The sequence below is a fragment of the Hyla sarda genome, unplaced genomic scaffold, assembly GCF_029499605.1.
Source record: "Hyla sarda isolate aHylSar1 unplaced genomic scaffold, aHylSar1.hap1 scaffold_672, whole genome shotgun sequence".
NCBI classification, from domain to species: domain Eukaryota; kingdom Metazoa; phylum Chordata; class Amphibia; order Anura; family Hylidae; genus Hyla; species Hyla sarda.
This window is the reverse complement of record NW_026610689.1, coordinates 55,001-120,000: the sequence shown is the minus strand read 5'-3', so window position 1 is coordinate 120,000 and position 65,000 is coordinate 55,001. Positions and strand designations below refer to the sequence as shown.

Sequence of the window (65,000 nt, the reverse complement as noted above, 5' to 3'; positions counted from 1 at the left end):
CCTGGCCATGCCAGTGGTATTGAGTAGCATATCACAGTGCTAAGGGTCCTGGATGCAACAATCTTTCAATGGGGAATAGCCGCACTGAGTTTGTCAAGTGCACCCATGTTTGCAACTCCAACAATACACACATATGTATGTATGTATGTGTGTATGTGTGTATGTGTATCTATCTATCTATCTATCTATCCATCTATCTATATATATATATATATTTCTCTCTCTCTCTCTCTATATGTATATATATATATATATATTTATATATAATTTTTTTCTTCTTTTAAATATATATATATATATATATATATATATATATATTTGTCAAGTGCACCCATGTTTGCAACTCCAACAATACACACATATGTATGTATGTATGTATGTTGTATGTATGTATGTATGTATGTATGTATGTGTATCTATCTATCTATCTATCTATCTCTTTCTCTCTCTCTATATGTATATATATATATATATATATAATTTTTTTTTCTTTTAAATATATATATATATATATATATATATATATACATATATATAGAGAGAGAGAGATGGAAATACTTTTTTAAACATGTTTTCACCTTTTTTTTACCTTCTTTTTTTCTTCTCTCCATGTTTTCCTTCTTTCCTCCTTTTTTCCTATGCTGCTGCTTCTTATTTTACTCCTTTTTCAGACCCTATCATTGCACTATTGCTTATTCAATACCACCAGCAGATGGAGACACTATATTACAACATTAGTCGTGAGCAGCAGTTTGTACAAACAAATGCCTCATAGCTGATGTCCTATCCATTATTGCAATGGATGGCTGGCTGGCAACATTTGTTTTAATTATTCCAATACCACAGTACCAATGCATGGTCAATCAACAGCAATGACACCCCCATGTCAATTAACAAGATTCAGCACCCACTACCTGAAAGACAGCTACCTATCAAGTCATGTCCAACCTGCACAGGTGTGCTGGTTGCTGAGCTTATTCAATTAAAGAGGACATTCAGCAGCAGCAGTCCTGTGCCTGGTCGCTCCAACAGGGGCCAGACACAAGCGGCACCACCTATTGTCTTTTGCCTGCAGTAGGGGCCCACTGGACTAGCCAGCAAGCAGCTGCAGCAGTAAATAAACAGGTAATCTTTCTTTCCAACACTGAACCCTGGTGGTGCACTTAATATATGCTACCAGATAGGGGACATATCAGATAGTAAACTGATATAAACAGACACCACATTTGATACCAGCCAAAAGGAAGAATGAGAAGTGATAACTGTGAAAGGGGAGGAACCAACGCTGTCCCCTTCACATGCACCATCACTACTTGTAGGAAGGTAGGCTGGCCGGCAGCCTCCCATACACACTCTGGCTGGGTGGCAGTCACCCACCAGTACACACAGCAGGCCCTAAACCCATATCATTATTGCTAAGCAGGAAGATGGGAGTCCATTTCACTCTGATGGACCATTTTTAAATGCAATCCATAACCTGGCTTTGGCAGGAACCCTTCTTACTCCTCCTACTTGCATTTGATACTGGGTTTAGGATCTGCATAGGAAACACAGACACACACACACAAGCACACACTTACCTGTGTTGCCTGCTGACGCCTCCTTGGCTGTCCCCAAACGGTATAAAACCAACAGCCACGGGAAGCTGTAAGGATAGAGGACATACCTGCATCCTATTGGACTCACTTGTCTTGGTTAAATCCAGCTTATTTGAAAACTTATGGTGCTGCTGCTTCTGATCATGGCAGTGCTGCTTCTGACAAGGCTGTTCTTTGGTGGGCCTAGGTGACATCACAATCTCCATGGTTACATACACAACAAAGGTCAGATGTTGTTTACACCTGGCCATGCCAGTGGTATTGAGTAGCATATCACAGTGCTAAGGGTCCTGGATGCAACAATCTTTCAATGGGGAATAGCCGCACTGAGTTTGTCAAGTGCACCCATGTTTGCAACTCCAACAATACACACATATGTATGTATGTATGTATGTATGTATGTATGTATGTATGTATGTATCTATCTATCTATCTATCTATCTATCTATCTCTTTCTCTCTTTCTCTCTTTCTATATGTATATATATATATATATATATATAGAGAGAGAGAGAGAGAGAGAGAGAGAGAGAGAGAGAGAGAGAGAGAGAGAGAGAGAGAGAGATGGAAATACTTTTTTAAACATGTTTTCACCTTTTTTTTTAACCTTCTTTTTTTCTTCTCTCCATGTTTTCCTTCTTTCCTCCTTTTTTCCTATGCTGCTGCTTCTTATTTTTCTTCTTTTTCAGACCCTATCATTGCACTATTGCTTATTCAATACCACCAGCAGATGGAGACACTATATTACAACATTAGTTGTGAGCAGCAGTTTGTACAAACAAATGCCTCATAGCTGATGTCCTATCCATTATTGCAATGGATGGTTGGCTGGCAACATTTGTTTTTATTATTCCAATACCACAGTACCAATGCATGGTCAATCAACAGCAATGACACCCCCATGTCAATTAACAAGATTCAGCACCCACTACCTGAAAGACAGCTACCTATCATCTCATGTCCAACCTGCACAGGTGTGCTGGTTGCTGAGCTTATTCAATTAAAGAGGACATTCAGCAGCAGCAGTCCTGTGCCTGGTCGCTGCAACAGGGGCCAGACACAAGCGGCACCACCTATTGTCTTTTGCCTGCAGTAGGGGCCCACTGGACTAGCCAGCAAGCAGCTGCAGCAGTAAATAAACAGGTAATCTTTTTTTCCAACACTGAACCCTGGTGGTGCACTTAATATATGCTACCAGATAGGGGACATATCAGATATTAAACTGATATAAACAGACACCACATTTGATACCAGCCAAAAGGAAGAATGAGAAGTGATAACTGTGAAAGGGGAGGAACCAACGCTGTCCCCTTCACATGCACCATCACTACTTGTAGGAAGGTAGGCTGGCTGGCAGCCTCCCATACACACTCTGGCTGGGTGGCAGTCACCCACCAGTACACACAGCAGGCCCTAAACCCATATCATTATTGCTAAGCAGGAAGATGGGAGTCCATTTCACTCTGATGGACCATTTTTAAATGCAATCCATAACCTGGCTTTGGCAGGAACCCTTCTTACTCCTCCTACTTGCATTTGATACTGGGTTTAGGATCTGCATAGGAAACACACACACACACACACACACACACACACAAGCACACACTTACCTGTGTTGTCTGCTGACGCCTCCTTGGCTGTCCCCAAACGGTATAAAACCAACAGCCACGGGAAGCTGTAAGGATAGAGGACATACCTGCATCCTATTGGACTCACTTGTCTTGGTTAAATCCAGCTTATTTGAAAACTTATGGTGCTGCTGCTTCTGATCATGGCAGTGCTGCTTCTGACAAGGCTGTTCTTTGGTGGGCCTAGGTGACATCACAATCTCCATGGTTACATACACAACAAAGGTCAGATGTTGTTTACACCTGGCCATGCCAGTGGTATTGAGTAGCATATCACAGTGCTAAGGGTCCTGGATACAACAATCTTTCAATAGGGAATAGCCGCACTGAGTTTGTCAAGTGCACCCATGTTTGCAACTCCAACAATACACACATATATATGTATGTATGTTGTATGTATGTATGTATGTATGTATGTATGTATGTATGTATCTATCTATCTATCTATCTCTTTCTCTCTCTCTATATGTATATATATATATATATATATATATATATATATATAATTTTTTTTTCTTTTAAATATATATATATATATATATATATATATATATACATATATAGAGCGAGAGAGATGGAAATACTTTTTTAAACATGTTTTCACCTTTTTTTTACCTTCTTTTTTTCTTCTCTCCATGTTTTCCTTCTTTCCTCCTTTTTTCCTATGCTGCTGCTTCTTATTTTTCTTCTTTTTCAGACCCTATCATTGCACTATTGCTTATTCAATACCACCAGCAGATGGAGACACTATATTACAACATTAGTTGTGAGCAGCAGTTTGTACAAACAAATGCCTCATAGCTGATGTCCTATCCATTATTGCAATGGATGGTTGGCTGGCAACATTTGTTTTTATTATTCCAATACCACAGTACCAATGCATGGTCAATCAACAGCAATGACACCCCCATGTCAATTAACAAGATTCAGCACCCACTACCTGAAAGACAGCTACCTATCATCTCATGTCCAACCTGCACAGGTGTGCTGGTTGCTGAGCTTATTCAATTAAAGAGGACATTCAGCAGCAGCAGTCCTGTGCCTGGTCGCTGCAACAGGGGCCAGACACAAGCGGCACCACCTATTGTCTTTTGCCTGCAGTAGGGGCCCACTGGACTAGCCAGCAAGCAGCTGCAGCAGTAAATAAACAGGTAATCTTTCTTTCCAACACTGAACCCTGGTGGTGCACTTAATATATGCTACCAGATAGGGGACATATCAGATATTAAACTGATATAAACAGACACCACATTTGATACCAGCCAAAAGGAAGAATGAGAAGTGATAACTGTGAAAGGGGAGGAACCAACGCTGTCCCCTTCACATGCACCATCACTACTTGTAGGAAGGTAGGCTGGCTGGCAGCCTCCCATACACACTCTGGCTGGGTGGCAGTCACCCACCAGTACACACAGCAGGCCCTAAACCCATATCATTATTGCTAAGCAGGAAGATGGGAGTCCATTTCACTCTGATGGACCATTTTTAAATGCAATCCATAACCTGGCTTTGGCAGGAACCCTTCTTACTCCTCCTACTTGCATTTGATACTGGGTTTAGGATCTGCATAGGAAACACACACACACACACACACACACACACACAAGCACACACTTACCTGTGTTGTCTGCTGACGCCTCCTTGGCTGTCCCCAAACGGTATAAAACCAACAGCCACGGGAAGCTGTAAGGATAGAGGACATACCTGCATCCTATTGGACTCACTTGTCTTGGTTAAATCCAGCTTATTTGAAAACTTATGGTGCTGCTGCTTCTGATCATGGCAGTGCTGCTTCTGACAAGGCTGTTCTTTGGTGGGCCTAGGTGACATCACAATCTCCATGGTTACATACACAACAAAGGTCAGATGTTGTTTACACCTGGCCATGCCAGTGGTATTGAGTAGCATATCACAGTGCTAAGGGTCCTGGATGCAACAATCTTTCAATGGGGAATAGCCGCACTGAGTTTGTCAAGTGCACCCATGTTTGCAACTCCAACAATACACACATATGTATGTATGTATGTATGTAATGTATGTATGTAATGTATGTAATGTATGTATGTATGTATCTATCTATCTATCTATCTATCTATCTCTTTCTCTCTTTCTATATGTATATATATATATATATATATATATATATATATAATTTTTTTTCTTTTAAATATATATATATATATATATATATATATATATATATACATATATAGAGAGAGAGAGAGATGGAAATACTTTTTTAAACATGTTTTCACCTTTTTTTTTAACCTTCTTTTTCCTTCTCTCCATGTTTTCCTTCTTTCCTCCTTTTTTCCTATGCTGCTGCTTCTTATTTTTCTTCTTTTTCAGACCCTATCATTGCACTATTGCTTATTCAATACCACCAGCAGATGGAGACACTATATTACAACATTAGTTGTGAGCAGCAGTTTGTACAAACAAATGCCTCATAGCTGATGTCCTATCCATTATTGCAATGGATGGTTGGCTGGCAACATTTGTTTTTATTATTCCAATACCACAGTACCAATGCATGGTCAATCAACAGCAATGACACCCCCATGTCAATTAACAAGATTCAGCACCCACTACCTGAAAGACAGCTACCTATCATCTCATGTCCAACCTGCACAGGTGTGCTGGTTGCTGAGCTTATTCAATTAAAGAGGACATTCAGCAGCAGCAGTCCTGTGCCTGGTTGCTGCAACAGGGGCCAGACACAAGCGGCACCACCTATTGTCTTTTGCCTGCAGTAGGGGCCCACTGGACTAGCCAGCAAGCAGCTGCAGCAGTAAATAAACAGGTAATCTTTCTTTCCAACACTGAACCCTGGTGGTGCACTTAATATATGCTACCAGATAGGGGACATATCAGATAGTAAACTGATATAAACAGACACCACATTTGATACCAGCCAAAAGGAAGAATGAGAAGTGATAACTGTGAAAGGGGAGGAACCAACGCTGTCCCCTTCACATGCACCATCACTACTTGTAGGAAGGTAGGCTGGCTGGCAGCCTCCCATACACACTCTGGCTGGGTGGCAGTCACCCACCAGTACACACAGCAGGCCCTAAACCCATATCATTATTGCTAAGCAGGAAGATGGGAGTCCATTTCACTCTGATGGACCATTTTTAAATGCAATCCATAACCTGGCTTTGGCAGGAACCCTTCTTACTCCTCCTACTTGCATTTGATACTGGGTTTAGGATCTGCATAGGAAACACACACACACACACAAGCACACACTTACCTGTGTTGCCTGCTGACGCCTCCTTGGCTGTCCCCAAACGGTAGAAAACCAACAGCCACGGGAAGCTGTAAGGATAGAGGACATACCTGCATCCTATTGGACTCACTCGTCTTGGTTAAATCCAGCTTATTTGAAAACTTATGGTGCTGCTGCTTCTGATCATGGCAGTGCTGCTTCTGACAAGGCTGTTCTTTGGTGGGCCTAGGTGACATCACAATCTCCATGGTTACATACACAACAAAGGTCAGATGTTGTTTACACCTGGCCATGCCAGTGGTATTGAGTAGCATATCACAGTGCTAAGGGTCCTGGATGCAACAATCTTTCAATGGGGAATAGCCGCACTGAGTTTGTCAAGTGCACCCATGTTTGCAACTCCAACAATACACACATATGTATGTATGTATGTATGTATGTATGTATGTATGTATGTATCTATCTATCTATCTATCTATCTCTTTCTCTCTTTCTATATGTATATATATATATATATAGAGAGAGAGAGAGAGAGAGAGAGAGAGAGAGAGAGAGAGAGAGAGAGAGAGAGAGAGAGAGAGAGAGAGAGAGAGAGAGATGGAAATACTTTTTTAAACATGTTTTCACCTTTTTTTTTAACCTTCTTTTTTTCTTCTCTCCATGTTTTCCTTCTTTCCTCCTTTTTTCCTATGCTGCTGCTTCTTATTTTTCTTCTTTTTCAGACCCTATCATTGCACCATTGCTTATTCAATACCACCAGCAGATGGAGACACTATATTACAACATTAGTTGTGAGCAGCAGTTTGTACAAACAAATGCCTCATAGCTGATGTCCTATCCATTATTACAATGGATGGTTGGCTGGCAACATTTGTTTTTATTATTCCAATACCACAGTACCAATGCATGGTCAATCAACAGCAATGACACCCCCATGTCAATTAACAAGATTCAGCACCCACTACCTGAAAGACAGCTACCTATCATGTCATGTCCAACCTGCACAGGTGTGCTGGTTGCTGAGCTTATTCAATTAAAGAGGACATTCAGCAGCAGCAGTCCTGTGCCTGGTCGCTCCAACAGGGGCCAGACACAAGCGGCACCACCTATTGTCTTTTGCCTGCAGTAGGAGCCCACTGGACTAGCCAGCAAGCAGCTGCAGCAGTAAATAAACAGGTAATCTTTCTTTCCAACACTGAACCCTGGTGGTGCACTTAATATATGCTACCAGATAGGGGACATATCAGATAGTAAACTGATATAAACAGACACCACATCTGATACCAGCCAAAAGGAAGAATGAGAAGTGATAACTGTGAAAGGGGAGGAACCAACGCTGTCCCCTTCACATGCACCATCACTACTTGTAGGAAGGTAGGCTGGCTGGCAGCCTCCCATACACACTCTGGCTGGGTGGCAGTCACCCACCAGTACACACAGCAGGCCCTAAACCCATATCATTATTGCTAAGCAGGAAGATGGGAGTCCATTTCACTCTGATGGACCATTTTTAAATGCAATCCATAACCTGGCTTTGGCAGGATCCCTTCTTACTCCTCCTACTTGCATTTGATACTGGGTTTAGGATCTGCATAGGAAACACACACACACACACACAAGCACACACTTACCTGTGTTGCCTGCTGACGCCTCCTTGGCTGTCCCCAAACGGTATAAAACCAACAGCCACGGGAAGCTGTAAGGATAGAGGACATACCTGCATCCTATTGGACTCACTTGTCTTGGTTAAATCCAGCTTATTTGAAAACTTATGGTGCTGCTGCTTCTGATCATGGCAGTGCTGCTTCTGACAAGGCTGTTCTTTGGTGGGCCTAGGTGACATCACAATCTCCATGGCTACATACACAACACAGGTCAGATGTTGTTTACACCTGGCCATGCCAGTGGTATTGAGTAGCATATCACAGTGCTAAGGGTCCTGGATGCAACAATCTTTCAATGGGGAATAGCCGCACTGAGTTTGTCAAGTGCACCCATGTTTGCAACTCCAACAATACACACATATGTATGTATGTATGTGTGTATGTGTGTATGTGTATCTATCTATCTATCTATCTATCCATCTATCTATATATATATATATATTTCTCTCTCTCTCTCTCTATATGTATATATATATATATATATTTATATATAATTTTTTTCTTCTTTTAAATATATATATATATATATATATATATATTTGTCAAGTGCACCCATGTTTGCAACTCCAACAATACACACATATGTATGTATGTATGTATGTTGTATGTATGTATGTATGTATGTATGTATGTGTATCTATCTATCTATCTATCTATCTCTTTCTCTCTCTCTATATGTATATATATATATATATATATATAATTTTTTTTTCTTTTAAATATATATATATATATATATATATATATATATACATATATATAGAGAGAGAGAGATGGAAATACTTTTTTAAACATGTTTTCACCTTTTTTTTACCTTCTTTTTTTCTTCTCTCCATGTTTTCCTTCTTTCCTCCTTTTTTCCTATGCTGCTGCTTCTTATTTTACTCCTTTTTCAGACCCTATCATTGCACTATTGCTTATTCAATACCACCAGCAGATGGAGACACTATATTACAACATTAGTCGTGAGCAGCAGTTTGTACAAACAAATGCCTCATAGCTGATGTCCTATCCATTATTGCAATGGATGGCTGGCTGGCAACATTTGTTTTAATTATTCCAATACCACAGTACCAATGCATGGTCAATCAACAGCAATGACACCCCCATGTCAATTAACAAGATTCAGCACCCACTACCTGAAAGACAGCTACCTATCATGTCATGTCCAACCTGCACAGGTGTGCTGGTTGCTGAGCTTATTCAATTAAAGAGGACATTCAGCAGCAGCAGTCCTGTGCCTGGTCGCTCCAACAGAGGCCAGACACAAGCGGCACCACCTATTGTCTTTTGCCTGCAGTAGGGGCCCACTGGACTAGCCAGCAAGCAGCTGCAGCAGTAAATAAACAGGTAATCTTTCTTTCCAACACTGAACCCTGGTGGTGCACTTAATATATGCTACCAGATAGGGGACATATCAGATAGTAAACTGATATAAACAGACACCACATTTGATACCAGCCAAAAGGAAGAATGAGAAGTGATAACTGTGAAAGGGGAGGAACCAACGCTGTCCCCTTCACATGCACCATCACTACTTGTAGGAAGGTAGGCTGGCTGGCAGCCTCCCATACACACTCTGGCTGGGTGGCAGTCACCCACCAGTACACACAGCAGGCCCTAAACCCATATCATTATTGCTAAGCAGGAAGATGGGAGTCCATTTCACTCTGATGGACCATTTTTAAATGCAATCCATAACCTGGCTTTGGCAGGAACCCTTCTTACTCCTCCTACTTGCATTTGATACTGGGTTTAGGATCTGCATAGGAAACACACACACACACACACACACACACACACACACACAAGCACACACTTACCTGTGTTGCCTGCTGACGCCTCCTTGGCTGTCCCCAAACGGTATAAAACCAACAGCCACGGGAAGCTGTAAGGATAGAGGACATACCTGCATCCTATTGGACTCACTTGTCTTGGTTAAATCCAGCTTATTTGAAAATTTATGGTGCTGCTGCTTCTGATCATGGCAGTGCTGCTTCTGACAAGGCTGTTCTTTGGTGGGCCTAGGTGACATCACAATCTCCATGGTTACATACACAACAAAGGTCAGATGTTGTTTACACCTGGCCATGCCAGTGGTATTGAGTAGCATATCACAGTGCTAAGGGTCCTGGATGCAACAATCTTTCAATGGGGAATAGCCGCACTGAGTTTGTCAAGTGCACCCATGTTTGCAACTCCAACAATACACACATATGTATGTATGTATGTATGTGTGTATGTGTGTATGTGTGTATGTGTATCTATCTATCTATCTATCTATCTATATATATATATATATTTCTCTCTCTCTCTCTCTATATGTATATATATATATATATATATATATATATATATATATTTATATATAATTTTTTTCTTCTTTTAAATATATATATATATATATATATTTGTCAAGTGCACCCATGTTTGCAACTCCAACAATACACACATATGTATGTATGTATGTATGTTGTATGTATGTATGTATGTATGTGTATCTATCTATCTATCTATCTATCTCTTTCTCTCTCTCTATATGTATATATATATATATATATTTTTTTTTTCTTTTAAATATATATATATATATATATATATATATATATATACATATATATAGAGAGAGAGAGATGGAAATACTTTTTTAAACATGTTTTCACCTTTTTTTTACCTTCTTTTTTTCTTCTCTCCATGTTTTCCTTCTTTCCTCCTTTTTTCCTATGCTGCTGCTTCTTATTTTACTCCTTTTTCAGACCCTATCATTGCACTATTGCTTATTCAATACCACCAGCAGATGGAGACACTATATTACAACATTAGTCGTGAGCAGCAGTTTGTACAAACAAATGCCTCATAGCTGATGTCCTATCCATTATTGCAATGGATGGCTGGCTGGCAACATTTGTTTTAATTATTCCAATACCACAGTACCAATGCATGGTCAATCAACAGCAATGACACCCCCATGTCAATTAACAAGATTCAGCACCCACTACCTGAAAGACAGCTACCTATCATGTCATGTCCAACCTGCACAGGTGTGCTGGTTGCTGAGCTTATTCAATTAAAGAGGACATTCAGCAGCAGCAGTCCTGTGCCTGGTCGCTCCAACAGGGGCCAGACACAAGCGGCACCACCTATTGTCTTTTGCCTGCAGTAGGGGCCCACTGGACTAGCCAGCAAGCAGCTGCAGCAGTAAATAAACAGGTAATCTTTCTTTCCAACACTGAACCCTGGTGGTGCACTTAATATATGCTACCAGATAGGGGACATATCAGATAGTAAACTGATATAAACAGACACCACATTTGATACCAGCCAAAACGAAGAATGAGAAGTGATAACTGTGAAAGGGGAGGAACCAACGCTGTCCCCTTCACATGCACCATCACTACTTGTAGGAAGGTAGGCTGGCTGGCAGCCTCCCATACACACTCTGGCTGGGTGGCAGTCACCCACCAGTACACACAGCAGGCCCTAAACCCATATCATTATTGCTAAGCAGGAAGATGGGAGTCCATTTCACTCTGATGGACCATTTTTAAATGCAATCCATAACCTGGCTTTGGCAGGATCCCTTCTTACTCCTCCTACTTGCATTTGATACTGGGTTTAGGATCTGCATAGGAAACACACACACACACACACAAGCACACACTTACCTGTGTTGCCTGCTGACGCCTCCTTGGCTGTCCCCAAACGGTATAAAACCAACAGCCACGGGAAGCTGTAAGGATAGAGGACATACCTGCATCCTATTGGACTCACTTGTCTTGGTTAAATCCAGCTTATTTGAAAACTTATGGTGCTGCTGCTTCTGATCATGGCAGTGCTGCTTCTGACAAGGCTGTTCTTTGGTGGGCCTAGGTGACATCACAATCTCCATGGTTACATACACAACACAGGTCAGATGTTGTTTACACCTGGCCATGCCAGTGGTATTGAGTAGCATATCACAGTGCTAAGGGTCCTGGATGCAACAATCTTTCAATGGGGAATAGCCGCACTGAGTTTGTCAAGTGCACCCATGTTTGCAACTCCAACAATACACACATATGTATGTATGTATGTGTGTATGTGTGTATGTGTATCTATCTATCTATCTATCTATCCATCTATCTATATATATATATATATTTCTCTCTCTCTCTCTCTCTATATGTATATATATATATATATTTATATATAATTTTTTTCTTCTTTTAAATATATATATATATATATATATATATATATATATATATATATTTGTCAAGTGCACCCATGTTTGCAACTCCAACAATACACACATATGTATGTATGTATGTATGTTGTATGTATGTATGTATGTATGTATGTATGTGTATCTATCTATCTATCTATCTATCTCTTTCTCTCTCTCTATATGTATATATATATATATATATATATATAATTTTTTTTTCTTTTAAATATATATATATATATATATATATATATATATATATATACATATATATAGAGAGAGAGAGATGGAAATACTTTTTTAAACATGTTTTCACCTTTTTTTTACCTTCTTTTTTTCTTCTCTCCATGTTTTCCTTCTTTCCTCCTTTTTTCCTATGCTGCTGCTTCTTATTTTACTCCTTTTTCAGACCCTATCATTGCACTATTGCTTATTCAATACCACCAGCAGATGGAGACACTATATTACAACATTAGTCGTGAGCAGCAGTTTGTACAAACAAATGCCTCATAGCTGATGTCCTATCCATTATTGCAATGGATGGCTGGCTGGCAACATTTGTTTTAATTATTCCAATACCACAGTACCAATGCATGGTCAATCAACAGCAATGACACCCCCATGTCAATTAACAAGATTCAGCACCCACTACCTGAAAGACAGCTACCTATCATGTCATGTCCAACCTGCACAGGTGTGCTGGTTGCTGAGCTTATTCAATTAAAGAGGACATTCAGCAGCAGCAGTCCTGTGCCTGGTCGCTGCAACAGGGGCCAGACACAAGCGGCACCACCTATTGTCTTTTGCCTGCAGTAGGGGCCCACTGGACTAGCCAGCAAGCAGCTGCAGCAGTAAATAAACAGGTAATCTTTCTTTCCAACACTGAACCCTGGTGGTGCACTTAATATATGCTACCAGATAGGGGACATATCAGATAGTAAACTGATATAAACAGACACCACATTTGATACCAGCCAAAAGGAAGAATGAGAAGTGATAACTGTGAAAGGGGAGGAACCAACGCTGTCCCCTTCACATGCACCATCACTACTTGTAGGAAGGTAGGCTGGCTGGCAGCCTCCCATACACACTCTGGCTGGGTGGCAGTCACCCACCAGTACACACAGCAGGCCCTAAACCCATATCATTATTGCTAAGCAGGAAGATGGGAGTCCATTTCACTCTGATGGACCATTTTTAAATGCAATCCATAACCTGGCTTTGGCAGGAACCCTTCTTACTCCTCCTACTTGCATTTGATACTGGGTTTAGGATCTGCATAGGAAACACAGACACACACACACAAGCACACACTTACCTGTGTTGCCTGCTGACGCCTCCTTGGCTGTCCCCAAACGGTATAAAACCAACAGCCACGGGAAGCTGTAAGGATAGAGGACATACCTGCATCCTATTGGACTCACTTGTCTTGGTTAAATCCAGCTTATTTGAAAACTTATGGTGCTGCTGCTTCTGATCATGGCAGTGCTGCTTCTGACAAGGCTGTTCTTTGGTGGGCCTAGGTGACATCACAATCTCCATGGTTACATACACAACAAAGGTCAGATGTTGTTTACACCTGGCCATGCCAGTGGTATTGAGTAGCATATCACAGTGCTAAGGGTCCTGGATGCAACAATCTTTCAATGGGGAATAGCCGCACTGAGTTTGTCAAGTGCACCCATGTTTGCAACTCCAACAATACACACATATGTATGTATGTATGTATGTTGTATGTATGTATGTATGTATGTATGTATGTGTATCTATCTATCTATCTATCTCTTTCTCTCTTTCTATATGTGTATATATATATATATATATATATAGAGAGAGAGAGAGAGAGAGAGAGAGAGAGAGAGATGGAAATACTTTTTTAAACATGTTTTCACCTTTTTTTTTAACCTTCTTTTTTTCTTCTCTCCATGTTTTCCTTCTTTCCTCCTTTTTTCCTATGCTGCTGCTTCTTATTTTTCTTCTTTTTCAGACCCTATCATTGCACTATTGCTTATTCAATACCACCAGCAGATGGAGACACTATATTACAACATTAGTTGTGAGCAGCAGTTTGTACAAACAAATGCCTCATAGCTGATGTCCTATCCATTATTGCAATGGATGGTTGGCTGGCAACATTTGTTTTTATTATTCCAATACCACAGTACCAATGCATGGTCAATCAACAGCAATGACACCCCCATGTCAATTAACAAGATTCAGCACCCACTACCTGAAAGACAGCTACCTATCATGTCATGTCCAACCTGCTCAGGTGTGCTGGTTGCTGAGCTTATTCAATTAAAGAGGACATTCAGCAGCAGCAGTCCTGTGCCTGGTCGCTCCAACAGGGGCCAGACACAAGCGACACCACCTATTGTCTTTTGCCTGCAGTAGGGGCCCACTGGACTAGCCAGCAAGCAGTTGCAGCAGTAAATAAACAGGTAATCTTTCTTTCCAACACTGAACCCTGGTGGTGCACTTAATATATGCTACCAGATAGGGGACATATCAGATATTAAACTGATATAAACAGACACCACATTTGATACCAGCCAAAAGGAAGAATGAGAAGTGATAACTGTGAAAGGGGAGGAACCAACGCTGTCCCCTTCACATGCACCATCACTACTTGTAGGAAGGTAGGCTGGCTGGCAGCCTCCCATACACACTCTGGCTGGGTGGCAGTCACCCACCAGTACACACAGCAGGCCCTAAACCCATATCATTATTGCTAAGCAGGAAGATGGGAGTCCATTTCACTCTGATGGACCATTTTTAAATGCAATCCATAACCTGGCTTTGGCAGGAACCCTTCTTACTCCTCCTACTTGCATTTGATACTGGGTTTAGGATCTGCATAGGAAACACACACACACACACACAAGCACACACTTACCTGTGTTGTCTGCTGACGCCTCCTTGGCTGTCCCCAAACGGTATAAAACCAACAGCCACGGGAAGCTGTAAGGATAGAGGACATACCTGCATCCTATTGGACTCACTTGTCTTGGTTAAATCCAGCTTATTTGAAAACTTATGGTGCTGCTGCTTCTGATCATGGCAGTGCTGCTTCTGACAAGGCTGTTCTTTGGTGGGCCTAGGTGACATCACAATCTCCATGGTTACATACACAACAAAGGTCAGATGTTGTTTACACCTGGCCATGCCAGTGGTATTGAGTAGCATATCACAGTGCTAAGGGTCCTGGATGCAACAATCTTTCAATGGGGAATAGCCGCACTGAGTTTGTCAAGTGCACCCATGTTTGCAACTCCAACAATACACACATATATATGTATGTATGTTGTATGTATGTATGTATGTATGTATGTATGTATGTATGTGTATCTATCTATCTATCTATCTCTTTCTCTCTCTCTCTCTATATGTATATATATATATATATATATATATATATATAATTTTTTTTTCTTTTAAATATATATATATATATATATATATATATATATATATATATATACATATATAGAGAGAGAGAGATGGAAATACTTTTTTAAACATGTTTTCACCTTTTTTTTACCTTCTTTTTTTCTTCTCTCCATGTTTTCCTTCTTTCCTCCTTTTTTCCTATGCTGCTGCTTCTTATTTTTCTTCTTTTTCAGACCCTATCATTGCACTATTGCTTATTCAATACCACCAGCAGATGGAGACACTATATTACAACATTAGTTGTGAGCAGCAGTTTGTACAAACAAATGCCTCATAGCTGATGTCCTATCCATTATTGCAATGGATGGCTGGCTGGCAACATTTGTTTTAATTATTCCAATACCACAGTACCAATGCATGGTCAATTAACAAGATTCAGCACCCACTACCTGAAAGACAGCTACCTATCATGTCATGTCCAACCTGCACAGGTGTGCTGGTTGCTGAGCTTATTCAATTAAAGAGGACATTCAGCAGCAGCAGTCCTGTGCCTGGTCGCTCCAACAGGGGCCAGACACAAGCGGCACCACCTATTGTCTTTTGCCTGCAGTAGGGGCCCACTGGACTAGCCAGCAAGCAGCTGCAGCAAATAAACAGGTAATCTTTCTTTCCAACACTGAACCCTGGTGGTGCACTTAATATATGCTACCAGATAGGGGACATATCAGATATTAAACTGATATAAACAGACACCACATTTGATACCAGCCAAAAGGAAGAATGAGAAGTGATAACTGTGAAAGGGGAGGAACCAACGCTGTCCCCTTCACATGCACCATCACTACTTGTAGGAAGGGAGGCTGGCTGGCAGCCTCCCATACACACTCTGGCTGGGTGGCAGTCACCCACCAGTACACACAGCAGACCCTAAACCCATATCATTATTGCTAAGCAGGAAGATGGGAGTCCATTTCACTCTGATGGACCATTTTTAAATGCAATCCATAACCTGGCTTTGGCAGGAACCCTTCTTACTCCTCCTACTTGCATTTGATACTGGGTTTAGGATCTGCATAGGAAACACACACACACACACACACACAAGCACACACTTACCTGTGTTGCCTGCTGACGCCTCCTTGGCTGTCCCCAAACGGTATAAAACCAACAGCCAAGGGAAGCTGTAAGGATAGAGGACATACCTGCATCCTATTGGACTCACTTGTCTTGGTTAAATCCAGCTTATTTGAAAACCTATGGATCTGCTGCTTCTGCTCATGGCAGTGCTGCTTCTGACAAGGCTGTTCTTTGGTGGGCCTAGGTGACATCACAATCTCCATGGTTACATACACAACAAAGGTCAGATGTTGTTTACACCTGGCCATGCCAGTGGTATTGAGTAGCATATCACAGTGCTAAGGGTCCTGGATGCAACAATCTTTCAATGGGGAATAGCCGCACTGAGTTTGTCAAGTGCACCCATGTTTGCAACTCCAACAATACACACATATGTATGTATGTATGTATGTATGTATGTATCTATCTATCTATCTATCTTTCTCTCTTTCTCTCTTTCTATATGTATATATATATATATATAGAGAAAGAGAGAGAGAGAGAGAGAGAGAGAGAGAGAGAGAGAGAGAGATGGAAATACTTTTTTAAACATGTTTTCACCTTTTTTTTTAACCTTCTTTTTTTCTTCTCTCCATGTTTTCCTTCTTTCCTCCTTTTTTCCTATGCTGCTGCTTCTTATTTTTCTTCTTTTTCAGACCCTATCATTGCACTATTGCTTATTCAATACCACCAGCAGATGGAGACACTATATTACAACATTAGTTGTGAGCAGCAGTTTGTACAAACAAATGCCTCATAGCTGATGTCCTATCCATTATTGCAATGGATGGTTGGCTGGCAACATTTGTTTTTATTATTCCAATACCACAGTACCAATGCATGGTCAATCAACAGCAATGACACCCCCATGTCAATTAACAAGATTCAGCACCCACTACCTGAAAGACAGCTACCTATCATGTCATGTCCAACCTGCTCAGGTGTGCTGGTTGCTGAGCTTATTCAATTAAAGAGGACATTCAGCAGCAGCAGTCCTGTGCCCGGTCGCTCCAACAGGGGCCAGACACAAGCGACACCACCTATTGTCTTTTGCCTGCAGTAGGGGCCCACTGGACTAGCCAGCAAGCAGCTGCAGCAGTAAATAAACAGGTAATCTTTCTTTCCAACACTGAACCCTGGTGGTGCACTTAATATATGCTACCAGATAGGGGACATATCAGATATTAAACTGATATAAACAGACACCACATTTGATACCAGGCAAAAGGAAGAATGAGAAGTGATAACTGTGAAAGGGGAGGAACCAACGCTGTCCCCTTCACATGCACCATCACTACTTGTAGGAAGGTAGGCTGGCTGGCAGCCTCCCATACACACTCTGGCTGGGTGGCAGTCACCCACCAGTACACACAGCAGGCCCTAAACCCATATCATTATTGCTAAGCAGGAAGATGGGAGTCCATTTCACTCTGATGGACCATTTTTAAATGCAATCCATAACCTGGCTTTGGCAGGAACCCTTCTTACTCCTCCTACTTGCATTTGATACTGGGTTTAGGATCTGCATAGGAAACACACACACACACACAAGCACACACTTACCTGTGTTGTCTGCTGACGCCTCCTTGGCTGTCCCCAAACGGTATAAAACCAACAGCCACGGGAAGCTGTAAGGATAGAGGACATACCTGCATCCTATTGGACTCACTTGTCTTGGTTAAATCCAGCTTATTTGAAAACTTATGGTGCTGCTGCTTCTGATCATGGCAGTGCTGCTTCTGACAAGGCTGTTCTTTGGTGGGCCTAGGTGACATCACAATCTCCATGGTTACATACACAACAAAGGTCAGATGTTGTTTACACCTGGCCATGCCAGTGGTATTGAGTAGCATATCACAGTGCTAAGGGTCCTGGATGCAACAATCTTTCAATGGGGAATAGCCGCACTGAGTTTGTCAAGTGCACCCATGTTTGCAACTCCAACAATACACACATATATATGTATGTATGTTGTATGTATGTATGTATGTATGTATGTATGTATGTGTATCTATCTATCTATCTCTTTCTCTCTCTCTCTCTATATGTATATATATATATATATATATATATATATATATATATATATATAATTTTTTTTTCTTTTAAATATATATATATATATATATATATATATATATATATATATATATATATACATATATAGAGAGAGAGAGATGGAAATACTTTTTTAAACATGTTTTCACCTTTTTTTTACCTTCTTTTTTTCTTCTCTCCATGTTTTCCTTCTTTCCTCCTTTTTTCCTATGCTGCTGCTTCTTATTTTTCTTCTTTTTCAGACCCTATCATTGCACTATTGCTTATTCAATACCACCAGCAGATGGAGACACTATATTACAACATTAGTTGTGAGCAGCAGTTTGTACAAACAAATGCCTCATAGCTGATGTCCTATCCATTATTGCAATGGATGGCTGGCTGGCAACATTTGTTTTAATTATTCCAATACCACAGTACCAATGCATGGTCAATTAACAAGATTCAGCACCCACTACCTGAAAGACAGCTACCTATCATGTCATGTCCAACCTGCACAGGTGTGCTGGTTGCTGAGCTTATTCAATTAAAGAGGACATTCAGCAGCAGCAGTCCTGTGCCTGGTCGCTCCAACAGGGGCCAGACACAAGCGGCACCACCTATTGTCTTTTGCCTGCAGTAGGGGCCCACTGGACTAGCCAGCAAGCAGCTGCAGCAAATAAACAGGTAATCTTTCTTTCCAACACTGAACCCTGGTGGTGCACTTAATATATGCTACCAGATAGGGGACATATCAGATATTAAACTGATATAAACAGACACCACATTTGATACCAGCCAAAAGGAAGAATGAGAAGTGATAACTGTGAAAGGGGAGGAACCAACGCTGTCCCCTTCACATGCACCATCACTACTTGTAGGAAGGGAGGCTGGCTGGCAGCCTCCCATACACACTCTGGCTGGGTGGCAGTCACCCACCAGTACACACAGCAGACCCTAAACCCATATCATTATTGCTAAGCAGGAAGATGGGAGTCCATTTCACTCTGATGGACCATTTTTAAATGCAATCCATAACCTGGCTTTGGCAGGAACCCTTCTTACTCCTCCTACTTGCATTTGATACTGGGTTTAGGATCTGCATAGGAAACACACACACACACACACACACAAGCACACACTTACCTGTGTTGCCTGCTGACGCCTCCTTGGCTGTCCCCAAACGGTATAAAACCAACAGCCAAGGGAAGCTGTAAGGATAGAGGACATACCTGCATCCTATTGGACTCACTTGTCTTGGTTAAATCCAGCTTATTTGAAAACCTATGGATCTGCTGCTTCTGCTCATGGCAGTGCTGCTTCTGACAAGGCTGTTCTTTGGTGGGCCTAGGTGACATCACAATCTCCATGGTTACATACACAACAAAGGTCAGATGTTGTTTACACCTGGCCATGCCAGTGGTATTGAGTAGCATATCACAGTGCTAAGGGTCCTGGATGCAACAATCTTTCAATGGGGAATAGCCGCACTGAGTTTGTCAAGTGCACCCATGTTTGCAACTCCAACAATACACACATATGTATGTATGTATGTATGTATGTATGTATCTATCTATCTATCTATCTATCTATCTATCTATCTTTCTCTCTTTCTCTCTTTCTATATGTATATATATATATATAGAGAGAGAGAGAGAGAGAGAGAGAGAGAGAGAGAGAGAGAGAGAGAGAGAGAGAGAGAGAGAGAGAGAGAGATGGAAATACTTTTTTAAACATGTTTTCACCTTTTTTTTTAACCTTCTTTTTTTCTTCTCTCCATGTTTTCCTTCTTTCCTCCTTTTTTCCTATGCTGCTGCTTCTTATTTTTCTTCTTTTTCAGACCCTATCATTGCACTATTGCTTATTCAATACCACCAGCAGATGGAGACACTATATTACAACATTAGTTGTGAGCAGCAGTTTGTACAAACAAATGCCTCATAGCTGATGTCCTATCCATTATTGCAATGGATGGTTGGCTGGCAACATTTGTTTTTATTATTCCAATACCACAGTACCAATGCATGGTCAATCAACAGCAATGACACCCCCATGTCAATTAACAAGATTCAGCACCCACTACCTGAAAGACAGCTACCTATCATGTCATGTCCAACCTGCTCAGGTGTGCTGGTTGCTGAGCTTATTCAATTAAAGAGGACATTCAGCAGCAGCAGTCCTGTGCCCGGTCGCTCCAACAGGGGCCAGACACAAGCGACACCACCTATTGTCTTTTGCCTGCAGTAGGGGCCCACTGGACTAGCCAGCAAGCAGCTGCAGCAGTAAATAAACAGGTAATCTTTCTTTCCAACACTGAACCCTGGTGGTGCACTTAATATATGCTACCAGATAGGGGACATATCAGATATTAAACTGATATAAACAGACACCACATTTGATACCAGCCAAAAGGAAGAATGAGAAGTGATAACTGTGAAAGGGGAGGAACCAACGCTGTCCCCTTCACATGCACCATCACTACTTGTAGGAAGGTAGGCTGGCTGGCAGCCTCCCATACACACTCTGGCTGGGTGGCAGTCACCCACCAGTACACACAGCAGGCCCTAAACCCATATCATTATTGCTAAGCAGGAAGATGGGAGTCCATTTCACTCTGATGGACCATTTTTAAATGCAATCCATAACCTGGCTTTGGCAGGAACCCTTCTTACTCCTCCTACTTGCATTTGATACTGGGTTTAGGATCTGCATAGGAAACACACACACACACACAAGCACACACTTACCTGTGTTGTCTGCTGACGCCTCCTTGGCTGTCCCCAAACGGTATAAAACCAACAGCCACGGGAAGCTGTAAGGATAGAGGACATACCTGCATCCTATTGGACTCACTTGTCTTGGTTAAATCCAGCTTATTTGAAAACTTATGGTGCTGCTGCTTCTGATCATGGCAGTGCTGCTTCTGACAAGGCTGTTCTTTGGTGGGCCTAGGTGACATCACAATCTCCATGGTTACATACACAACAAAGGTCAGATGTTGTTTACACCTGGCCATGCCAGTGGTATTGAGTAGCATATCACAGTGCTAAGGGTCCTGGATGCAACAATCTTTCAATGGGGAATAGCCGCACTGAGTTTGTCAAGTGCACCCATGTTTGCAACTCCAACAATACACACATATATATGTATGTATGTTGTATGTATGTATGTATGTATGTATGTATGTATGTGTATCTATTTATCTATCTATCTATCTATCTATCTATCTCTTTCTCTCTCTCTATATGTATATATATATATATATATATATATATATAATTTTTTTTTCTTTTAAATATATATATATATATATATATATATATATATATACATATATAGAGCGAGAGAGATGGAAATACTTTTTTAAACATGTTTTCACCTTTTTTTTACCTTCTTTTTTTCTTCTCTCCATGTTTTCCTTCTTTCCTCCTTTTTTCCTATGCTGCTGCTTCTTATTTTTCTTCTTTTTCAGACCCTATCATTGCACTATTGCTTATTCAATACCACCAGCAGATGGAGACACTATATTACAACATTAGTTGTGAGCAGCAGTTTGTACAAACAAATGCCTCATAGCTGATGTCCTATCCATTATTGCAATGGATGGCTGGCTGGCAACATTTGTTTTAATTATTCCAATACCACAGTACCAATGCATGGTCAATTAACAAGATTCAGCACCCACTACCTGAAAGACAGCTACCTATCATGTCATGTCCAACCTGCACAGGTGTGCTGGTTGCTGAGCTTATTCAATTAAAGAGGACATTCAGCAGCAGCAGTCCTGTGCCTGGTCGCTCCAACAGGGGCCAGACACAAGCGGCACCACCTATTGTCTTTTGCCTGCAGTAGGGGCCCACTGGACTAGCCAGCAAGCAGCTGCAGCAAATAAACAGGTAATCTTTCTTTCCAACACTGAACCCTGGTGGTGCACTTAATATATGCTACCAGATAGGGGGCATATCAGATATTAAACTGATATAAACAGACACCACATTTGATACCAGCCAAAAGGAAGAATGAGAAGTGATAACTGTGAAAGGGGAGGAACCAACGCTGTCCCCTTCACATGCACCATCACTACTTGTAGGAAGGGAGGCTGGCTGGCAGCCTCCCATACACACTCTGGCTGGGTGGCAGTCACCCACCAGTACACACAGCAGACCCTAAACCCATATCATTATTGCTAAGCAGGAAGATGGGAGTCCATTTCACTCTGATGGACCATTTTTAAATGCAATCCATAACCTGGCTTTGGCAGGAACCCTTCTTACTCCTCCTACTTGCATTTGATACTGGGTTTAGGATCTGCATAGGAAACACACACACACACACACACACACACAAGCACACACTTACCTGTGTTGCCTGCTGACGCCTCCTTGGCTGTCCCCAAACGGTATAAAACCAACAGCCACGGGAAGCTGTAAGGATAGAGGACATACCTGCATCCTATTGGACTCACTTGTCTTGGTTAAATCCAGCTTATTTGAAAACCTATGGATCTGCTGCTTCTGCTCATGGCAGTGCTGCTTCTGACAAGGCTGTTCTTTGGTGGGCCTAGGTGACATCACAATCTCCATGGTTACATACACAACAAAGGTCAGATGTTGTTTACACCTGGCCATGCCAGTGGTATTGAGTAGCATATCACACTGCTAAGGGTCCTGGATGCAACAATCTTTCAATGGGGAATAGCAGCACTGAGTTTGTCAAGTGCACCCATGTTTGCAACTCCAACAATACACACATATGTATGTATGTATGTAATGTATGTATGTAATGTATGTAATGTATGTATGTATGTATGTATCTATCTATCTATCTCTTTCTCTCTTTCTATATGTATATATATATATATATATATATATAATTTTTTTCTTTCAAATATATATATATATATATATATATATATATATACACATATATAGAGAGAGAGAGATGGAAATACTTTTTTAAACATGTTTTCACCTTTTTTTTTAACCTTCTTTTTTTCTTCTCTCCATGTTTTCCTTCTTTCCTCCTATTTTCCTATGCTGCTGCTTCTTATTTTTCTTCTTTTTCAGACCCTATCATTGCACTATTGCTTATTCAATACCACCAGCAGATGGAGACACTATATTACAACATTAGTTGTGAGCAGCAGTTTGTACAAACAAATGCCTCATAGCTGATGTCCTATCCATTATTGCAATGGATGGTTGGCTGGCAACATTTGTTTTTATTATTCCAATACCACAGTACCAATGCATGGTCAATCAACAGCAATGACACCCCCATGTCAATTAACAAGATTCAGCACCCACTACCTGAAAGACAGCTACCTATCATGTCATGTCCAACCTGCACAGGTGTGCTGGTTGCTGAGCTTATTCAATTAAAGAGGACATTCAGCAGCAGCAGTCCTGTGCCTGGTCGCTGCAACAGGGGCCAGACACAAGCGGCACCACCTATTGTCTTTTGCCTGCAGTAGGGGCCCACTGGACTAGCCAGCAAGCAGCTGCAGCAGTAAATAAACAGGTAATCTTTCTTTCCAACACTGAACCCTGGTGGTGCACTTAATATATGCAACCAGATAGGGGACATATCAGATAGTAAACTGATATAAACAGACACCACATTTGATACCAGCCAAAAGGAAGAATGAGAAGTGATAACTGTGAAAGGGGAGGAACCAACGCTGTCCCCTTCACATGCACCATCACTACTTGTAGGAAGGTAGGCTGGCTGGCAGCCTCCCATACACACTCTGGCTGGGTGGCAGTCACCCACCAGTACACACAGCAGGCCCTAAACCCATATCATTATTGCTAAGCAGGAAGATGGGAGTCCATTTCACTCTGATGGACCATTTTTAAATGCAATCCATAACCTGGCTTTGGCAGGAACCCTTCTTACTCCTCCTACTTGCATTTGATACTGGGTTTAGGATCTGCATAGGAAACACACACACACACACACACACACACACACAAGCACACACTTACCTGTGTTGCCTGCTGACGCCTCCTTGGCTGTCCCCAAACGGTATAAAACCAACAGCCACGGGAAGCTGTAAGGATACAGGACATACCTGCATCCTATTGAACTCACTTGTCTTGGTTAAATCCAGCTTATTTGAAAACTTATGGTGCTGCTGCTTCTGATCATGGCAGTGCTGCTTCTGACAAGGCTGTTCTTTGGTGGGCCTAGGTGACATCACAATCTCCATGGTTACATACACAACAAAGGTCAGATGTTGTTTACACCTGGCCATGCCAGTGGTATTGAGTAGCATATCACAGTGCTAAGGGTCCTGGATGCAACAATCTTTCAATGGGGAATAGCCGCACTGAGTTTGTCAAGAGCACCCATGTTTGCAACTCCAACAATACACACATATGTATGTATGTATGTATGTTGTATGTATGTATGTATGTATGTGTATCTATCTATCTATCTATCTATCTATCTCTTTCTCTCTCTCTATATGTATATATATATATATATATATATATATATAATTTTTTTTTCTTTTAAATATATATATATATATATATATATATATACATATATAGAGAGAGAGAGAGATGGAAATACTTTTTTAAACATGTTTTCACCTTTTTTTTACCTTCTTTTTTTCTTCTCTCCATGTTTTCCTTCTTTCCTCCTTTTTTCCTATGCTGCTGCTTCTTATTTTACTCCTTTTTCAGACCCTATCATTGCACTATTGCTTATTCAATACCACCAGCAGATGGAGACACTATATTACAACATTAGTCGTGAGCAGCAGTTTGTACAAACAAATGCCTCATAGCTGATGTCCTATCCATTATTGCAATGGATGGCTGGCTGGCAACATTTGTTTTAATTATTCCAATACCACAGTACCAATGCATGGTCAATCAACAGCAATGACACCCCCATGTCAATTAACAAGATTCAGCACCCACTACCTGAAAGACAGCTACCTATCATGTCATGTCCAACCTGCACAGGTGTGCTGGTTGCTGAGCTTATTCAATTAAAGAGGACATTCAGCAGCAGCAGTCCTGTGCCTGGTCGCTCCAACAGGGGCCAGACACAAGCGGCACCACCTATTGTCTTTTGCCTGCAGTAGGGGCCCACTGGACTAGCCAGCAAGCAGCTGCAGCAAATAAACAGGTAATCTTTCTTTCCAACACTGAACCCTGGTGGTGCATTTAATATATGCTACCATATAGGGGACATATCAGATATTAAACTGATATAAACAGACACCACATTTGATACCAGCCAAAAGGAAGAATGAGAAGTGATAACTGTGAAAGGGGAGGAACCAACGCTGTCCCCTTCACATGCACCATCATTACTTGTAGGAAGGTAGGCTGGCTGGCAGCCTCCCATACACACTCTGGCTGGGTGGCAGTCACCCACCAGTACACACAGCAGGCCCTAAACCCATATCATTATTGCTAAGCAGGAAGATGGGAGTCCATTTCACTCTGATGGACCATTTTTAAATGCAATCCATAACCTGGCTTTGGCAGGAACCCTTCTTACTCCTCCTACTTGCATTTGATACTGGGTTTAGGATCTGCATAGGAAACACACACACACACACAAGCACACACTTACCTGTGTTGTCTGCTGACGCCTCCTTGGCTGTCCCCAAACGGTATAAAACCAACAGCCACGGGAAGCTGTAAGGATAGAGGACATACCTGCATCCTATTGGACTCACTTGTCTTGGTTAAATCCAGCTTATTTGAAAACCTATGGATCTGCTGCTTCTGCTCATGGCAGTGCTGCTTCTGACAAGGCTGTTCTTTGGTGGGCCTAGGTGACATCACAATCTCCATGGTTACATACACAACAAAGGTCAGATGTTGTTTACACCTGGCCATGCCAGTGGTATTGAGTAGCATATCACAGTGCTAAGGGTCCTGGATGCAACAATCTTTCAATGGGGAATAGCCGCACTGAGTTTGTCAAGTGCACCCATGTTTGCAACTCCAACAATACACACATATATATGTATGTATGTTGTATGTATGTATGTATGTATGTGTGTATGTGTATCTATTTATCTATCTATCTATCTATCTATCTATCTCTTTCTCTCTCTCTATATGTATATATATATATATATATATATATATATATATATATATAATTTTTTTTTCTTTTAAATATATATATATATATATATATATATATATATATACATATATAGAGCGAGAGAGATGGAAATACTTTTTTAAACATGTTTTCACCTTTTTTTTACCTTCTTTTTTTCTTCTCTCCATGTTTTCCTTCTTTCCTCCTTTTTTCCTATGCTGCTGCTTCTTATTTTTCTTCTTTTTCAGACCCTATCATTGCACTATTGCTTATTCAATACCACCAGCAGATGGAGACACTATATTACAACATTAGTTGTGAGCAGCAGTTTGTACAAACAAATGCCTCATAGCTGATGTCCTATCCATTATTGCAATGGATGGCTGGCTGGCAACATTTGTTTTAATTATTCCAATACCACAGTACCAATGCATGGTCAATTAACAAGATTCAGCACCCACTACCTGAAAGACAGCTACCTATCATGTCATGTCCAACCTGCACAGATGTGCTGGTTGCTGAGCTTATTCAATTAAAGAGGACATTCAGCAGCAGCAGTCCTGTGCCTGGTCGCTCCAACAGGGGCCAGACACAAGCGGCACCACCTATTGTCTTTTGCCTGCAGTAGGGGCCCACTGGACTAGCCAGCAAGCAGCTGCAGCAAATAAACAGGTAATCTTTCTTTCCAACACTGAACCCTGGTGGTGCACTTAATATATGCTACCAGATAGGGGGCATATCAGATATTAAACTGATATAAACAGACACCACATTTGATACCAGCCAAAAGGAAGAATGAGAAGTGATAACTGTGAAAGGGGAGGAACCAACGCTGTCCCCTTCACATGCACCATCACTACTTGTAGGAAGGGAGGCTGGCTGGCAGCCTCCCATACACACTCTGGCTGGGTGGCAGTCACCCACCAGTACACACAGCAGACCCTAAACCCATATCATTATTGCTAAGCAGGAAGATGGGAGTCCATTTCACTCTGATGGACCATTTTTAAATGCAATCCATAACCTGGCTTTGGCAGGAACCCTTCTTACTCCTCCTACTTGCATTTGATACTGGGTTTAGGATCTGCATAGGAAACACACACACACACACACACACAAGCACACACTTACCTGTGTTGCCTGCTGACGCCTCCTTGGCTGTCCCCAAACGGTATAAAACCAACAGCCACGGGAAGCTGTAAGGATAGAGGACATACCTGCATCCTATTGGACTCACTTGTCTTGGTTAAATCCAGCTTATTTGAAAACCTATGGATCTGCTGCTTCTGCTCATGGCAGTGCTGCTTCTGACAAGGCTGTTCTTTGGTGGGCCTAGGTGACATCACAATCTCCATGGTTACATACACAACAAAGGTCAGATGTTGTTTACACCTGGCCATGCCAGTGGTATTGAGTAGCATATCACACTGCTAAGGGTCCTGGATGCAACAATCTTTCAATGGGGAATAGCAGCACTGAGTTTGTCAAGTGCACCCATGTTTGCAACTCCAACAATACACACATATGTATGTATGTATGTAATGTATGTATGTAATGTATGTAATGTATGTATGTATCTATCTATCTATCTATCTCTTTCTCTCTTTCTATATGTATATATATATATATATATATATAATTTTTTTTTCTTTTAAATATATATATATATATATATATATATATATACACATATATAGAGAGAGAGAGAGATGGAAATACTTTTTTAAACATGTTTTCACCTTTTTTTTTAACCTTTTTTTCTTCTCTCCATGTTTTCCTTCTTTCCTCCTATTTTCCTATGCTGCTGCTTCTTATTTTTCTTCTTTTTCAGACCCTATCATTGCACTATTGCTTATTCAATACCACCAGCAGATGGAGACACTATATTACAACATTAGTTGTGAGCAGCAGTTTGTACAAACAAATGCCTCATAGCTGATGTCCTATCCATTATTGCAATGGATGGTTGGCTGGCAACATTTGTTTTTATTATTCCAATACCACAGTACCAATGCATGGTCAATCAACAGCAATGACACCCCCATGTCAATTAACAAGATTCAGCACCCACTACCTGAAAGACAGCTACCTATCATGTCATGTCCAACCTGCACAGGTGTGCTGGTTGCTGAGCTTATTCAATTAAAGAGGACATTCAGCAGCAGCAGTCCTGTGCCTGGTCGCTGCAACAGGGGCCAGACACAAGCGGCACCACCTATTGTCTTTTGCCTGCAGTAGGGGCCCACTGGACTTGCCAGCAAGCAGCTGCAGCAGTAAATAAACAGGTAATCTTTCTTTCCAACACTGAACCCTGGTGGTGCACTTAATATATGCTACCAGATAGGGGACATATCAGATAGTAAACTGATATAAACAGACACCACATTTGATACCAGCCAAAAGGAAGAATGAGAAGTGATAACTGTGAAAGGGGAGGAACCAACGCTGTCCCCTTCACATGCACCATCACTACTTGTAGGAAGGTAGGCTGGCTGGCAGCCTCCCATACACACTCTGGCTGGGTGGCAGTCACCCACCAGTACACACAGCAGGCCCTAAACCCATATCATTATTGCTAAGCAGGAAGATGGGAGTCCATTTCACTCTGATGGACCATTTTTAAATGCAATCCATAACCTGGCTTTGGCAGGAACCCTTCTTACTCCTCCTACTTGCATTTGATACTGGGTTTAGGATCTGCATAGGAAACACACACACACACACACACACACACACACACACAAGCACACACTTACCTGTGTTGCCTGCTGACGCCTCCTTGGCTGTCCCCAAACGGTATAAAACCAACAGCCACGGGAAGCTGTAAGGATACAGGACATACCTGCATCCTATTGGACTCACTTGTCTTGGTTAAATCCAGCTTATTTGAAAACTTATGGTGCTGCTGCTTCTGATCATGGCAGTGCTGCTTCTGACAAGGCTGTTCTTTGGTGGGCCTAGGTGACATCACAATCTCCATGGTTACATACACAACAAAGGTCAGATGTTGTTTACACCTGGCCATGCCAGTGGTATTGAGTAGCATATCACAGTGCTAAGGGTCCTGGATGCAACAATCTTTCAATGGGGAATAGCCGCACTGAGTTTGTCAAGAGCACCCATGTTTGCAACTCCAACAATACACACATATGTATGTATGTATGTATGTTGTATGTATGTATGTATGTATGTGTATCTATCTATCTATCTATCTATCTCTTTCTCTCTCTCTATATGTATATATATATATATATATATATATATATATAATTTTTTTTTCTTTTAAATATATATATATATATATATATATATACATATATATAGAGAGAGAGAGATGGAAATACTTTTTTAAACATGTTTTCACCTTTTTTTACCTTCTTTTTTTCTTCTCTCCATGTTTTCCTTCTTTCCTCCTTTTTTCCTATGCTGCTGCTTCTTATTTTACTCCTTTTTCAGACCCTATCATTGCACTATTGCTTATTCAATACCACCAGCAGATGGAGACACTATATTACAACATTAGTCGTGAGCAGCAGTTTGTACAAACAAATGCCTCATAGCTGATGTCCTATCCATTATTGCAATGGATGGCTGGCTGGCAACATTTGTTTTAATTATTCCAATACCACAGTACCAATGCATGGTCAATCAACAGCAATGACACCCCCATGTCAATTAACAAGATTCAGCACCCACTACCTGAAAGACAGCTACCTATCATGTCATGTCCAACCTGCACAGGTGTGCTGGTTGCTGAGCTTATTCAATTAAAGAGGACATTCAGCAGCAGCAGTCCTGTGCCTGGTCGCTCCAACAGGGGCCAGACACAAGCGGCACCACCTATTGTCTTTTGCCTGCAGTAGGGGCCCACTGGACTAGCCAGCAAGCAGCTGCAGCAAATAAACAGGTAATCTTTCTTTCCAACACTGAACCCTGGTGGTGCATTTAATATATGCTACCATATAGGGGACATATCAGATATTAAACTGACATAAACAGACACCACATTTGATACCAGCCAAAAGGAAGAATGAGAAGTGATAACTGTGAAAGGGGAGGAACCAACGCTGTCCCCTTCACATGCACCATCACTACTTGTAGGAAGGTAGGCTGGCTGGCAGCCTCCCATACACACTCTGGCTGGGTGGCAGTCACCCACCAGTACACACAGCAGGCCCTAAACCCATATCATTATTGCTAAGCAGGAAGATGGGAGTCCATTTCACTCTGATGGACCATTTTTAAATGCAATCCATAACCTGGCTTTGGCAGGAACCCTTCTTACTCCTCCTACTTGCATTTGATACTGGGTTTAGGATCTGCATAGGAAACACACACACACACACACACACACACACACACAAGCACACACTTACCTGTGTTGCCTGCTGACGCCTCCTTGGCTGTCCCCAAACGGTATAAAACCAACAGCCACGGGAAGCTGTAAGGATAGAGGACATACCTGCATCCTATTGGACTCACTTGTCTTGGTTAAATCCAGCTTATTTGAAAACCTATGGATCTGCTGCTTCTGCTCATGGCAGTGCTGCTTCTGACAAGGCTGTTCTTTGGTGGGCCTAGGTGACATCACAATCTCCATGGTTACATACACAACAAAGGTCAGATGTTGTTTACACCTGGCCATGCCAGTGGTATTGAGTAGCATATCACAGTGCTAAGGGTCCTGGATGCAACAATCTTTCAATGGGGAATAGCCGCACTGAGTTTGTCAAGTGCACCCATGTTTGCAACTCCAACAATACACACATATGTATGTATGTATGTATGTAATGTATGTATGTAATGTATGTAATGTATGTATGTATGTATGTATCTATCTATCTATCTCTTTCTCTCTTTCTATATGTATATATATATATATATATATATATATTTTTTTTTTTTTTTCTTTTAAATATATATATATATATATATATATATATATACATATATAGAGAGAGAGAGAGATGGAAATACTTTTTTAAACATGTTTTCACCTTTTTTTTTAACCTTCTTTTTTTCTTCTCTCCATGTTTTCCTTCTTTCCTCCTTTTTTCCTATGCTGCTGCTTCTTATTTTTCTTCTTTTTCAGACCCTATCATTGCACTATTGCTTATTCAATACCACCAGCAGATGGAGACACTATATTACAACATTAGTTGTGAGCAGCAGTTTGTACAAACAAATGCCTCATAGCTGATGTCCTATCCATTATTGCAATGGATGGTTGGCTGGCAACATTTGTTTTTATTATTCCAATACCACAGTACCAATGCATGGTCAATCAACAGCAATGACACCCCCATGTCAATTAACAAGATTCAGCACCCACTACCTGAAAGACAGCTACCTATCATCTCATGTCCAACCTGCACAGGTGTGCTGGTTGCTGAGCTTATTCAATTAAAGAGGACATTCAGCAGCAGCAGTCCTGTGCCTGGTCGCTGCAACAGGGGCCAGACACAAGCGGCACCACCTATTGTCTTTTGCCTGCAGTAGGGGCCCACTGGACTAGCCAGCAAGCAGCTGCAGCAGTAAATAAACAGGTAATCTTTCTTTCCAACACTGAACCCTGGTGGTGCACTTAATATATGCTACCAGATAGGGGACATATCAGATAGTAAACTGATATAAACAGACACCACATTTGATACCAGCCAAAAGGAAGAATGAGAAGTGATAACTGTGAAAGGGGAGGAACCAACGCTGTCCCCTTCACATGCACCATCACTACTTGTAGGAAGGTAGGCTGGCTGGCAGCCTCCCATACACACTCTGGCTGGGTGGCAGTCACCCACCAGTACACACAGCAGGCCCTAAACCCATATCATTATTGCTAAGCAGGAAGATGGGAGTCCATTTCACTCTGATGGACCATTTTTAAATGCAATCCATAACCTGGCTTTGGCAGGAACCCTTCTTACTCCTCCTACTTGCATTTGATACTGGGTTTAGGATCTGCATAGGAAACACACACACACACACACACACACAAGCACACACTTACCTGTGTTGCCTGCTGACGCCTCCTTGGCTGTCCCCAAACGGTATAAAACCAACAGCCACGGGAAGCTGTAAGGATAGAGGACATACCTGCATCCTATTGGACTCACTTGTCTTGGTTAAATCCAGCTTATTTGAAAACTTATGGTGCTGCTGCTTCTGATCATGGCAGTGCTGCTTCTGACAAGGCTGTTCTTTGGTGGGCCTAGGTGACATCACAATCTCCATGGTTACATACACAACAAAGGTCAGATGTTGTTTACACCTGGCCATGCCAGTGGTATTGAGTAGCATATCACAGTGCTAAGGGTCCTGGATGCAACAATCTTTCAATGGGGAATAGCCGCACTGAGTTTGTCAAGTGCACCCATGTTTGCAACTCCAACAATACACACATATATATGTATGTATGTTGTATGTATGTATGTATGTATGTATGTATGTATGTATGTATGTGTATCTATCTATCTATCTATCTCTTTCTCTCTCTCTATATGTATATATATATATATATATATATATATATATATATATATATATATATAATTTTTTTTTCTTTTAAATATATATATATATATATATATATACATATATATAGAGAGAGAGATGGAAATACTTTTTTAAACATGTTTTCACCTTTTTTTTACCTTCTTTTTTTCTTCTCTCTATGTTTTCCTTCTTTCCTCCTTTTTTCCTATGCTGCTGCTTCTTATTTTTCTTCTTTTTCAGACCCTATCATTGCACTATTGCTTATTCAATACCACCAGCAGATGGAGACACTATATTACAACATTAGTTGTGAGCAGCAGTTTGTACAAACAAATACCTCATAGCTGATGTCCTATCCATTATTGCAATGGATGGCTGGCTGGCAACATTTGTTTTAATTATTCCAATACCACAGTACCAATGCATGGTCAATTAACAAGATTCAGCACCCACTACCTGAAAGACAGCTACCTATCATGTCATGTCCAACCTGCACAGGTGTGCTGGTTGCTGAGCTTATTCAATTAAAGAGGACATTCAGCAGCAGCAGTCCTGTGCCTGGTCGCTCCAACAGGGGCCAGACACAAGCGGCACCACCTATTGTCTTTTGCCTGCAGTAGGGGCCCACTGGACTAGCCAGCAAGCAGCTGCAGCAAATAAACAGGTAATCTTTCTTTCCAACACTGAACCCTGGTGGTGCACTTAATATATGCTACCAGATAGGGGACATATCAGATATTAAACTGATATAAACAGACACCACATTTGATACCAGCCAAAAGGAAGAATGAGAAGTGATAACTGTGAAAGGGGAGGAACCAACGCTGTCCCCTTCACATGCACCATCACTACTTGTAGGAAGGGAGGCTGGCTGGCAGCCTCCCATACACACTCTGGCTGGGTGGCAGTCACCCACCAGTACACACAGCAGACCCTAAACCCATATCATTATTGCTAAGCAGGAAGATGGGAGTCCATTTCACTCTGATGGACCATTTTTAAATGCAATCCATAACCTGGATTTGGCAGGAACCCTTCTTACTCCTCCTACTTGCATTTGATACTGGGTTTAGGATCTGCATAGGAAACACACACACACACACAAGCACACACTTACCTGTGTTGCCTGCTGACGCCTCCTTGGCTGTCCCCAAACGGTATAAAACCAACAGCCACGGGAAGCTGTAAGGATAGAGGACATACCTGCATCCTATTGGACTCACTTGTCTTGGTTAAATCCAGCTTATTTGAAAACCTATGGATCTGCTGCTTCTGCTCATGGCAGTGCTGCTTCTGACAAGGCTGTTCTTTGGTGGGCCTAGGTGACATCACAATCTCCATGGTTACATACACAACAAAGGTCAGATGTTGTTTACACCTGGCCATGCCAGTGGTATTGAGTAGCATATCACAGTGCTAAGGGTCCTGGATGCAACAATCTTTCAATGGGGAATAGCCGCACTGAGTTTGTCAAGTGCACCCATGTTTGCAACTCCAACAATACACACATATGTATGTATGTATGTATGTATGTATGTATCTATCTATCTATCTATCTATCTATCTATCTCTTTCTCTCTTTCTATATGTATATATATATATATATATATATATATATACAGAGAGAGAGAGAGAGAGAGAGAGAGAGAGAGAGAGAGAGAGAGATGGAAATACTTTTTTAAACATGTTTTCACCTTTTTTTTTAACCTTCTTTTTTTCTTCTCTCCATGTTTTCCTTCTTTCCTCCTTTTTTCCTATGCTGCTGCTTCTTATTTTTCTTCTTTTTCAGACCCTATCATTGCACTATTGCTTATTCAATACCACCAGCAGATGGAGACACTATATTACAACATTAGTTGTGAGCAGCAGTTTGTACAAACAAATGCCTCATAGCTGATGTCCTATCCATTATTGCAATGGATGGTTGGCTGGCAACATTTGTTTTTATTATTCCAATACCACAGTACCAATGCATGGTCAATCAACAGCAATGACACCCCCATGTCAATTAACAAGATTCAGCACCCACTACCTGAAAGACAGCTACCTATCATGTCATGTCCAACCTGCACAGGTGTGCTGGTTGCTGAGCTTATTCAATTAAAGAGGACATTCAGCAGCAGCAGTCCTGTGCCTGGTCGCTCCAACAGGGGCCAGACACAAGCGGCACCACCTATTGTCTTTTGCCTGCAGTAAGGGCCCACTGGACTAGCCAGCAAGCAGCTGCAGCAGTAAATAAACAGGTAATCTTTCTTTCCAACACTGAACCCTGGTGGTGCACTTAATATATGCTACCAGATAGGGGACATATCAGATATTAAACTGATATAAACAGACACCACATTTGATACCAGCCAAAAGGAAGAATGAGAAGTGATAACTGTGAAAGGGGAGGAACCAACGCTGTCCCCTTCACATGCACCATCACTACTTGTAGGAAGGTAGGCTGGCTGGCTGGCAGCCTCCCATACACACTCTGGCTGGGTGGCAGTCACCCACCAGTACACACAGCAGGCCCTAAACCCATATCATTATTGCTAAGCAGGAAGATGGGAGTCCATTTCACTCTGATGGACCATTTTTAAATGCAATCCATAACCTGGCTTTGGCAGGAACCCTTCTTACTCCTCCTACTTGCATTTGATACTGGGTTTAGGATCTGCATAGGAAACACACACACACACACACACACACACACACAAGCACACACTTACCTGTGTTGTCTGCTGACGCCTCCTTGGCTGTCCCCAAACGGTATAAAACCAACAGCCACGGGAAGCTGTAAGGATAGAGGACATACCTGCATCCTATTGGACTCACTTGTCTTGGTTAAATCCAGCTTATTTGAAAACTTATGGTGCTGCTGCTTCTGATCATGGCAGTGCTGCTTCTGACAAGGCTGTTCTTTGGTGGGCCTAGGTGACATCACAATCTCCATGGTTACATACACAACAAAGGTCAGATGTTGTTTACACCTGGCCATGCCAGTGGTATTGAGTAGCATATCACAGTGCTAAGGGTCCTGGATGCAACAATCTTTCAATGGGGAATAGCCGCACTGAGTTTGTCAAGTGCACCCATGTTTGCAACTCCAACAATACACACATATATATGTATGTATGTTGTATGTATGTATGTATGTATGTATGTATGTATGTATGTGTATCTATCTATCTATCTATCTATCTCTTTCTCTCTCTCTATATGTATATATATATATATATATAATTTTTTTTTCTTTTAAATATATATATATATATATATATATATATATAAATATATATAGAGAGAGAGATGGAAATACTTTTTTAAACATGTTTTCACCTTTTTTTTACCTTCTTTTTTTCTTCTCTCCATGTTTTCCTTCTTTCCTCCTTTTTTCCTATGCTGCTGCTTCTTATTTTTCTTCTTTTTCAGACCCTATCATTGCACTATTGCTTATTCAATACCACCAGCAGATGGAGACACTATATTACAACATTAGTTGTGAGCAGCAGTTTGTACAAACAAATGCCTCATAGCTGATGTCCTATCCATTATTGCAATGGATGGCTGGCTGGCAACATTTGTTTTAATTATTCCAATACCACAGTACCAATGCATGGTCAATTAACAAGATTCAGCACCCACTACCTGAAAGACAGCTACCTATCATGTCATGTCCAACCTGCACAGGTGTGCTGGTTGCTGAGCTTATTCAATTAAAGAGGACATTCAGCAGCAGCAGTCCTGTGCCTGGTCGCTCCAACAGGGGCCAGACACAAGCGGCACCACCTATTGTCTTTTGCCTGCAGTAGGGGCCCACTGGACTAGCCAGCAAGCAGCTGCAGCAAATAAACAGGTAATCTTTCTTTCCAACACTGAACCCTGGTGGTGCACTTAATATATGCTACCAGATAGGGGACATATCAGATATTAAACTGATATAAACAGACACCACATTTGATACCAGCCAAAAGGAAGAATGAGAAGTGATAACTGTGAAAGGGGAGGAACCAACGCTGTCCCCTTCACATGCACCATCACTACTTGTAGGAAGGGAGGCTGGCTGGCAGCCTCCCATACACACTCTGGCTGGGTGGCAGTCACCCACCAGTACACACAGCAGACCCTAAACCCATATCATTATTGCTAAGCAGGAAGATGGGAGTCCATTTCACTCTGATGGACCATTTTTAAATGCAATCCATAACCTGGCTTTGGCAGGAACCCTTCTTACTCCTCCTACTTGCATTTGATACTGGGTTTAGGATCTGCATAGGAAACACACACACACACACACACACACAAGCACACACTTACCTGTGTTGCCTGCTGACGCCTCCTTGGCTGTCCCCAAACGGTATAAAACCAACAGCCACGGGAAGCTGTAAGGATAGAGGACATACCTGCATCCTATTGGACTCACTTGTCTTGGTTAAATCCAGCTTATTTGAAAACCTATGGATCTGCTGCTTCTGCTCATGGCAGTGCTGCTTCTGACAAGGCTGTTCTTTGGTGGGCCTTGGTGACATCACAATCTCCATGGTTACATACACAACAAAGGTCAGATGTTGTTTACACCTGGCCATGCCAGTGGTATTGAGTAGCATATCACACTGCTAAGGGTCCTGGATGCAACAATCTTTCAATGGGGAATAGCCGCACTGAGTTTGTCAAGTGCACCCATGTTTGCAACTCCAACAATACACACATATGTATGTATGTATGTAATGTATGTAATGTATGTAATGTATGTAATGTATGTATGTATGTATCTATCTATCTCTTTCTCTCTTTCTATATGTATATATATATATGTATATATATATATTTTTTTCTTTTAAATATATATATATATATATACATATATAGAGAGAGAGAGAGATGGAAATACTTTTTTAAACATGTTTTCACCTTTTTTTTTAACCTTCTTTTTTTCTTCTCTCCATGTTTTCCTTCTTTCCTCCTTTTTTCCTATGCTGCTGCTTCTTATTTTTCTTCTTTTTCAGACCCTATCATTGCACTATTGCTTATTCAATACCACCAGCAGATGGAGACACTATATTACAACATTAGTTGTGAGCAGCAGTTTGTACAAACAAATGCCTCATAGCTGATGTCCTATCCATTATTGCAATGGATGGCTGGCTGGCAACATTTGTTTTAATTATTCCAATACCACAGTACCAATGCATGGTCAATTAACAAGATTCAGCACCCACTACCTGAAAGACAGCTACCTATCATGTCATGTCCAACCTGCACAGGTGTGCTGGTTGCTGAGCTTATTCAATTAAAGAGGACATTCAGCAGCAGCAGTCCTGTGCCTGGTCGCTCCAACAGGGGCCAGACACAAGCGGCACCACCTATTGTCTTTTGCCTGCAGTAGGGGCCCACTGGACTAGCCAGCAAGCAGCTGCAGCAGTAAATAAACAGGTAATCTTTCTTTCCAACACTGAACCCTGGTGGTGCACTTAATATATGCTACCAGATAGGGGACATATCAGATAGTAAACTGATATAAACAGACACCACATTTGATACCAGCCAAAAGGAAGAATGAGAAGTGATAACTGTGAAAGGGGAGGAACCAACGCTGTCCCCTTCACATGCACCATCACTACTTGTAGGAAGGTAGGCTGGCTGGCAGCCTCCCATACACACTCTGGCTGGGTGGCAGTCACCCACCAGTACACACAGCAGGCCCTAAACCCATATCATTATTGCTAAGCAGGAAGATGGGAGTCCATTTCACTCTGATGGACCATTTTTAAATGCAATCCATAACCTGGCTTTGGCAGGAACCCTTCTTACTCCTCCTACTTGCATTTGATACTGGGTTTAGGATCTGCATAGGAAACACACACACACACACACACACACAAGCACACACTTACCTGTGTTGCCTGCTGACGCCTCCTTGGCTGTCCCCAAACGGTATAAAACCAACAGCCACAGGAAGCTGTAAGGATAGAGGACATACCTGCATCCTATTGGACTCACTTGTCTTGGTTAAATCCAGCTTATTTGAAAACCTATGGATCTGCTGCTTCTGCTCATGGCAGTACTGCTTCTGACAAGGCTGTTCTTTGGTGGGCCTAGGTGACATCACAATCTCCATGGTTACATACACAACAAAGGTCAGATGTTGTTTACACCTGGCCATGCCAGTGGAATTGAGTAGCATATCACACTGCTAAGGGTCCTGGATGCAACAATCTTTCAATGGGGAATAGCCGCACTGAGTTTGTCAAGTGCACCCATGTTTGCAACTCCAACAATACACACATATGTATGTATGTATGTATGTATGTATGTATGTAATGTATGTATGTATGTATGTATGTATGTATGTATGTATGTATCTATCTATCTATCTATCTCTTTCTCTCTTTCTATATGTATATATATATATATATATATATATAGAGAGAGAGAGAGAGAGAGAGAGAGAGAGATGGAAATACTTTTTTAAACATGTTTTCACCTTTTTTTTTAACCTTCTTTTTTTCTTCTCTCCATGTTTTCCTTCTTTCCTCCTTTTTTCCTATGCTGCTGCTTCTTATTTTTCTTCTTTTTCAGACCCTATCATTGCACTATTGCTTATTCAATACCACCAGCAGATGGAGACACTATATTACAACATTAGTTGTGAGCAGCAGTTTGTACAAACAAATGCCTCATAGCTGATGTCCTATCCATTATTGCAATGGATGGTTGGCTGGCAACATTTGTTTTTATTATTCCAATACCACAGTACCAATGCATGGTCAATCAACAGCAATGACACCTCCATGTCAATTAACAAGATTCAGCACCCACTACCTGAAAGACAGCTACCTATCATGTCATGTCCAACCTGCACAGGTGTGCTGGTTGCTGAGCTTATTCAATTAAAGAGGACATTCAGCAGCAGCAGTCCTGTGCCTGGTCGCTCCAACAGGGGCCAGACACAAGCGGCACCACCTATTGTCTTTTGCCTGCAGTAGGGGCCCACTGGACTAGCCAGCAAGCAGCTGCAGCAGTAAATAAACAGGTAATCTTTCTTTCCAACACTGAACCCTGGTGGTGCACTTAATATATGCTACCAGATAGGGGACATATCAGATAGTAAACTGATATAAACAGACACCACATTTGATACCAGCCAAAAGGAAGAATGAGAAGTGATAACTGTGAAAGGGGAGGAACCAACGCTGTCCCCTTCACATGCACCATCACTACTTGTAGGAAGGTAGGCTGGCTGGCAGCCTCCCATACACACTCTGGCTGGGTGGCAGTCACCCACCAGTACACACAGCAGGCCCTAAACCCATATCATTATTGCTAAGCAGGAAGATGGGAGTCCATTTCACTCTGATGGACCATTTTTAAATGCAATCCATAACCTGGCTTTGGCAGGATCCCTTCTTACTCCTCCTACTTGCATTTGATACTGGGTTTAGGATCTGCATAGGAAACACACACACACACACACAAGCACACACTTACCTGTGTTGCCTGCTGACGCCTCCTTGGCTGTCCCCAAACGGTATAAAACCAACAGCCACGGGAAGCTGTAAGGATAGAGGACATACCTGCATCCTATTGGACTCACTTGTCTTGGTTAAATCCAGCTTATTTGAAAACTTATGGTGCTGCTGCTTCTGATCATGGCAGTGCTGCTTCTGACAAGGCTGTTCTTTGGTGGGCCTAGGTGACATCACAATCTCCATGGTTACATACACAACAAAGGTCAGATGTTGTTTACACCTGGCCATGCCAGTGGTATTGAGTAGCATATCACAGTGCTAAGGGTCCTGGATGCAACAATCTTTCAATGGGGAATAGCCGCACTGAGTTTGTCAAGTGCACCCATGTTTGCAACTCCAACAATACACACATATGTATGTATGTATGTGTGTATGTGTGTATGTGTATCTATCTATCTATCTATCTATCTATCCATCTATCTATATATATATATATATTTCTCTCTCTCTCTCTATATGTATATATATATATATATATATTTATATATAATTTTTTTCTTCTTTTAAATATATATATATATATATATTTGTAAAGTGCACCCATGTTTGCAACTCCAACAATACACACATATGTATGTATGTATGTATGTTGTATGTATGTATGTATGTATATCTATCTATCTATCTATCTATCTCTTTCTCTCTCTCTATATGTATATATATATATATATATATATATATAATTTTTTTTTCTTTTAAATATATATATATATATATATATATATATATATATATATATATATACATATATATAGAGAGAGAGAGATGGAAATACTTTTTTAAACATGTTTTCACCTTTTTTTTACCTTCTTTTTTTCTTCTCTCCATGTTTTCCTTCTTTCCTCCTTTTTTCCTATGCTGCTGCTTCTTATTTTACTCCTTTTTCAGACCCTATCATTGCACTATTGCTTATTCAATACCACCAGCAGATGGAGACACTATATTACAACATTAGTCGTGAGCAGCAGTTTGTACAAACAAATGCCTCATAGCGGATGTCCTATCCATTATTGCAATGGATGGCTGGCTGGCAACATTTGTTTTAATTATTCCAATACCACAGTACCAATGCATGGTCAATCAACAGCAATGACACCCCCATGTCAATTAACAAGATTCAGCACCCACTACCTGAAAGACAGCTACCTATCATGTCATGTCCAACCTGCACAGGTGTGCTGGTTGCTGAGCTTATTCAATTAAAGAGGACATTCAGCAGCAGCAGTCCTGTGCCTGGTCGCTCCAACAGGGGCCAGACACAAGCGGCACCACCTATTGTCTTTTGCCTGCAGTAGGGGCCCACTGGACTAGCCAGCAAGCAGCTGCAGCAGTAAATAAACAGGTAATCTTTCTTTCCAACACTGAACCCTGGTGGTGCACTTAATATATGCTACCAGATAGGGGACATATCAGATAGTAAACTGATATAAACAGACACCACATTTGATACCAGCCAAAAGGAAGAATGAGAAGTGATAACTGTGAAAGGGGAGGAACCAACGCTGTCCCCTTCACATGCACCATCACTACTTGTAGGAAGGGAGGCTGGCTGGCAGCCTCCCATACACACTCTGGCTGGGTGGCAGTCACCCACCAGTACACACAGCAGGCCCTAAACCCATATCATTATTGCTAAGCAGGAAGATGGGAGTCCATTTCACTCTGATGGACCATTTTTAAATGCAATCCATAACCTGGCTTTGGCAGGAACCCTTCTTACTCCTCCTACTTGCATTTGATACTGGGTTTAGGATCTGCATAGCAAACACACACACACACACACACAAGCACACACTTACCTGTGTTGCCTGCTGACGCCTCCTTGGCTGTCCCCAAACGGTATAAAACCAACAGCCACGGGAAGCTGTAAGGATAGAGGACATACCTGCATCCTATTGGACTCACTTGTCTTGGTTAAATCCAGCTTATTTGAAAACTTATGGTGCTGCTGCTTCTGATCATGGCAGTGCTGCTTCTGACAAGGCTGTTCTTTGGTGGGCCTAGGTGACATCACAATCTCCATGGTTACATACACAACAAAGGTCAGATGTTGTTTACACCTGGCCATGCCAGTGGTATTGAGTAGCATATCACAGTGCTAAGGGTCCTGGATGCAACAATCTTTCAATGGGGAATAGCCGCACTGAGTTTGTCAAGTGCACCCATGTTTGCAACTCCAACAATACACACATATGTATGTATGTATGTATGTTGTATGTATGTATGTATGTATGTATGTATGTATGTGTATCTATCTATCTATCTATCTCTTTCTCTCTCTCTCTATATGTATATATATATATATATATATATAATTTTTTTTTCTTTTAAATATATATATATATATGTATTTAAACTAGGTGAGTGGGGGGAGGATAATAAAGCAAAGAAAGCAGACAGTGGGATGGATAGGTTAGAGAGGGGTCAGGACATAATGGCGGGTGGAGAGGAGTCCTGTGGGGGGAGGTTAAGAACAGTGGATAAGGAGATTCATGCGTTACAAACCAGCTGTAAAAATAAATGTAGCCCGAAAAATTGTAATCCCAATAATTCAAAAAATTCCATTAGCCCCAATAACTCAATAACTACAATAAGCCCCATTAACTCAAAAAATACCGTTAGCCCCAATAACTTAAATAACAACGTTAGACGCAATAACGCAAAAAATCCCATTAGCCCCAATAACTTAAATAATAACGTTAGACCCAATAACTCAAAAAATCCCATTAGCCCCAATAACTTAAATAGTACAATTAGCCCTTATAACTCAAAAAATGACATTAACCCCAATAACTCTGAAAATCCCATTAGTGAGACTATATGTGTAAAACTTAATGGAAATGTAAAGTGTATGTTCACAAATGCCAGAAGCCTAGCAAATAAAATGGGGGAGCTTGAGGCCTTGATACTGGAGGAACATATTGATATAGTTGGGGTCACTGAGACATGGCTGGACTCCTCGCATGACTGGGCTGTCAATCTGCAGGGGTTTACATTGTTTCGCAAGGATAGAATGAACAGAAAAGGTGGTGGAGTCTGTCTGTATGTAAGAAGTGGTATGAAAGTCAGTGTGAACGATGCCATAGTGTGTGATGATTCTGATGAGGTGGAATCACTGTGGGTAGAATTACAAAAGGAGGGAAATACTGAAAAAATAATATTTGGTGTAATTTACAGACCCCCTAATATCACTGAAGAGATAGAAGGTCGGCTGTATAAACAAATAGAGAGGGCCGCCCGGGCAGGTACAGTGGTAATAATGGGAGATTTTAACTATCCAGATATAGATTGGGGTCCGGGGTTGGCTAAAACTACAAAGGGGCGACAATTCCTAAATTTATTGCAGGATAATTTTCTGGGCCAGTTTGTGGAGGACCCAACAAGAAGTGATGCCTTGTTGGATCTGATCATTTTCAACAACGCAGAGCTGGTTGGTAATGTAACTGTGCAGGAAAACCTTGGTAATAGCGACCACAATATAGTTACTTTTGACTTAAAATGTAGAAAACAAAGACAGACGGGGAAAGCAAAAACATAACTTTAAAAAGGCAAACTTCCCTGGGTTGAGGGCTGCACTACAGGACATAGACTGGGGGGAGGTGTTCTCAAATGCTGATGCAGAAGGTAAATGGGACATCTTTAAATCAACTCTAAATAACTATACAGCTAAATATATACCAAAGGGGAACAAATATAAACGATTAAAACTAAATCCTACATGGCTGACAAATGAGGTTAAAAGAGCAATAAACAACAAAAAAATAGCCTTCAAAAAATACAAATCTGATGGGTCAGCTATAACATTTAAACAGTACAAGGAGCTTAATAAAATCTGTAAAAATGTAATAAAAACAGCAAAAATTCAAAATGAGAGACAGGTGGCCGAAGAAAGCAAAACTAATCCTAAATATTTTTTTAGATATATAAATACAAAAAAACCAAGGACAGAGCATGTAGGACCCCTTAATAATGATAATGGGGAGGTTGTCACGGGCGATCAAGAGAAGGCGGAGCTACTGAATGGGTTCTTTAGTTCTGTATATACTATGGAAGAAGGAGCTGACATTGGCCAGGTCAGTGCTGGTAACACATCATATAATGTATTGAACTGGCTTAATGTAGAGATGGTACAAGGTAAGTTAAGTAAAGTAAATGTAAGCAAATCTCCAGGGCCGGATGGACTACACCCAAGAGTTCTTAGAGAGGTAAGTTCAGTAATATCTGTACCGTTGTTCATGATATTTAGAGATTCTCTGGTGTCTGGTATTGTGCCAAGGGACTGGCGCAAGGCTAATGTGGTACCAATCTTCAAGAAGGGCTCTAGGTCTTCGCCAGGCAATTATAGACCGGTAAGTCTAACGTGCATTGTGGGTAAATTGTTTGAAGGACTTATAAGGGATTACATACAGGAATACATAGGGGATAATAGTATTATAAGTGATAGCCAGCATGGGTTTACTAAGGATAGAAGTTGTCAAACCAATCTAATTTGCTTTTATGAAGAGGTGAGTAGAAGCCTTGACAGAGGAATGGCTGTGGATATAGTGTTTCTGGATTTTGCCAAAGCGTTTGATACTGTCCCTCACAGACATCTGACAGGTAAGTTAAGGTCCTTGGGCTTGGAAACTTTAGTTTGTAACTGGATTGAACACTGGCTCATGGATCGTACCCAGAGAGTGGTGGTCAATGATTCGTACTCTGATTGGTCCCCGGTTATTAGTGGTGTACCCCAAGGTTCAGTACTGGGACCGCTGCTGTTTAATTTATTTATCAATGATATAGAGGATGGTATTAACAGCTCTGTTTCTATCTTTGCAGATGACACCAAGCTTTGTAGCACGGTACAGTCTATAGAGGATGTGCATAAGTTACAAGATGACTTGGATAGACTAAGTGTCTGGGCATCCACTTGGCAAATGAGGTTCAATGTGGATAAATGTAAAGTTATGCATCTGGGTACTAATAACCTGCATGCATCGTATGTCTTAGGGGGGATTAAACTGGCAGAGTCACTGGTAGAGAAGGATCTGGGTGTACTTGTAGATCACAGACTACAGAATAGCATGCAATGTCAGGCTGCTGCTTCCAAAGCCGGCAGGATATTGTCATGTATAAAAAGAGGCATGGACTCGAGGGGCAGGGACATAATACTCCCCCTTTATAAAGCATTGGTACGGCCTCACCTGGAATATGCTGTTCAGTTTTGGTCGCCTGTTCATAAAAGGGACACTGCGGAGTTGGAAAGGGTGCAGAGACGCGCGACTAAACTAATATGGGGCATGGAACATCTTAGCTATGAGGAGCGATTAAAGGAGTTACAATTGTTTAGTCTTGAGAAGAGACGTTTAAGGGGGGATATGATAAACGTATATAAGTATATAAATGGCCCATACAAAAAATATGGAGAAAAACTGTTCCAGGTTAAACCCCCCCAAAGGACGAGAGGGCACTCCCTCCGTCTGGAGAAGAAAAGGTTTAGTCTAAAGGGGCGGCACGCCTTCTTTACCGTGAGGACTGTGAATTTATGGAACGGTCTACCTCAGGAACTGGTCACAGCAGGAACAATTAACAGCTTTAAAGCAGGGTTAGATACATTCCTGGAACAAAATAACATTAATGCTTATGCAGAATTATAAAACTACATCCCTTTCCCTTATCCCCTTACATCCTTCCCTTCAATCCCCTGGTTGGACTTGATGGACGTATGTCTTTTTTCAACCATACTAACTATGTAACTATATATATACATATATAGAGAGAGATGGAAATACTTTTTTAAACATGTTTTCACCTTTTTTTTACCTTCTTTTCTTCTTCTCTCCATGTTTTCCTTCTTTCCTCCTTTTTTCCTATGCTGCTGCTTCTTATTTTACTCCTTTTTCAGACCCTATCATTGCACTATTGCTTATTCAATACCACCAGCAGATGGAGACACTATATTACAACATTAGTCGTGAGCAGCAGTTTGTACAAACAAATGCCTCATAGCTGATGTCCTATCCATTATTGCAAGGAATGGCTGGCTGGCAACATTTGTTTTAATTATTCCAATACCACAGTACCAATGCATGGTCAATCAACAGCAATGACACCCCCATGTCAATTAACAAGATTCAGCACCCACTACCTGAAAGACAGCTACCTATCATGTCATGTCCAACCTGCACAGGTGTGCTGGTTGCTGAGCTTATTCAATTAAAGAGGACATTCAGCAGCAGCAGTCCTGTGCCTGGTCGCTCCAACAGGGGCCAGACACAAGCGGCACCACCTATTGTCTTTTGCCTGCAGTAGGGGCCCACTGGACTAGCCAGCAAGCAGCTGCAGCAAATAAACAGGTAATCTTTCTTTCCAACACTGAACCCTGGTGGTGCATTTAATATATGCTACCAGATAGGGGACATATCAGATATTAAACTGATATAAACAGACACCACATTTGATACCAGCCAAAAGGAAGAATGAGAAGTGATAACTGTGAAAGGGGAGGAACCAACGCTGTCCCCTTCACATGCACCATCACTACTTGTAGGAAGGGAGGCTGGCTGGCAGCCTCCCATACACACTCTGGCTGGGTGGCAGTCACCCACCAGTACACACAGCAGACCCTAAACCCATATCATTATTGCTAAGCAGGAAGATGGGAGTCCATTTCACTCTGATGGACCATTTTTAAATGCAATCCATAACCTGGCTTTGGCAGGAACCCTTCTTACTCCTCCTACTTGCATTTGATACTGGGTTTAGGATCTGCATAGGAAACACACACACACACACACACAAGCACACACTTACCTGTGTTGCCTGCTGACGCCTCCTTGGCTGTCCCCAAACGGTATAAAACCAACAGCCACGGGAAGCTGTAAGGATAGAGGACATACCTGCATCCTATTGGACTCACTTGTCTTGGTTAAATCCAGCTTATTTGAAAACCTATGGATCTGCTGCTTCTGCTCATGGCAGTGCTGCTTCTGACAAGGCTGTTCTTTGGTGGGCCTAGGTGACATCACAATCTCCATGGTTACATACACAACAAAGGTCAGATGTTGTTTACACCTGGCCATGCCAGTGGTATTGAGTAGCATATCACAGTGCTAAGGGTCCTGGATGCAACAATCTTTCAATGGGGAATAGCCGCACTGAGTTTGTCAAGTGCACCCATGTTTGCAACTCCAACAATACACACATATGTATGTATGTATGTATGTATGTATGTATGTATCTATCTATCTATCTATCTATCTCTATCTATCTCTTTCTCTCTTTCTATATGTATATATATATATATATATATATATATATATATATTTATAGAGAGAGAGAGAGAGATGGAAATACTTTTTTAAACATGTTTTCACCTTTTTTTTTAACCTTCTTTTTTTCTTCTCTCCATGTTTTCCTTCTTTCCTCCTTTTTTCCTATGCTGCTGCTTCTTATTTTTCTTCTTTTTCAGACCCTATCATTGCACTATTGCTTATTCAATACCACCAGCAGATGGAGACACTATATTACAACATTAGTTGTGAGCAGCAGTTTGTACAAACAAATGCCTCATAGCTGATGTCCTATCCATTATTGCAATGGATGGTTGGCTGGCAACATTTGTTTTAATTATTCCAATACCACAGTACCAATGCATGGTCAATCAACAGCAATGACACCCCCATGTCAATTAACAAGATTCAGCACCCACTACCTGAAAGACAGCTACCTATCATGTCATGTCCAACCTGCACAGGTGTGCTGGTTGCTGAGCTTATTCAATTAAAGAGGACATTCAGCAGCAGCAGTCCTGTGCCTGGTCGCTCCAACAGGGGCCAGACACAAGCGGCACCACCTATTGTCTTTTGCCTGCAGTAGGGGCCCACTGGACTAGCCAGCAAGCAGCTGCAGCAGTAAATAAACAGGTAATCTTTCTTTCCAACACTGAACCCTGGTGGTGCACTTAATATATGCTACCAGATAGGGGACATATCAGATAGTAAACTGATATAAACAGACACCACATTTGATACCAGCCAAAAGGAAGAATGAGAAGTGATAACTGTGAAAGGGGAGGAACCAACGCTGTCCCCTTCACATGCACCATCACTACTTGTAGGAAGGTAGGCTGGCTGGCAGCCTCCCATACACACTCTGGCTGGGTGGCAGTCACCCACCAGTACACACAGCAGGCCCTAAACCCATATCATTATTGCTAAGCAGGAAGATGGGAGTCCATTTCACTCTGATGGACCATTTTTAAATGCAATCCATAACCTGGCTTTGGCAGGAACCCTTCTTACTCCTCCTACTTGCATTTGATACTGGGTTTAGGATCTGCATAGGAAACACACACACACACACACACACAAGCACACACTTACCTGTGTTGCCTGCTGACGCCTCCTTGGCTGTCCCCAAACGGTATAAAACCAACAGCCACGGGAAGCTGTAAGGATAGAGGACATACCTGCATCCTATTGGACTCACTTGTCTTGGTTAAATCCAGCTTATTTGAAAACTTATGGTGCTGCTGCTTCTGATCATGGCAGTGCTGCTTCTGACAAGGCTGTTCTTTGGTGGGCCTAGGTGACATCACAATCTCCATGGTTACATACACAACAAAGGTCAGATGTTGTTTACACCTGGCCATGCCAGTGGTATTGAGTAGCATATCACAGTGCTAAGGGTCCTGGATGCAACAATCTTTCAATGGGGAATAGCCGCACTGAGTTTGTCAAGTGCACCCATGTTTGCAACTCCAACAATACACACATATGTATGTATGTATGTATGTTGTATGTATGTATGTATGTATGTATGTGTATCTATCTATCTATCTATCTCTTTCTCTCTCTCTATATGTATATATATATATATATATATATAATTTTTTTTCTTTTAAATATATATATATATATATATATATATATATATATATATATATACATATATAGAGAGAGAGAGAGATGGAAATGGAAATACTTTTTTAAACATGTTTTCACCTTTTTTTTACCTTCTTTTTTTCTTCTCTCCATGTTTTCCTTCTTTCCTCCTTTTTTCCTATGCTGCTGCTTCTTATTTTACTCCTTTTTCAGACCCTATCATTGCATTATTGCTTATTCAATACCACCAGCAGATGGAGACACTATATTACAACATTAGTCGTGAGCAGCAGTTTGTACAAACAAATGCCTCATAGCTGATGTCCTATCCATTATTGCAATGGATGGCTGGCTGGCAACATTTGTTTTAATTATTCCAATACCACAGTACCAATGCATGGTCAATCAACAGCAATGACACCCCCATGTCAATTAACAAGATTCAGCACCCACTACCTGAAAGACAGCTACCTATCATCTCATGTCCAACCTGCACAGGTGTGCTGGTTGCTGAGCTTATTCAATTAAAGAGGACATTCAGCAGCAGCAGTCCTGTGCCTGGTCGCTCCAACAGGGGCCAGACACAAGCGGCACCACCTATTGTCTTTTGCCTGCAGTAGGGGCCCACTGGACTAGCCAGCAAGCAGCTGCAGCAAATAAACAGGTAATCTTTCTTTCCAACACTGAACCCTGGTGGTGCATTTAATATATGCTACCAGATAGGGGACATATCAGATATTAAACTGATATAAACAGACACCACATTTTAACCAGCCAAAAGGAAGAATGAGAAGTGATAACTGTGAAAGGGGAGGAACCAACGCTGTCCCCTTCACATGCACCATCACTACTTGTAGGAAGGTAGGCTGGCTGGCAGCCTCCCATACACACTCTGGCTGGGTGGCAGTCACCCACCAGTACACACAGCAGGCCCTAAACCCATATCATTATTGCTAAGCAGGAAGATGGGAGTCCATTTCACTCTGATGGACCATTTTTAAATGCAATCCATAACCTGGCTTTGGCAGGAACCCTTCTTACTCCTCCTACTTGCATTTGATACTGGGTTTAGGATCTGCATAGGAAACACACACACACACACACACAAGCACACACTTACCTGTGTTGCCTGCTGACGCCTCCTTGGCTGTCCCCAAACGGTATAAAACCAACAGCCACGGGAAGCTGTAAGGATAGAGGACATACCTGCATCCTATTGGACTCACTTGTCTTGGTTAAATCCAGCTTATTTGAAAACTTATGGTGCTGCTGCTTCTGATCATGGCAGTGCTGCTTCTGACAAGGCTGTTCTTTGGTGGGCCTAGGTGACATCACAATCTCCATGGTTACATACACAACAAAGGTCAGATGTTGTTTACACCTGGCCATGCCAGTGGTATTGAGTAGCATATCACAGTGCTAAGGGTCCTGGATGCAACAATCTTTCAATGGGGAATAGCCGCACTGAGTTTGTCAAGTGCACCCATGTTTGCAACTCCAACAATACACACATATGTATGTATGTATGTTGTATGTATGTATGTATGTATGTATGTATGTATGTGTATCTATCTATCTATCTATCTCTTTCTCTCTCTCTCTATATGTATATATATATATATATATATATATATATATATATATATATATAATTTTTTTTTCTTTTAAATATATATATATATATATATATATATATATACATATATAGAGAGAGATGGAAATACTTTTTTAAACATGTTTTCACCTTTTTTATACCTTCTTTTCTTCTTCTCTCCATGTTTTCCTTCTTTCCTCCTTTTTTCCTATGCTGCTGCTTCTTATTTTACTCCTTTTTCAGACCCTATCATTGCACTATTGCTTATTCAATACCACCAGCAGATGGAGACACTATATTACAACATTAGTCGTGAGCAGCAGTTTGTACAAACAAATGCCTCATAGCTGATGTCCTATCCATTATTGCAAGGAATGGCTGGCTGGCAACATTTGTTTTAATTATTCCAATACCACAGTACCAATGCATGGTCAATCAACAGCAATGACACCCCCATGTCAATTAACAAGATTCAGCACCCACTACCTGAAAGACAGCTACCTATCATGTCATGTCCAACCTGCACAGGTGTGCTGGTTGCTGAGCTTATTCAATTAAAGAGGACATTCAGCAGCAGCAGTCCTGTGCCTGGTCGCTCCAACAGGGGCCAGACACAAGCGGCACCACCTATTGTCTTTTGCCTGCAGTAGGGGCCCACTGGACTAGCCAGCAAGCAGCTGCAGCAAATAAACAGGTAATCTTTCTTTCCAACACTGAACCCTGGTGGTGCATTTAATATATGCTACCAGATAGGGGACATATCAGATATTAAACTGATATAAACAGACACCACATTTGATACCAGCCAAAAGGAAGAATGAGAAGTGATAACTGTGAAAGGGGAGGAACCAACGCTGTCCCCTTCACATGCACCATCACTACTTGTAGGAAGGGAGGCTGGCTGGCAGCCTCCCATACACACTCTGGCTGGGTGGCAGTCACCCACCAGTACACACAGCAGACCCTAAACCCATATCATTATTGCTAAGCAGGAAGATGGGAGTCCATTTCACTCTGATGGACCATTTTTAAATGCAATCCATAACCTGGCTTTGGCAGGAACCCTTCTTACTCCTCCTACTTGCATTTGATACTGGGTTTAGGATCTGCATAGGAAACACACACACACACACACAAGCACACACTTACCTGTGTTGCCTGCTGACGCCTCCTTGGCTGTCCCCAAACGGTATAAAACCAACAGCCACGGGAAGCTGTAAGGATAGAGGACATACCTGCATCCTATTGGACTCACTTGTCTTGGTTAAATCCAGCTTATTTGAAAACCTATGGATCTGCTGCTTCTGCTCATGGCAGTGCTGCTTCTGACAAGGCTGTTCTTTGGTGGGCCTAGGTGACATCACAATCTCCATGGTTACATACACAACAAAGGTCAGATGTTGTTTACACCTGGCCATGCCAGTGGTATTGAGTAGCATATCACAGTGCTAAGGGTCCTGGATGCAACAATCTTTCAATGGGGAATAGCCGCACTGAGTTTGTCAAGTGCACCCATGTTTGCAACTCCAACAATACACACATATGTATGTATGTATGTATGTATGTATGTATGTATGTATGTATGTATCTATCTATCTATCTATCTATCTATCTATCTATCTATCTATCTATCTCTTTCTCTCTTTCTATATGTATATATATATATATATATATATATATATATATATATATATATATATTTATAGAGAGAGAGAGAGAGATGGAAATACTTTTTTAAACATGTTTTCACCTTTTTTTTTAACCTTCTTTTTTTCTTCTCTCCATGTTTTCCTTCTTTCCTCCTTTTTTCCTATGCTGCTGCTTCTTATTTTTCTTCTTTTTCAGACCCTATCATTGCACTATTGCTTATTCAATACCACCAGCAGATGGAGACACTATATTACAACATTAGTTGTGAGCAGCAGTTTGTACAAACAAATGCCTCATAGCTGATGTCCTATCCATTATTGCAATGGATGGTTGGCTGGCAACATTTGTTTTAATTATTCCAATACCACAGTACCAATGCATGGTCAATCAACAGCAATGACACCCCCATGTCAATTAACAAGATTCAGCACCCACTACCTGAAAGACAGCTACCTATCATGTCATGTCCAACCTGCACAGGTGTGCTGGTTGCTGAGCTTATTCAATTAAAGAGGACATTCAGCAGCAGCAGTCCTGTGCCTGGTCGCTCCAACAGGGGCCAGACACAAGCGGCACCACCTATTGTCTTTTGCCTGCAGTAGGGGCCCACTGGACTAGCCAGCAAGCAGCTGCAGCAGTAAATAAACAGGTAATCTTTCTTTCCAACACTGAACCCTGGTGGTGCACTTAATATATGCTACCAGATAGGGGACATATCAGATAGTAAACTGATATAAACAGACACCACATTTGATACCAGCCAAAAGGAAGAATGAGAAGTGATAACTGTGAAAGGGGAGGAACCAACGCTGTCCCCTTCACATGCACCATCACTACTTGTAGGAAGGTAGGCTGGCTGGCAGCCTCCCATACACACTCTGGCTGGGTGGCAGTCACCCACCAGTACACACAGCAGGCCCTAAACCCATATCATTATTGCTAAGCAGGAAGATGGGAGTTCATTTCACTCTGATGGACCATTTTTAAATGCAATCCATAACCTGGCTTTGGCAGGAACCCTTCTTACTCCTCCTACTTGCATTTGATACTGGGTTTAGGATCTGCATAGGAAACACACACACACACACACACACACACACAAGCACACACTTACCTGTGTTGCCTGCTGACGCCTCCTTGGCTGTCCCCAAACGGTATAAAACCAACAGCCACGGGAAGCTGTAAGGATAGAGGACATACCTGCATCCTATTGGACTCACTTGTCTTGGTTAAATCCAGCTTATTTGAAAACTTATGGTGCTGCTGCTTCTGATCATGGCAGTGCTGCTTCTGACAAGGCTGTTCTTTGGTGGGCCTAGGTGACATCACAATCTCCATGGTTACATACACAACAAAGGTCAGATGTTGTTTACACCTGGCCATGCCAGTGGTATTGAGTAGCATATCACAGTGCTAAGGGTCCTGGATGCAACAATCTTTCAATGGGGAATAGCCGCACTGAGTTTGTCAAGTGCACCCATGTTTGCAACTCCAACAATACACACATATGTATGTATGTATGTATGTTGTATGTATGTATGTATGTATGTATGTATGTGTATCTATCTATCTATCTATCTCTTTCTCTCTCTCTCTATATGTATATATATATATATATATATATATATATAATTTTTTTTCTTTTAAATATATATATATATATATATATATACATATATAGAGAGAGATGGAAATACTTTTTTAAACATGTTTTCACCTTTTTTATACCTTCTTTTCTTCTTCTCTCCATGTTTTCCTTCTTTCCTCCTTTTTTCCTATGCTGCTGCTTCTTATTTTACTCCTTTTTCAGACCCTATCATTGCACTATTGCTTATTCAATACCACCAGCAGATGGAGACACTATATTACAACATTAGTCGTGAGCAGCAGTTTGTACAAACAAATGCCTCATAGCTGATGTCCTATCCATTATTGCAAGGAATGGCTGGCTGGCAACATTTGTTTTAATTATTCCAATACCACAGTACCAATGCATGGTCAATAAACAGCAATGACACCCCCATGTCAATTAACAAGATTCAGCACCCACTACCTGAAAGACAGCTACCTATCATGTCATGTCCAACCTGCACAGGTGTGCTGGTTGCTGAGCTTATTCAATTAAAGAGGACATTCAGCAGCAGCAGTCCTGTGCCTGGTCGCTCCAACAGGGGCCAGACACAAGCGGCACCACCTATTGTCTTTTGCCTGCAGTAGGGGCCCACTGGACTAGCCAGCAAGCAGCTGCAGCAAATAAACAGGTAATCTTTCTTTCCAACACTGAACCCTGGTGGTGCATTTAATATATGCTACCAGATAGGGGACATATCAGATATTAAACTGATATAAACAGACACCACATTTGATACCAGCCAAAAGGAAGAATGAGAAGTGATAACTGTGAAAGGGGAGGAACCAACGCTGTCCCCTTCACATGCACCATCACTACTTGTAGGAAGGGAGGCTGGCTGGCAGCCTCCCATACACACTCTGGCTGGGTGGCAGTCACCCACCAGTACACACAGCAGACCCTAAACCCATATCATTATTGCTAAGCAGGAAGATGGGAGTCCATTTCACTCTGATGGACCATTTTTAAATGCAATCCATAACCTGGCTTTGGCAGGAACCCTTCTTACTCCTCCTACTTGCATTTGATAATGGGTTTAGGATCTGCATAGGAAACACACACACACACACACACACACACACAAGCACACACTTACCTGTGTTGCCTGCTGACGCCTCCTTGGCTGTCCCCAAACGGTATAAAACCAACAGCCACGGGAAGCTGTAAGGATAGAGGACATACCTGCATCCTATTGGACTCACTTGTCTTGGTTAAATCCAGCTTATTTGAAAACCTATGGATCTGCTGCTTCTGCTCATGGCAGTGCTGCTTCTGACAAGGCTGTTCTTTGGTGGGCCTAGGTGACATCACAATCTCCATGGTTACATACACAACAAAGGTCAGATGTTGTTTACACCTGGCCATGCCAGTGGTATTGAGTAGCATATCACAGTGCTAAGGGTCCTGGATGCAACAATCTTTCAATGGGGAATAGCCGCACTGAGTTTGTCAAGTGCACCCATGTTTGCAACTCCAACAATACACACATATGTATGTATGTATGTATGTATGTATGTATGTATGTATGTATCTATCTATCTATCTATCTATGTATCTATGTATCTATGTATGTATCTATCTATCTATCTATCTCTTTCTCTCTTTCTCTCTTTCTATATGTATATATATATATATATATATATATATATATATATATATATATTTATAGAGAGAGATGGAAATACTTTTTTAAACATGTTTTCACCTTTTTTTTTAACCTTCTTTTTTTCTTCTCTCCATGTTTTCCTTCTTTCCTCCTTTTTTCCTATGCTGCTGCTTCTTATTTTTCTTCTTTTTCAGACCCTATCATTGCACTATTGCTTATTCAATACCACCAGCAGATGGAGACACTATATTACAACATTAGTTGTGAGCAGCAGTTTGTACAAACAAATGCCTCATAGCTGATGTCCTATCCATTATTGCAATGGATGATTGGCTGGCAACATTTGTTTTAATTATTCCAATACCACAGTACCAATGCATGGTCAATCAACAGCAATGACACCCCCATCTCAATTAACAAGATTCAGCACCCACTACCTGAAAGACAGCTACCTATCATGTCATGTCCAACCTGCACAGGTGTGCTGGTTGCTGAGCTTATTCAATTAAAGAGGACATTCAGCAGCAGCAGTCCTGTGCCTGGTCGCTCCAACAGGGGCCAGACACAAGCGGCACCACCTATTGTCTTTTGCCTGCAGTAGGGGCCCACTGGACTAGCCAGCAAGCAGCTGCAGCAGTAAATAAACAGGTAATCTTTCTTTCCAACACTGAACCCTGGTGGTGCACTTAATATATGCTACCAGATAGGGGACATATCAGATAGTAAACTGATATAAACAGACACCACATTTGATACCAGCCAAAAGGAAGAATGAGAAGTGATAACTGTGAAAGGGGAGGAACCAACGCTGTCCCCTTCACATGCACCATCACTACTTGTAGGAAGGTAGGCTGGCTGGCAGCCTCCCATACACACTCTGGCTGGGTGGCAGTCACCCACCAGTACACACAGCAGGCCCTAAACCCATATCATTATTGCTAAGCAGGAAGATGGGAGTCCATTTCACTCTGATGGACCATTTTTAAATGCAATCCATAACCTGGCTTTGGCAGGAACCCTTCTTACTCCTCCTACTTGCATTTGATACTGGGTTTAGGATCTGCATAGGAAACACACACACACACACACACACAAGCACACACTTACCTGTGTTGCCTGCTGACGCCTCCTTGGCTGTCCCCAAACGGTATAAAACCAACAGCCACGGGAAGCTGTAAGGATAGAGGACATACCTGCATCCTATTGGACTCACTTGTCTTGGTTAAATCCAGCTTATTTGAAAACCTATGGATCTGCTGCTTCTGCTCATGGCAGTGCTGCTTCTGACAAGGCTGTTCTTTGGTGGGCCTAGGTGACATCACAATCTCCATGGTTACATACACAACAAAGGTCAGATGTTGTTTACACCTGGCCATGCCAGTGGTATTGAGTAGCATATCACAGTGCTAAGGGTCCTGGATGCAACAATCTTTCAATGGGGAATAGCCGCACTGAGTTTGTCAAGTGCACCCATGTTTGCAACTCCAACAATACACACATATGTATGTATGTATGTATGTATGTATCTATGTATGTATGTATGTATGTATGTATGTATGTATGTATGTATCTATCTATCTATCTATCTATCTATCTATCTATCTATCTATGTATCTATCTATCTATCTATCTCTTTCTCTCTTTCTCTCTTTCTATATGTATATATATATATATATATATATATATATATATATATATATATATTTATAGAGAGAGATGGAAATACTTTTTTAAACATGTTTTCACCTTTTTTTTTAACCTTCTTTTTTTCTTCTCTCCATGTTTTCCTTCTTTCCTCCTTTTTTCCTATGCTGCTGCTTCTTATTTTTCTTCTTTTTCAGACCCTATCATTGCACTATTGCTTATTCAATACCACCAGCAGATGGAGACACTATATTACAACATTAGTTGTGAGCAGCAGTTTGTACAAACAAATGCCTCATAGCTGATGTCCTATCCATTATTGCAATGGATGATTGGCTGGCAACATTTGTTTTAATTATTCCAATACCACAGTACCAATGCATGGTCAATCAACAGCAATGACACCCCCATGTCAATTAACAAGATTCAGCACCCACTACCTGAAAGACAGCTACCTATCATGTCATGTCCAACCTGCACAGGTGTGCTGGTTGCTGAGCTTATTCAATTAAAGAGGACATTCAGCAGCAGCAGTCCTGTGCCTGGTCGCTCCAACAGGGGCCAGACACAAGCGGCACCACCTATTGTCTTTTGCCTGCAGTAGGGGCCCACTGGACTAGCCAGCAAGCAGCTGCAGCAGTAAATAAACAGGTAATCTTTCTTTCCAACACTGAACCCTGGTGGTGCACTTAATATATGCTACCAGATAGGGGACATATCAGATAGTAAACTGATATAAACAGACACCACATTTGATACCAGCCAAAAGGAAGAATGAGAAGTGATAACTGTGAAAGGGGAGGAACCAACGCTGTCCCCTTCACATGCACCATCACTACTTGTAGGAAGGTAGGCTGGCTGGCAGCCTCCCATACACACTCTGGCTGGGTGGCAGTCACCCACCAGTACACACAGCAGGCCCTAAACCCATATCATTATTGCTAAGCAGGAAGATGGGAGTCCATTTCACTCTGATGGACCATTTTTAAATGCAATCCATAACCTGGCTTTGGCAGGAACCCTTCTTACTCCTCCTACTTGCATTTGATACTGGGTTTAGGATCTGCATAGGAAACACACACACACACACACACACACAAGCACACACTTACCTGTGTTGCCTGCTGACGCCTCCTTGGCTGTCCCCAAACGGTATAAAACCAACAGCCACGGGAAGCTGTAAGGATAGAGGACATACCTGCATCCTATTGGACTCACTTGTCTTGGTTAAATCCAGCTTATTTGAAAACCTATGGATCTGCTGCTTCTGCTCATGGCAGTGCTGCTTCTGACAAGGCTGTTCTTTGGTGGGCCTAGGTGACATCACAATCTCCATGGTTACATACACAACAAAGGTCAGATGTTGTTTACACCTGGCCATGCCAGTGGTATTGAGTAGCATATCACAGTGCTAAGGGTCCTGGATGCAACAATCTTTCAATGGGGAATAGCCGCACTGAGTTTGTCAAGTGCACCCATGTTTGCAACTCCAACAATACACACATATGTATGTATGTATGTATGTATGTATGTATGTATGTATGTATCTATCTATCTATCTATCTAACTCTTTCTCTCTTTCTATATGTATATATATATATATATATATATATATATATATTTATAGAGAGAGAGAGAGATGGAAATACTTTTTTAAACATGTTTTCACCTTTTTTTTTAACCTTCTTTTTTTCTTCTCTCCATGTTTTCCTTCTTTCCTCCTTTTTTCCTATGCTGCTGCTTCTTATTTTTCAGACCCTATCATTGCACTATTGCTTATTCAATACCACCAGCAGATGGAGACACTATATTACAACATTAGTTGTGAGCAGCAGTTTGTACAAACAAATGCCTCATAGCTGATGTCCTATCCATTATTGCAATGGATGGTTGGCTGGCAACATTTGTTTTAATTATTCCAATACCACAGTACCAATGCATGGTCAATCAACAGCAATGACACCCCCATGTCAATTAACAAGATTCAGCACCCACTACCTGAAAGACAGCTACCTATCATGTCATGTCCAACCTGCACAGGTGTGCTGGTTGCTGAGCTTATTCAATTAAAGAGGACATTCAGCAGCAGCAGTCCTGTGCCTGGTCGCTCCAACAGGGGCCAGACACAAGCGGCACCACCTATTGTCTTTTGCCTGCAGTAGGGGCCCACTGGACTAGCCAGCAAGCAGCTGCAGCAGTAAATAAACAGGTAATCTTTCTTTCCAACACTGAACCCTGGTGGTGCACTTAATATATGCTACCAGATAGGGGACATATCAGATAGTAAACTGATATAAACAGACACCACATTTGATACCAGCCAAAAGGAAGAATGAGAAGTGATAACTGTGAAAGGGGAGGAACCAACGCTGTCCCCTTCACATGCACCATCACTACTTGTAGGAAGGTAGGCTGGCTGGCAGCCTCCCATACACACTCTGGCTGGGTGGCAGTCACCCACCAGTACACACAGCAGGCCCTAAACCCATATCATTATTGCTAAGCAGGAAGATGGGAGTCCATTTCACTCTGATGGACCATTTTTAAATGCAATCCATAACCTGGCTTTGGCAGGAACCCTTCTTACTCCTCCTACTTGCATTTGATACTGGGTTTAGGATCTGCATAGGAAACACACACACACACACACACACACACAAGCACACACTTACCTGTGTTGCCTGCTGACGCCTCCTTGGCTGTCCCCAAACGGTATAAAACCAACAGCCACGGGAAGCTGTAAGGATAGAGGACATACCTGCATCCTATTGGACTCACTTGTCTTGGTTAAATCCAGCTTATTTGAAAACTTATGGTGCTGCTGCTTCTGATCATGGCAGTGCTGCTTCTGACAAGGCTGTTCTTTGGTGGGCCTAGGTGACATCACAATCTCCATGGTTACATACACAACAAAGGTCAGATGTTGTTTACACCTGGCCATGCCAGTGGTATTGAGTAGCATATCACAGTGCTAAGGGTCCTGGATGCAACAATCTTTCAATGGGGAATAGCCGCACTGAGTTTGTCAAGTGCACCCATGTTTGCAACTCCAACAATACACACATATGTATGTATGTATGTATGTCTGTCTGTCTGTCTGTCTGTCTGTCTGTCTGTCTGTCTGTCTGTCTGTCTGTCTGTCTATCTATCTATCTATCTATCTATCTATCTATCTCTTTCTCTCTCTCTATATGTATATATATATATATATATATATATAATTTTTTTTTCTTTTAAATATATATATATATATATATATATATATATATATATATATACATATATATAGAGAGAGAGAGATGGAAATACTTTTTTAAACATGTTTTCACCTTTTTTTTACCTTGTTTTTTTCTTCTCTCCATGTTTTCCTTCTTTCCTCCTTTTTTCCTATGCTGCTGCTTCTTATTTTACTCCTTTTTCAGACCCTATCATTGCACTATTGCTTATTCAATACCACCAGCAGATGGAGACACTATATTACAACATTAGTCGTGAGCAGCAGTTTGTACAAACAAATGCCTCATAGCTGATGTCCTATCCATTATTGCAATGGATGGCTGGCTGGCAACATTTGTTTTAATTATTCCAATACCACAGTACCAATGCATGGTCAATCAACAGCAATGACACCCCCATGTCAATTAACAAGATTCAGCACCCACTACCTGAAAGACAGCTACCTATCATGTCATGTCCAACCTGCACAGGTGTGCTGGTTGCTGAGCTTATTCAATTAAAGAGGACATTCAGCAGCAGCAGTCCTGTGCCTGGTCGCTCCAACAGGGGCCAGACACAAGCGGCACCACCTATTGTCTTTTGCCTGCAGTAGGGGCCCACTGGACTAGCCAGCAAGCAGCTGCAGCAAATAAACAGGTAATCTTTCTTTCCAACACTGAACCCTGGTGGTGCATTTAATATATGCTACCAGATAGGGGACATATCAGATATTAAACTGATATAAACAGACACCACATTTGATACCAGCCAAAAGGAAGAATGAGAAGTGATAACTGTGAAAGGGGAGGAACCAACGCTGTCCCCTTCACATGCACCATCACTACTTGTAGGAAGGTAGGCTGGCTGGCAGCCTCCCATACACACTCTGGCTGGGTGGCAGTCACCCACCAGTACACACAGCAGGCCCTAAACCCATATCATTATTGCTAAGCAGGAAGATGGGAGTCCATTTCACTCTGATGGACCATTTTTAAATGCAATCCATAACCTGGCTTTGGCAGGAACCCTTCTTACTCCTCCTACTTGCATTTGATACTGGGTTTAGGATCTGCATAGGAAACACACACACACACACACACACACACAAGCACACACTTACCTGTGTTGCCTGCTGACGCCTCCTTGGCTGTCCCCAAACGGTATAAAACCAACAGCCACGGGAAGCTGTAAGGATAGAGGACATACCTGCATCCTATTGGACTCACTTGTCTTGGTTAAATCCAGCTTATTTGAAAACTTATGGTGCTGCTGCTTCTGATCATGGCAGTGCTGCTTCTGACAAGGCTGTTCTTTGGTGGGCCTAGGTGACATCACAATCTCCATGGTTACATACACAACAAAGGTCAGATGTTGTTTACACCTGGCCATGCCAGTGGTATTGAGTAGCATATCACAGTGCTAAGGGTCCTGGATGCAACAATCTTTCAATGGGGAATAGCCGCACTGAGTTTGTCAAGTGCACCCATGTTTGCAACTCCAACAATACACACATATATATGTATGTATGTATGTATGTATGTATGTATGTATGTGTATCTATCTATCTATCTATCTCTTTCTCTGTCTCTATATGTATATATATATATATATTTTTTTTTTTTCTTTTAAATATATATATATATATATATATATATATATATATATATATATATATACATATATAGAGAGAGAGAGAGATGGAAATACTTTTTTAAACATGTTTTCACCTTTTTTTTACCTTCTTTTTTTCTTCTCTCCATGTTTTCCTTCTTTCCTCCTTTTTTTCTATGCTGCTGCTTCTTATTTTTCTTCTTTTTCAGACCCTATCATTGCACTATTGCTTATTCAATACCACCAGCAGATGGAGACACTATATTACAACATTAGTTGTGAGCAGCAGTTTGTACAAACAAATGCCTCATAGCTGATGTCCTATCCATTATTGCAATGGATGGATGGCTGGCTGGCAACATTTGTTTTAATTATTCCAATACCACAGTACCAATGCATGGTCAATTAACAAGATTCAGCACCCACTACCTGAAAGACAGCTACCTATCATGTCATGTCCAACCTGCACAGGTGTGCTGGTTGCTGAGCTTATTCAATTAAAGAGGACATTCAGCAGCAGCAGTCCTGTGCCTGGTCGCTCCAACAGGGGCCAGACACAAGCAGCACCACCTATTGTCTTTTGCCTGCAGTAGGGGCCCACTGGACTAGCCAGCAAGCAGCTGCAGCAAATAAACAGGTAATCTTTCTTTCCAACACTGAACCCTGGTGGTGCACTTAATATATGCTACCAGATAGGGGACATATCAGATATTAAACTGATATAAACAGACACCACATTTGATACCAGCCAAAAGGAAGAATGAGAAGTGATAACTGTGAAAGGGGAGGAACCAACGCTGTCCCCTTCACATGCACCATCACTACTTGTAGGAAGGGAGGCTGGCTGGCAGCCTCCCATACACACTCTGGCTGGGTGGCAGTCACCCACCAGTACACACAGCAGACCCTAAACCCATATCATTATTGCTAAGCAGGAAGATGGGAGTCCATTTCACTCTGATGGACCATTTTTAAATGCAATCCATAACCTGGCTTTGGCAGGAACCCTTCTTACTCCTCCTACTTGCATTTGATACTGGGTTTAGGATCTGCATAGGAAACACACACACACACACACACACACAAGCACACACTTACCTGTGTTGCCTGCTGACGCCTCCTTGGCTGTCCCCAAACGGTATAAAACCAACAGCCACGGGAAGCTGTAAGGATAGAGGACATACCTGCATCCTATTGGACTCACTTGTCTTGGTTAAATCCAGCTTATTTGAAAACCTATGGATCTGCTGCTTCTGCTCATGGCAGTGCTGCTTCTGACAAGGCTGTTCTTTGGTGGGCCTAGGTGACATCACAATCTCCATGGTTACATACACAACAAAGGTCAGATGTTGTTTACACCTGGCCATGCCAGTGGTATTGAGTAGCATATCACAGTGCTAAGGGTCCTGGATGCAACAATCTTTCAATGGGGAATAGCCGCACTGAGTTTGTCAAGTGCACCCATGTTTGCAACTCCAACAATACACACATATGTATGTATGTATGTATGTATGTATGTATGTATGTATGTATGTATCTATCTATCTATCTATCTATGTATCTATGTATCTATCTATCTATCTATCTCTTTCTCTCTTTCTATATGTATATATATATATATATATATATATATATATTTATAGAGAGAGATGGAAATACTTTTTTAAACATGTTTTCACCTTTTTTTTTAACCTTCTTTTTTTCTTCTCTCCATGTTTTCCTTCTTTCCTCCTTTTTTCCTATGCTGCTGCTTCTTATTTTTCTTCTTTTTCAGACCCTATCATTGCACTATTGCTTATTCAATACCACCAGCAGATGGAGACACTATATTACAACATTAGTTGTGAGCAGCAGTTTGTACAAACAAATGCCTCATAGCTGATGTCCTATCCATTATTGCAATGGATGGTTGGCTGGCAACATTTGTTTTAATTATTCCAATACCACAGTACCAATGCATGGTCAATCAACAGCAATGACACCCCCATGTCAATTAACAAGATTCAGCACCCACTACCTGAAAGACAGCTACCTATCATGTCATGTCCAACCTGCACAGGTGTGCTGGTTGCTGAGCTTATTCAATTAAAGAGGACATTCAGCAGCAGCAGTCCTGTGCCTGGTCGCTCCAACAGGGGCCAGACACAAGCGGCACCACCTATTGTCTTTTGCCTGCAGTAGGGGCCCACTGGACTAGCCAGCAAGCAGCTGCAGCAGTAAATAAACAGG

General features: G+C 41.5%; 7 pseudogenes; all 7 read right to left on the bottom strand.

Annotated features, from left to right (window-relative positions):
• Positions 1-22,794: 22,794 nt before the first annotated feature.
• On the bottom strand, positions 22,795-22,897 carry LOC130343165 (U2 spliceosomal RNA; annotated as a pseudogene).
• A 3,144-nt stretch (positions 22,898-26,041) lies between these two features.
• Positions 26,042-26,144, bottom strand: LOC130343171 (U2 spliceosomal RNA; annotated as a pseudogene).
• Positions 26,145-27,649: 1,505 nt separating this feature from the next.
• Positions 27,650-27,752, bottom strand: LOC130343153 (U2 spliceosomal RNA; annotated as a pseudogene).
• Positions 27,753-47,318: 19,566 nt separating this feature from the next.
• Positions 47,319-47,421, bottom strand: LOC130343164 (U2 spliceosomal RNA; annotated as a pseudogene).
• A 4,714-nt stretch (positions 47,422-52,135) lies between these two features.
• On the bottom strand, positions 52,136-52,238 carry LOC130343162 (U2 spliceosomal RNA; annotated as a pseudogene).
• Positions 52,239-55,352: 3,114 nt separating this feature from the next.
• Positions 55,353-55,455, bottom strand: LOC130343161 (U2 spliceosomal RNA; annotated as a pseudogene).
• Positions 55,456-61,844: 6,389 nt separating this feature from the next.
• LOC130343160 (U2 spliceosomal RNA) lies at positions 61,845-61,947 on the bottom strand (annotated as a pseudogene).
• Positions 61,948-65,000: the final 3,053 nt, after the last annotated feature.